The sequence below is a fragment of the Podarcis filfolensis genome (assembly GCF_964270895.1).
Source record: "Podarcis filfolensis genome assembly, chromosome: 2".
Lineage (NCBI taxonomy): Eukaryota > Metazoa > Chordata > Lepidosauria > Squamata > Lacertidae > Podarcis > Podarcis filfolensis.
Genome location: NC_139605.1, coordinates 2,444,375 through 2,514,894, shown reverse-complemented (window position 1 = coordinate 2,514,894; position 70,520 = coordinate 2,444,375). Strand labels below are relative to the sequence as shown.

Below are 70,520 nucleotides of genomic sequence, written 5' to 3'. Positions count from 1 at the left end.
TGGTCAGTCCACAGCAAGTCCAAAGAAATGAGACATTTCATGCAATAAATATATCCTCCAGGCACCCTCCCCCCCCTTCCGCAGAAATCCAGCCACGTCAGCTTATACATCACAGATGTTCCTGCTCCAGTACTCTTGACCATAAAAGGGTGTTCCTATTCCTGTTCCTATTCTCTTATCTCGGAGCAAGAGGTCACCAACTCCTGGCGCCATTCCCGGACTAAGTCTGTGCGTCAGAGTGTGTCAGGACGTAAGATAAGATAGACACTGGAACGGCCAGGGCTGCCACAGACTGATAAAGGAGAGCTCTTTGAGCACTTGTTTATACAGCTGGGTTTTGGCTGAAGAGCTCAAGTTAGAGCATTTTAGAAATGCTCCCGTGGAGGAGAAAAAAATGGGGATTTTGGGTCAGTTTCAAACTGACTGCACATAAACCCATTCCTTCAATATCAATACTCATAAACTAATGCTCATAAATTCTAATTACAAAGGCAGGGTACTGGAAGGATGTAATTCTTTCTACAGGAACTTTATAATAGTAAGTTGCCTCAGTCTTTAGGGGACCTTCAGCTTTGGTTTGTAAAGTTCTAGGATCAAATCCCAAACTCTTAATGAAGCTTCACAAAAAGCATTACAGTCCCAAGAGGAAATCTGGAGAAGCCTCTCTTTGGAAAAAAAAAGCATGAAAAACGGATCCCCCCTCTTTTTCCCCCAAGTCCAGCTGGGGATGGGGCATTTTTTTAATTGCTCCAGTCTTTGCCTTGAAGCTTTTTAAAGGGCTCCTGAGGCCTTGATTAGATTTAAATCCTGCCATCCATGGGCCCCTTTCCCTTGCCAAGCAGGAGGAAAACTGACAATGTGCTTTTTCATGCTTCAGGAAATGGAAAATGTGCATCGTCCCTCCAGCTTTGGGGCACAAAAGCAGCACAGCAACCCCTCCCCAACTGCACCCCCAGCATGGAAAACCCAACAGGGCTCTTTCCTTTCTGCCAAAGCAACCTCAGCCTGCCAGACTAGTATTTCTGAAAGGGGAGCTGGGGGTCTGCCCCCTTCCTTCTCACATCAGCCTCTTTTTTACTCAGGAAGCTCCGGAGGCCGATTTCCCTTTACAGTGTCCATTTCTCACCCCCCCCCCACCCAATTCGAAATCTCACCCCTCTCTCCCAATCCAGAGGCGACTCTGTTCTCCAGCTGCTTCCCCTGCACCAAAGCAGACTCCCTCCCACCCTCCATATCTCCCCCCCGCCCCATACAGGGATGCCAACTTGAATAAAATAGTGGGGGCAGCTCTTCCAAATATCTTATGGGGAGGGGAGAAGACCCCTCGGGCCCCTATGAGTTGGCTCCTATCCTTTCATGATCCCGACTGAGGCAGGGGGCGGCAGTTCAGGGTTCTGGGGTTCATCCTGCAATGCAAACCTTGTTTCGGGGTGAGGACCCCACCCCCGCAGCCACTTGCAGAGGGAAAGGGGGAGCCCTTCCTTCTTTCACCCCCCCTTCACCCTTCCCCCCTCCCTGCTGCCCTGTTTGTAGGTTCAGGGGGAGGGAAAGCAAATTCTTCTCCCTCCCTGCACCCCAAGTCACCCCCCCCCGAAATGTTGCACCTTTTCCCTCCTCCCTTGCAGGCCTCCTCCTCTTCCGGGGATGTGCATGGAAACCCCACCCCTCCAACATTGCCTCTACCCCCCCCTGCTCCGTCACTTCCTGCCTCTCTAGGAAGCGAGTTTATTGACGGAGGGGGACGGGGGAGGGGCAGGAGATTGGCCCCCCCTCCCTGCAAGCAGAGACCTAGAAATATAGTGGGAAGGGGACCCCCCCAATGGAGCCCAGTGTCCCTCAGCCTTCTTCCGACCATGGCCCCCTCCCGACCTTATTTCCTTCCTGTGCTCCACCGCCCCCTGTCCTGCCAGTAGAAAAGTAGCAATTTAAATCTTTTGCTTGTACATAGTGCATGTTTCCTTTATAGTTTTTATTTAGAAATCCACTGCGTTACCAGAAATTGGAGAGCCCCCCCCCCCCACTATGAGGCAGAGAGTCTCTGCCGGCCGGATCAGAGAGGGAACTGCTGCTGCTGATATTAATAATTCACAGTGGCCTCCTCCCCACAGCAGAGAGCCGGAAGGGGGGTGGGAGGTAGGGGGGCCCTGGGTGCAATGATAAAGAGGGGAGGGGTGTAAAGTTGCACAATATTCAACCACCAGAAGGAAGGGGAGGAAAGGAAAGGATTTGGTTGGGAGGGGGGGATGAGATGAAGACATGAAAAGTCTCCCCTCCCCACACCTTACCTCTGGGGATCTGCAGTGTTGGGCAGGTGGATCCAAGGAATCCAACTGCAATGGGTGTGTGTGTTTCCCCCTCCTCTAAACATTTGCATTTCAAGATCCTCTTTGAAGCAAAGACATCAACCCAGCCTCACGTTGGGTGGGAGAAAGCAGGGTGAAGATATTTTGCTACAGGAGAGGGACCAGAAAAGGTCTCTTTCCTGTTAATTGTTTAATGTGCACTGAAATTGGGGGGGAGGGATGACCCTCTATAATGTGCCTGCATGTGTACAGTGAGGCATGACTGGAAATTTCCTTTGGAGCAGAAAAGAGCCTAAGTGGGGCTGTATTTTGGCTGGCTTGGTCACATGAGAAGGGATGCTATTACAGTGGTACCTCGGGTTACATACGCTTCAGGTTACAGACTCCGCTAACCCAGATATTGTACCTCAGGTTAAGAACTTTGCTTCAGGATGAGAACAGAAATCGTGCTCCGGCAGCACAACGGCAGCAGGAGGCCCCATTAGCTAAAGTGGTGCTTCAGGTTAAGAACAGTTTCAGGTTAAGAACAGACCTCCAGAACAAATTAAGTACTTAACCCGAGGTACCACTGTACAGGCTGTTGTTGCAAAAGGTTTGGGTTGGCTTTGCAGCCAAACCCCCTAGAAAGGTCTGCTATGGGTCAGCAGGAAACCAAAGTAAGGCAAGCTGGTCTTCACTGCATCAGTTGCAAGCAGAGTCTTTCTGCTCCTTGCAAGGACAGGAGCCCTTTTAAAACTTCAAACGTGGTAACTGAGAGACCACCCAAAATCATTACAAATATGGGTTGTCCCCAAAACCAGAGCATGCACAAAGTTCATGTTTGTCAGTGAGGACAAACCTGACCTCAGTGGACCAAAGATCTGACAGCACTAGAAAGCATCTTCCTGTGCACTGGGGCCGTTGTTCTGTGCCTTTTAGGAAAAGGTTGGACTTGGGAAGCCCATCAAAACGTCTTAATCACAAGTCAAGGTGCTGCAGTGGCTCCTGTGTTGCACCTGGGAGACCTGTGTTCAGATCCTGTCACTGGAGACCTTGGGCCAGTCCCTGCATCTCAGCCCAGCCCACCTCACAGGATGGTTGTTGAGAGGAAGAAAAAGGAGGTGGAGAACCATACAGAACGCCTCACACGCCATCTGTGTCTAAACAAAGACATCTCCAAAAAATATACTTTTGGAACAATCTGGTCTCCCTTGAATGAAGAAGGGCAGGATACTTTAATGCCACCACCATCATCTTCAGTATCAGCATCACAGAGGTATTTGTGAAGGGTATATAATGATTGGAAATGTCTAGCCAAGCAGATGGGTAGTTGGGTTCCTATTGAGGGGATTGGGGGAGCCAACATGACCGTGATGTGGGATTGAGGACTGGAGTGATCATCCTGTAATATTATGGCAAATACTGTATTTGAAAAAATGTTATATTTTTTTAAAGGTCTTGAATTCAATGCTTTGCATGCAGGAGGTCCCAGGTGCAATCCTGGCAGACAAAGAGACCCTGTTGGCATCCATGTCTCAGCCAAAGAAGATTGGAAAGTCAAACTAATGGAATAGCTGAAATGGAAAAATTGACATTGAAAATAAGAAGAGATGACAATGAATTTAAGGAAGATTGGAAGGACTTCACTGCATATATGCAGAAGCAATGGACACAGGTTAATACATTAGCAGGATTCTAGAACTAGTAATGATATTATGAATGGACAATATGTAATTTCAATGGTTTTTAAAATTTACAATGGACGTGGGATGATGATAAATAATGGAACCAGGGAAGGGACATGGGGAATGTCATTTTTTCTATTTTTGTTTATGAATTTGTATGGTGATGGTTTTCACTTTCTTATTTTTGAAAAATTAATAACATGTAAAAGAGAAGCTATTGTAAAACAATGAATTTATAAAATATAAACAACGTAGAATAGTTTAAGGATTACTTTCCAGTCTTTCTGTGTTATCAGTGTCCATTTATTGCAACTATAAAAATGGAATTTATGCTCTTCTTATAACTGGGAGTTGGACTAGAAGACCTTGGACTCCCTTTCAACTCCACAGTTCTAGGATTCCAGAGCCAATCCTGCTTCCTAAACACCACAGTTGTGCTCCACTTTTCCCAACTCTGGATTCCCAATTCTCTCTGCCAAAGACCAAATATCAACGGACTCTCAGCACATGTTCACACTCAGTGAGCCCTCGAGAGTCACATTCTGCACATGTCTAACAGTACATTGCATCTTTCATATACTTACTGTTATGAGACATTACCTTCATTGCCTTAATACATATATGTACACCTTTCCATACAAACATCAGAAAATCAAAATTACTCCATGCATTTAGAATTGATTTTTCCCTATATGAGTTTGCTGATATGAGGGACAAAGTGAACTCTCTGGGAAAAACATGGCACACTCCATAAAACTAAATGGGTTCTCTCCCGTGACCGTCAGCAGATGTTATTTAAGAACTTCATTATAATTGAAATACTTTCTGCACTCCTTTCATTTAAACAGCTGCTTCTCTGTGAGATCTTTGATGTCTTCTAAGAGATCCACTCTCACTGAAACCCTTCCCACAATCCATACATTTATATGGTTTCTCACCTGTGTGAGTTCGTTGATGTCTACTAAGGTGTGAACACTGACTGAAGCTCTTTCCACACTCCATACATCTAAATGGTTTCTCCCCTGTGTGAATTCGTTGATGTATTGTAAGTTTTGTACCTTTACTGAAACCCTTCCCACAATCCTTACAATTAAATGGTTTCTCCCCGGTGTGACTTTGATGGTGCACCTTGAGTTCCCAACTACACAGGAAGCACTTTCCACACTCCATACATTTATATGGTTTTTCCCCTGTGTGAATACGTTGATGTATACTAAGGTGTGAACACTGAGTGAAGCTCTTCCCACAATCCACACATCTAAATGGTTTCTCCCCAGTGTGAATTCTTTGATGTACGGTAAGACTTCCATTTTCACTGAAGCTCTTCCCACACTCCATACATTTATATGGTTTCTCCCCTGTGTGAATACGTTGATGTATATTAAGGTGTGAACACTTTCTGAAGCTCTTCCCACACTGCATACATTTAAATGGTTTCTCCCCGGTGTGAATTCGTTGATGTACAGTAAGTCTTTCATTTAAACTGAAGCTCTTTCCGCACTCCACACATTTAAATGGTTTATCCCCTGTGTGAATTAGTTGATGTCTAGTAAAGTTTCCATTTTTACTGAAGCTCTTTCCGCACTCCATACATTTAAAAGGTTTCTCCCCTGTGTGAGTTCGTAGATGTATAGTAAGGTGTGAACATTGTCTGAAGCTCTTTCCACACTGCATACATCTAAATGGTTTGTTCCCTGTGTGAATTTGTTTATGTACAGTAAGGTTTCCATTTTTACTGAAGCTCTTTCCGCACTCCATGCATCTAAAGGGTTTCTCTCCTGTGTTAGTTTGTAGATGGGTGCTAAGGTGTTCACTCACACTTAAGTACTTTGCAGATGGCCATTCAATATTCTGATTGCCTCCTCCATCACCTGGTTTAAAGTGGGAGATAAGAAAATATTGTTGGGTATTTAAGGAAGAGAACAAGAGAACTTAACACACAGCAAGACCAATCAGCACATTCTCTTATTTTAACACTTCTAGCATACCTCCCTCTCCTATGTACTAAAGTTTCAGGAAAGGAAAGGAAATCTGAAAATAGCCTGAAGAACCCTTAGTATCCAGTTCTACCTTCAACTCCCATGTAGCACTGAACACCAAGAAAACCCTTCTATATACAGATGAGGCATCTATGGCCCATTCTTCATCTCCCCCCCTCCCCAAGTGAAAATGCTTTGCGTCTGTATTGGGCTTTCTCCTTCCTCCCTAATCTGTAATATCTCACTGATACATTCCAACCCACTGTACACATCACCAAAACCTGCACCAGGATGCTGGAGAAGATGGGCCCTTGTTCTGATCCAAAAGGGATCTTTTTATATCCGTACACACTGAAAGGAGACATACAAAGGTACAGCCTCACAGCGAAGTGGAAGTATGTACCTCTCAATTGGTCCAGGACAACATCCCTGTATTTTTCTGTTCCAAGCGAGGAGGTGAGCTCAGATCTGAATATCAGAGTCTCTGCTATGTGGAATAAGTAAAGCAGAAGCGTTGTTTATGTCATATGTGACTGTAAAAGTATCCAAAATAACAATATTTTGTTACAGCAAAGTATCTGGTGGCCCATTAAAAGCTAATAATGACGTCCACCAGAAAACCTCTTTGTAGATTTTACAGAGGTTTTTGTGGGGAATTCATACCACAATATCAGCTTATGAAGAGTTTCCTACAGACAAAAGTACAGTGCTGTCAGGATTTACCATGCTCCTCTCATACCAAGAAGCGGCAAGCTAGCAGGTTTATTACTCTTAGATTTATTGAGTATTTACACAGTAGCTTCAGTCCGAGCCCTCGCAGCTCAGTCCTCTCCCAATGAGACAGTTGGACCCACTGGATGACACTGTTGACGCCAGCAGGATATCCTCCACCGGTTGACCCACCTCCTGTTGGGCTGGCGTTGCGCCTCTACTCTACTCTTCTGCCTACTCTGAGGAGACTCGGGGACAGCTGGCCTTCCTCCTCCTCTTGAGCCGGATCTAACAGCGGCAGTTGCTCTGAAGCAGGCTCTGTCTGCCCTGTGCTGTCTTGGGAATTTATAGCCTGCATTCCAGGATGGGACAGACTTCCATCACTCTCAGTGTGAGCAGGATTCAAGCCTCTACCCTCCTTAGCCTGCCCAGCCTTTTCCCCTGGAGTCTACGCAGTCTCACTCTGGGAAGGGACATCCCTGAGAAGTATTGCTATACACTACAATCTTCAACATCAACTTCATTGGACTGGTCATGTTGTTCAGATGCCTGATTATTGCCTTCAAAACAACTATTCTATTGCCAACTTAAGAATGGAACTTAAGAATGGACAACAAAAGAGGTTTCAAGATGGTCTCAAGGCAAATCTAAAAAAAAAAAGCAGTATAAGAACAGAAAATTGGGAAACACTGGCCAGCGAGTGCTCCGATTGGAAAATAACCTTTACCAAAGGCATCATGGACTTTGAAGAACCACAAACTCAGGCCAAAAGGGAGAAACAAGCTAAGAGGAAAGCATGTTTGGCAAACCCTCACCGTGATCAACTCCCACCTGGAAACCTATGTCCCCACTGCCAAAGGATGTGTGGATCCAGAATTGGACTCCACAGTCCCTTACGGACACACCGTTAAGATCATGTTCATGGAAGACAATCTTACTTGGCTACAAGGGGTCACCAAAGAGGAAGACACGGCATGAATAAATGGTTCAAACAGCAGATTCCCAACGTCTAACAGCCAAGAGGGGAAAAAATGTGCCCTTACCTAAAGAGGCCACCATCTCATAATTCTCCTCCATGACTTCCTTGTGCAGAGCTTGTTGGCCTGGATCCAGCAGAGCCCACTCCTCCTCCGTGAAAAACACAGCCACCTCCTCAAAGGTCAAGAGGGCCTGGAAGAAGTAGAAGAAGAAAACAGAGCTTCTCTTAGATGCCCATCATCCCCACTCAACACAGAGGGAGGCTGGGTGGTCCCATCTGTGCCTCTTCCCTCCTCCCTGCTCCCTTGCTCTTTCCCTACCTGAGGAAGCTGTCTGGCTCCTCTTTTCACTCCACCTCTGAGAAGAGGCCGTTCAGAGGGGGTCTTGCAGGCCATTGTGTTGCCAGTGGAAATGACGGAGGAGGAGGCGTAAACTGGGCCACTTCTGGGACTCTCTCAGCTGTTGCCACAATGCCCTTCAATTCAGGGAACAGCTCTGAAAAATGCAGAAATTATTATTATTATTGACTGAATTTATGTACCGCCCTAGACTACGAGGTCTGAGAGTGGTTCATAGAAAGGCAGATTTAATTAGGATGCGAGACATTTACACAGATAGCATACCTTTTACAAATTACAAATACCAATTCTAAAAAATTAATACTCATAAATTCTAATTACAAATGCAAAATAGAAACACATATTATGAAAAATATATGAAATAGTTAGTGAAAGAAATCCCACCAAATTTGGGATTGTTAACAATTTTCATTGATTAAAATGCTGATTGGGGATATCAGGAACTCATCCTCTATGTTTTAATAGCTGTTCAGAAACTCATTGCTCAAAACTGGAAAGCTCTGGAACACTTGAGATTTTCACACCAGAAATAGAAAGTATTGAATCTTGGAGCAAGAACTGGAAAAACGTACTCCTTTCTACAGGAACTTTATAATACTATAAGCTGCCTCAGTTTTAGGGGACATTCAGCTTCGGTTTGGAAAGTTCTAGGATCAAATCCAAAACTCTTAATGAAGCTTCACAGAAAGCATTACGGTCAGTAGCAGAGGTCGCTTTTCCTTTCCTCCGAACAGCCATCCAGGAAACCAGTTTCTGACCTTTTGATACATTTAGAATAAAGAAAGTAAGGGAAACTCCTAAATTATGGACAGAATTTGCAGTCAGAGGAAAATCAACACCTGGAGGGCACCAGGATGCAGAAGCTCCATCCAAGGGGAGAGGAAATATTTAGAGCACTCTATGCGCTAACATGCAGTGTAGTGTAGGGGACAGAAATAGGAAGTTCAGTGGCTTATGGCCCCCTAGTCCTTCCTCTTAGGAACCTGTGTGTGTGTGTGTGTGTGTGTGTGTGTGTGTGTGTGTGTGTGTATCCCCTTTTATCTTCCCTACACTGGGAGGAAGGACAGGAGGAGAAATAATCAGGGGGTCCAAACTGGGCACAGGGCATCTGTCCTGAGCATGTGGATGGGAGACTGGGTCTCCCTGGTGGAAGCCCAGCACCCAAACTGCAGGGTGGGGAACCTCAGACCCAGGGGCTGAATTGGCCCTCAAATCCTTTCTGTCTCTCTCTCTGGCCCTCAGGAATTTCCCCAGCACCACACCCTCTTTCCAACACTTCCCAGCTGCCTCCTGAGGTTTTTATGTGGGGCTGGAAAAAATCCCTGGAAGGCAGGCAGCTCCTGGACAAAGCTCAGAGTCAGCCCCATAGCCCCACCAACTCTGTCCTCTGGCCTGCCCATCAATCTGGCTGTCATCCTGGCCCACCTTGCAGGGTTCTGGTGTGAGCATCGCCCAGGTGATGGGCTTTAGATCACCTACAGACCCTCCTGGTAACCTGGATGGGGATGAGACCAGGCAGGAGTGAGGCTGGCAGCACTGGCAGAGAAAATCCCTAAGCACCTCTGCGCTGGGCGAATCCTGCAAGACAGGCCAAATCTCCCACCCCTGGGGGCTTTGATTCTCCTTCCCGACAAAGTCCCAAGAGGATATCTGGAGAAGCCTCTTTTTGGAAAGAAAGAGCATCAAAAACTCATCCCTCCTCCTCTATCCCCCAAGTCCAGCTGGAGAGGGGACATTTATTTAATTCCTCCAGTCTCTGCCATAAACATATTTAAAGGGCTCATGAGACCTCGATCAGTTTCAAATCCTGTCATCTATGGGCCCATTTCCCTTGCCAAGCAGGAGGGAAACTGACAATGTGCTTTTTCATGCTTCAGGAAATGGAAAATGTGCATCGTCCCTCCAGCTTTGGGGCACAAAAGCAGCACAGCAACCCCTCCCCAACTGCACCCCCCAACATGGAAAACCCAACAGGGCTCTTTCCTTTGTGCCAAAGCAACCTCAGCCGGCCAGACTAGTATTTCTGAAAGGAGAGCTGGGGGTCTGCCCCCTTCCTTCTCACATCAGCCTCTTTCTTACTCAGGAAGCTTCGGAGGCCGATTTCCCTTGACACCGTCCATTTCTCACCCCCCACCCAATTCGAAATCTCCCCCCTATCTCCCAATCCAGAGGTGACTCTGTTCTCTGTTCTCCAGCTGCTTCCCCTGCACCAAAGCAGACTCCCTCCCACCCTCCATATCTCCCCCCCCCCGCCCCATACAGGGATGCCAACTTGAATAAAATAGTGGGGGCAGCCCTCTCAAATATCTTATGGGGGAGGAAGAAGACCCCTCGGGCCCCTATGAGTTGGCTCCTATCCTTTCATGATCCCGACTGAGGCAGGGGGCGGCAGATTAGGATTCTGGGGTTCATCCTGCAATGCAAACCTTGTTTCGGGGTGAGGACCCCACCCCCGCAGCCACTTGCAGAGGGAAAGGGGGAGCCCTTCCTTCTTTCACCCCCCCTTCACCCTTCCCCCCTCCCTGCTGCCCTGTTTGTAGGTTCAGGGGGAGGAAAAGCAAATTCTTCTCCCTCCCTGCACCCCAAGTCACCCCCCTCCCGAAATGTTGCACCTTTTCCCTCCTCCCTTGCAGGCCTCCTCCTCTTCCGGGGATGAGCATGGAAACCCCACCCCTCCAACATTGCCTCTACCCCCCCCCTCCTCCGTCACTTCCTGCCTCTCTAGGAAGCGAGTTCATTGACGGAGGGGGACGGGGGAGGGGCAGGAGATTGGCCCCCCCTCCCTGCAAGCAGAGACCTAGAAATATAGTGGGAAGGGGACCCCCCCAATGGAGCCCAGTGTCCCTCAGCCTTCTTCCGACCATGGCCCCCTCCCGACCTTATTTCCTTCCTGTGCTCCACCGCCCCCTGTCCTGCCAGTAGAAAGGTCTGCTATGGGTCAGCAGGAAACCAAAGTAAGGCAGGCTGGTCTTCACTGCATCAGTTGCAAGCAGAGTCTTTCTGCTCCTTGCAAGGACAGGAGCCCTTTTAAAACTTCAAACGTGGTAACTGAGAGACCACCCAAAATCATTACAAATATGGGTTGTCCCCAAAACCAGAGCATGCACAAAGTTCATGTTTGTCAGTGAGGACAAACCTGACCTCAGTGGACCAAAGATCTGACAGCACTAGAAAGCGTCTTCCTGTGCACTGGGGCCGTTGTTCTGTGCCTTTTAGGAAAAGGTTGGACTTGGGAAGCCCATCAAAACGTCTTAATCACAAGTCAAGGTGCTGCAGTGGCTCCTGTGTTGCACCTGGGAGACCTGTGTTCAGATCCTGTCACTGGAGACCTTGGGCCAGTCCCTGCATCTCAGCCCAGCCCACCTCACAGGATGGTTGTTGAGAGGATGAAAAAGGAGGTGGAGAACCATACAGAACGCCTCACACTCCATCTGTGTCTAAACAAAGACATCTCCAAAAAATATACTTTTGGAACAATCTGGTCTCCCTTGAATGAAGAAGGGCAGGATACTTTAATGCCACCACCATCATCTTCAGTATCAGCATCACAGAGGTATTTGTGGAGATTATAATGATTGGAAATGTCTAGCCAAGCAGATGGGTAGTTGGGTTCCTATTGAGGGGATTGGGGGAGCCAACATGACCGTGATGTGGGATTGAGGACTGGAGTGATCATCCTGTAATATTATGGCAAATACTGTATTTGAAAAAATGTTATATTTTTTTAAAGGTCTTGAATTCAATGCTTTGCATGCAGGAGGTCCCAGGTGCAATCCTGGCAGACAAAGAGACCCTGTTGGCATCCATGTCTCAGCCAAAGAAGATTGGAAAGTCAAACTAATGGAATAGCTGAAATGGAAAAATTGACATTGAAAATAAGAAGAGATGACAATGAATTTAAGGAAGATTGGAAGGACTTCACTGCATATATGCAGAAGCAATGGACACAGGTTAATACATTAGCAGGATTCTAGAACTAGTAATGATATTATGAATGGACAATATGTAATTTCAATGGTTTTTAAAATTTACAATGGACGTGGGATGATGATAAATAATGGAACCAGGGAAGGGACATGGGGAATGTCATTTTTTCTATTTTTGTTTATGAATTTGTATGGTGATGGTTTTCACTTTCTTATTTTTGAAAAATTAATAACATGTAAAAGAGAAGCTATTGTAAAACAATGAATTTATAAAATATAAACAACGTAGAATAGTTTAAGGATTACTTTCCAGTCTTTCTGTGTTATCAGTGTCCATTTATTGCAACTATAAAAATGGAATTTATGCTCTTCTTATAACTGGGAGTTGGACTAGAAGACCTTGGACTCCCTTTCAACTCCACAGTTCTAGGATTCCAGAGCCAATCCTGCTTCCTAAACACCACAGTTGTGCTCCACTTTTCCCAACTCTGGATTCCCAATTCTCTCTGCCAAAGACCAAATATCAACGGACTCTCAGCACATGTTCACACTCAGTGAGCCCTCGAGAGTCACATTCTGCACATGTCTAACAGTACATTGCATCTTTCATATACTTACTGTTATGAGACATTACCTTCATTGCCTTAATACATATATGTACACCTTTCCATACAAACATCAGAAAATCAAAATTACTCCATGCATTTAGAATTGATTTTTCCCTATATGAGTTTGCTGATATGAGGGACAAAGTGAACTCTCTGGGAAAAACATGGCACACTCCATAAAACTAAATGGGTTCTCTCCCGTGACCGTCAGCAGATGTTATTTAAGAACTTCATTATAATTGAAATACTTTCTGCACTCCTTTCATTTAAACAGCTGCTTCTCTGTGAGATCTTTGATGTCTTCTAAGAGATCCACTCTCACTGAAACCCTTCCCACAATCCATACATTTATATGGTTTCTCACCTGTGTGAGTTCGTTGATGTCTACTAAGGTGTGAACACTGACTGAAGCTCTTTCCACACTCCATACATCTAAATGGTTTCTCCCCTGTGTGAATTCGTTGATGTATTGTAAGTTTTGTACCTTTACTGAAACCCTTCCCACAATCCTTACAATTAAATGGTTTCTCCCCGGTGTGACTTTGATGGTGCACATTGAGTTCCCAACTACACAGGAAGCACTTTCCACACTCCATACATTTATATGGTTTTTCCCCTGTGTGAATACGTTGATGTATATTAAGGTGTGAACACTTTCTGAAGCTCTTCCCACACTGCATACATTTAAATGGTTTCTCCCCGGTGTGAATTCGTTGATGTACAGTAAGTCTTTCATTTAAACTGAAGCTCTTTCCGCACTCCAAACATTTAAATGGTTTATCCCCTGTGTGAATTAGTTGATGTCTAGTAAAGTTTCCATTTTTACTGAAGCTCTTTCCGCACTCCATGCATTTAAAAGGTTTCTCCCCTGTGTGAGTTCGTAGATGTATAGTAAGGTGTGAACATTGTCTGAAGCTCTTTCCACACTGCATACATCTAAATGGTTTGTTCCCTGTGTGAATTTGTTTATGTACAGTAAGGTTTCCATTTTTACTGAAGCTCTTTCCGCACTCCATGCATCTAAAGGGTTTCTCTCCTGTGTTAGTTTGTAGATGGGTGCTAAGGTGTTCACTCACACTTAAGTACTTTGCAGATGGCCATTCAATATTCTGATTGCCTCCTCCATCACCTGGCTTAAAGTGGGAGATAAGAAAATATTGTTGGGTATTTAAGGAAGAGAACAAGAGAACTTAACACACAGCAAGACCAATCAGCACATTCTCTTATTTTAACACTTCTAGCATACCTCCCTCTCCTATGTACTAAAGTTTCCGGAAAGGAAAGGAAATCTAAAAATAGCCTGAAGAACCCTTAGTATCCAGTTCTACCTTCAACTCCCATGTAACACTGAGCACCAAGAGAAATCTTCTGTGCTGAGGTTAGGTATCTATGGCCCTCAAGATGTGGTTGGACTCTAAGTATCCTCAAGACAAGATGGCCAAGTATCCTCAAGTTCGGATGCCTGATTATCGTCTTTGAAAGCAACTACTCTATTCCCAACTTAAGAATGGAAAGAGAAATACCGGAGGACAAAAATGAGGTTTCAGAATGCTCTCAAGGCAAATCTAAAAAAATGCAGTATAAGCATAGAAAATTGGGAAACACTGGCCAGCGAGCACTCCAATTGGAGAATAACCTTTACCAAAGGCATCATGGACTTTGAAGAAGCACAAACTCGGGCCAAAAGGGAGAAACAAGCTAAGAGGAAAACACGTTTGGCAAACCCTCGTTGTGATTAACATCTCCTCGGAAACCTATGTCCCCACTGTGGAAGGATGTGTGGATACAGAACTGAACTCCACAGTCCCTTACAGACACACTGGTAAGATCATGTTCATGGAAGACAATCTTACTCGGCTACGAGGAATCGTCAAAGAAGAAGACATGAATAAATGGCTCAAACAGCAGATTCACACCTCGAACATCGAACAGCCAGGAGGAATAAAAATCTGCCCTTACCCAGAGAGGCCACCATCTCATAATTCTCCTCCATGACTTCCTTGTGCAGAGCTCTTTGGCCTGGATCCAGCAGAGCCCACTCCTCCTCCGTGAAAAACACAGCCACCTCCTCAAAGGTCAAGAGGGCCTGGAAGAAGTAGAAGAAGAAAACAGAGCTTCTCTTTGGTCCCCATCATCCCCACTCAACACAGAGGGAGGCTGGGTGGTCCCATCTGTGCCTCTTCCCTCCTCCCTCCTCCCGTTGCTCTTTCCCTACCTGAGGAAGCTGCCTGGCTCCTCTTTCCACTCCACCTGTAAGAAGAGGCCGTTCAGAGGGGGGCTCGGAGGCCATTGCATTGGCAGTGGAAAGGACAGAGGAGGAGGAGGCGTAAACTGGGCCACTTCTGGGACTCTCTCAGCTGTTGCCACGATGCCCTTCAATTCAGGGAACAGCTCTGAAAAACACAGAGGGAGGCTGGGTGGTCCCATCTATGCCTCTTTCCTCCTCCCTGCTCCCGTTGCTCTTTCCCTACCTGAAGAAGCTGCCTGGCTCCTCTTTCCTCGCCACCTCTGAGAAGAGACAGTGCAAACGATGGTGCCCCTGAGGCCATTGCGCTGCCACTTCTGCGACCCTCTCAGCTGTTGCCACGATGCACTTCAATGGAGGGAGCAACTCTTTTAGGAGAACAATGAAGAAATAATAATAGTAATAATAATAAATTGAATTTATATACTGCCCTATACATCTCAGACAGATGGATTTAATTAGGGTGGGACACATTTACACAGATAGCATACCTGTTACAAACTGCAAATATTAATACTAATAAATTAATACAGTACTCATAAATTCTAATTACAAAGGCAGAAACTGACAGGAACTTTATAATACTGTAAGCTGCCTCAGTCTTTGGTTTGTAAAGTTATAGGATCAAATCCCAAACTCTTAATGAAGCTTTGCAGAAAGCATTACAGTCCCAAGAGGAAATCAGGAGAAGCCTCTCTTTGGAAAGAAAAAGCATGAAAAACTGTTCTCCCTTCTCCTTTATTGAGAGAGTCAGAACTTACAGGGTTAAGAAGTTCTGAGTGACGCCTCACATTCTTGGAGGCGTGTTTAGAACACTGGGAGTGGTCAGTATCTCTGAGAGAGAGAGAGAGACACACGCAGTGTGAGTCTAGCCAGATCCGGGAGAGGATCAAGATGAGTGCGCTGTCACCGGGAAAGTAACGATCTGTTGTTTTTGTACGAGATTAAAGCTACTTGTAAGATAAGGAAGACACCGAGCGTCTGCCTGATTTATTGAGCACACAAGGCTTACTTCCGTCGCTGTGCTAAGCTCTGCTAACTGCAGCTGGGGGCCCGGAGGGAGCAGAGACGCAGGGAAGCGTGTGGACTCCGTGGGCAAGCGAAGCTGCCAATAAAGTTCTCCAAAGGTTATGGGGTCAGCTGACGCTGTGAAGCAAGCCAAGTCCGTGCCGGTGTGTGCTGTGTGATCTCCTGCCAAGGAAGAGGGCAGTGGAGAAAAGCTGAAAGCCGAGACGCTGAAGCCAGCTGGAGCCAGCTGGGGAGCTGTGCCTTTGATCGTGAGGCAAGGAGCTCGCTGGAGGAGCTGTGCTGTACCGGGTGCCTGGAGAAGCTACTTCTGTTCGTAAGTAAGCTGGGCCCCGGGGGAGAAGATGGCAGACAGCCATGAACCGTGTGCAGTCCCTTTTGAAGAGGTGGACGGGAAGGAGCCCTGGGTCGCGTGGCAGGCACTGAAGGTTGCAGTGGGAGCCACACCAGAGGGGGCCAGATGCTGCACAGAAGCTGGGGAACGCCCAGAGAGTCCAGCAGGGGCTGGGGAGCGCCCAAAGAGCCCAAGGGGGGCTGAAGCCGTGTCTGGAAGCTGCTGTGATGCTTTGACACGCCAACGTGATGGGCAGCCGTGTGCTGGAAAGCAGCTGGGAGCTGGGAAGAGGAAAGCAGTGGCTAGCTGTTCCTCTGGAAGCTGTGCACCCAGGAATGGGGGTGCAGGCCAGAAAGGCCAGTCCAAGGGTCTTGAGTGCCAGGCTGTTTGGCAGGAGCTGGAGAAGGTTTGCAGAGAAACCACAGAGCTGGAAGCCAAAGGCCACGTCCCCAAGCCTCAATGCAAAGCCTCAAGGAGTGCTGCTGGCAAGAGTGGGGGGGCACAGAAGTCCAAAGGCCACTTTGTAAAGTTTTCCACTCGTCGCTGTTTTGTTTGCGGTTCCCCTGAACACCTGCGCAGATGCTGTCCAGAGAAAGGGCAGGAAAGTCCCAAGGACATTTCCCATGGGAACCAGCCCGGGAGAAGAGGCCAGCGTGGGAAGGCACAGGGACGGCCGGAAGGGGAAGGAGGTGCTTATCAGCTGTTTGCGTCAATGGCTGTTTTGAAAGACACCTGTAAAGGCTCCAAGGAGGGGGGCAGAAGGAACTCTGTTGCTAAGGCAACGAAGGACAGTGTGCAACGTTGGGTCATTGACTCTGCTGCAAATAGACATCTCGTGCCTGAGTCACCTGGTGTCCAGATAAAGAACTGCAGAGCTGTTTCAGCTGGGAAAACAGTGTGTTTTGCTGATGGGTCACAAAGGCTTGTAAAAAAGTCTGGGAATGTTTATCTTTCTTTCCTGCAGGCGCAGCTGGAAGTCTACGTGGCGCCGGGACTGAAATGTTGTCTTTTGTCTGTACCGTGTCTTTTACAGGAGGGGTACATGGTTTGTTTTGAGAACAATGTCTGTACAATTTCCAGAGGGGGGAAGCAACTGGTACGTGTTGAGAAAAATCAGAACAATCTCTTTGTTCTGGAAACAACACCTCTGGAGGGAGTGGGGAATGCTGGGAAAGAAAACATTCACACTCATGTTTCATGTGCATGCGTGTGGCACAAGAGGATTGCACATGGGTCTTGTGATGACTTGCAGATGTTATCAGAATGCACCAAAGGGTGCAAGGTAAGAGAATGTGGTGAAACCCTAAATTGCAGGGCTTGTAGGAAAGCCAAGAACAAGGGATACAGCTATCCCAGGGTGGAGAGGGTAACCACAAAGCCTTTTGAGCTTGTGCACGCAGACCTGTTTGGGCCTATGCCTCAGCCAAGTCTAGGCAAAGCCAGGTTCCTGCTGATTTTGCTCGATGATTTTACGCAGAACTCCTGGGCTTTTTCGCTGAGAACGCAGGAGGAAGCAACGCAACTGATCAAAGATTGGGTTGCTGTGGTGGAACAGAGGTTCTCCACCAAGGTGCTGGGATTCCAGTGTGACCGTGGTTCAGAGGTCACTGGGTCTGCTCTAAAGAGTTTCTTTCGCCAGAGGGGGATACGTCACAAGGTGACTTCGCCTCAGGAGAGTGGCGTGGCAGAGCTGAGGAGTAAGGCTCTGGTCCAAGCGACAGAGGTCCTATTGGGTGACTCTGGGTTGCCTCACAGTTTCTGGGGGGAGGCAGTAAAAACGGCCAATTTCACGATGAACAGGTGCTACAATGCAGTGGTAGGTGACACCCCATATTTCTTGCTCAACGGACAGAAGCCGCAGGTGCATTTCTTCCGTTCGTTTGGTTGCAGGGCCATGGTGCCTGTACCAAAGTGTCTGCAGCAAGAGGGTGGTCCAAGGTACCAGGAAATGATCTTCTGTGGGTATGAACCCGCGACCAAGGGGTGGAGATTTGCATACCCAGAAGGTGATCAGACCAAGCTTCTGGTCAGTAAGCATGCTGAGTTCAAAGAGCAGCAGGAAAGTAGGTCAAGGCGCAAAGTCAGCCATGACATTGTCTCAGATTGTCTGTCCATATCTGAGGAGGAGGGAGAGCCAGGTAATGGTGATCTGGTCGATGATCAGGATCAGCACCAGGGGGAGGCGGCTCCACAGGTTGTGAAAGGAGTGTCCAAGAGTGAGCCCTCATCTCCTGTTAGAGTGATGGAGAAAGCTCACAGACGGGTCAAGTCAGAGGGGGAGTCTGATGAAGAAGACGCACTGGCTGGCCCCAGTGGGTCAGAAGAAGAACCCCAGTTTGTGCCCAGGCGGTCTTCACGGGCCACAAAGGGAATTCCACCTGAGAGGTTTCGAGTCACAAATGCGTGGGTCGGTCTCGCACAGTGCGAACCAGAGATTTGTGAGGAGACTCAACAGGCAGGTGGGAAGGTGTGGGACACACAGAGGTCTGTAAAGGTGTGCTCACAAGTCCTCTCAGAATGTGATGCGAGAGGGGGTATTGAGAGAGTCAGAACTTACAGGGTTAAGAAGTTCTGAGTGACGCCTCACATTCTTGGAGGCGTGTTTAGAACACTGGGAGTGGTCAGTATCTCTGAGAGAGAGAGAGACACACACACGCAGTGTGAGTCTAGCCAGATCCCGGAGAGGCTCAAGATGAGTGCGCTGTCACCGGGAAAGTAACGATCTGTTGTTTTTGTACGAGATTAAAGCTACTTGTAAGATAAGGAAGACACCGAGCGTCTGCCTGATTTATTGAGCACACAAGGCTTACTTCCGTCGCTGTGCTAAGCTCTGCTAACTGCAGCTGGGGGCCCGGAGGCAGCAGAGACGCAGGGAAGCGTGTGGACTCCGTGGGCAAGCGAAGCTGCCAATAAAGTTCTCCAAATCCTTTCCCCAAGTCCAGCTGGGGAGGGGGCATTTCTTTAATTCCTCCAGTCTTTGCCTTGAACATATTTAAAGGGCTTCTCAGACCTTGATCAGTTTCAAATCCTGCCAACCATGGGCCCATTTCCCTTGCCAAGCAGGAGGAAAACTGACAGGTGCTTTTTCATGCTTCAGGAAATGAAAAATGTGCCTCTTCCCTCCAGTTTTGGGACACAAAAGCAGCACAGCAAACCCTCCCCAACTGCACCCCCAACATGGGAAACCCAACAAGGCTCTTTCCTTTGTGCCAAATCAACCTCAGCCTGTCAAACTAGGATTTCTGAAAGGGGAGCTGGGGGGGGGGGCAGACCGGCTCCCTGACGCAGGAGGCTAAGGGAGGGGGTGTTCCAGGCTGAATGTGAAGAAATACGTAAAAATGTGTTAGGAGGCTGGGTCTAAGGGGGGGGGAGGAATGTCACCTGGTGACTTTCAGTGCATAGGTGCCAGCTCCCTGGGTCCCTGAGCACCCACCCATTTCCCCATGAAGAGGCACCCACAAATTTCGGTGCCAGGGCCATGCATACGGAATGGCACCCACAGCCCCGGGGACCCACGGTCGTGGGGTGAAATTGGCACAACTGGTTCGGTGTCCCAGTCAGGTTGCATGGGGGGTGGGGGGGAGAGCCCTTCTCTAGTTCGTCTCGGGAAGCAAAATGTCTTTTCCCCCTCCCCACTAGGAGGCTGGTTTATCTCTGCGCTTCCAAGAGGATCCTGCAATGCAAACCTTGTTTGGGGGAAGAGGACGCCCCTCCCTTCTGCAACCGATGGCACACTGCCTCTCCTGGTTCCCAGAGGGAAAGGCAAGCAGAGACCTAGGAATGTAGTGGGAAGGGACTCCCCACCCCCACCCCCATGCTTTGGATGCAGGAGGTCTCAGGTGCAATCCTGGCAGGCAAAGAGACCCTGTTGGCATCCGTCTGTCTCGGGAGGCGATGGAGGAGGGGGCCTTTGGGGGTGAAGTCCAACTCTGGGCATCTTGCAGCACCTGCTGTGGCTGCTTCATGTCATGGGCAAATGCTCAATGCCAGCAGAGAGAGGAGCAGATGAACTCTGCTTTCAGCCTCCTATACTGCCTGCTCTTTCTATGGATTTCTGAAAGATGGGCCAATTACTTGGGCACAGAGAATCTTCTCTCCGCAGGGAGATGACTCTCCTGAAACCACTGGCAATGCCCACGTTTCCCTGTGCCACCTTCCCTCCCCATATTGGTTGTCCCCCTCAGCACCTTCTTTATTCCGGCTGCCACCTGGGATTTTATCCCCTTTGAAGTTAATGTACCCATGAATGAGAAGAGAAGGTAAAACAATGAATTTATAAAATATAAACAACGTAGGATTTATAAAATATAAACAACATAGGATATTTTAAGGATTACTTTCCAGTCTTTCTGTGTTTTCGTTGTTCCTTTATTGGAACTATAAAAATGTGATTTATGCTGCTGTTCTAATAATAATAATAATAATAATAATAATAATAATAATAATAATAATATATTTATTTATTTATACCCCGCCCATCTGGCTGGGTTCCCCCAGCCACTCTGGGCGGCTTCCAACAAAACACTAAAATAACCTATTAAACATTAAAAGCTTCCCTAAACAGGGCTGCCTCTAGATGTCTTCTAAAAGTTTGGTATTTTTCTCTTTGACATCTGGTGGGAGGGCGTTCCACAGGGCAGGCGCCACTACCGAGAAGGCCCTCTGCCTGGTTCCCTGTAACTTGGCTTCTCACAGCAAGGGAACCGCCAAAAGGCTCTCGGCGCTGGACCTCAGTGTCTGGGCATAAACTGGGAGTTTGACTAGAAGACCCTGGACTCCCTTTAAACTCCACAGTTCTAGGATTCCAGAGCCAACCCTGCTTCCTAAACACCACTGTTGTGCTCTACTTTCCCCAACTCTGGATTCACAATTCTCTCTGCCAAAGACCAAATATCAGTGGATTCTCAGCCCATGTTCACACTCAATGAGCCCTTGAGAGTCACATTCTGCACATCCCTAACAGTACATTGCATCTTTCATATACAGTGGTACCTCAGGCTAAGTACTTAATTCGTTCCGGAGGCCCGTTCTTAACCTGAAACTGTTCTTAACCTGAAGCACCACTTTAGCTAATGGGGCCTCCTGCTGCCACCACGCCGCCAGAGCACGATTTCTGTTCTCATCCTGAAGCAAGGTTCTTAACCTGAGGTACTATTTCTGGGTTAGCGGAGTTTGTAACCTGAAGCGTATGTAACCAGAGGCACCACTGTATGAGACATTACCTTCATTGCCTTAATACATGTATGTACAACTTTCCACACAAACATCAGAAAATCAAAATTACTCCATGCATTTACAATTGATTTTTCCTTATACGAGTTTGCTGATATGAGGGACAAAGTGAACTCTGTGGGGAAAACATAACATACTCCATAAAACTAAATGGGTTCTCCCCCGTAACACTATGTAAGTGCTTATTAAGAACTTCATTATAACTGAAATACTTTCCACACTCCTTCCATTTAAACAGTTGCTTCTCTGTGAGATCTTTGATGTCTTCTAAGAGTTCCATTTCCATTGAAGCCCTTTCCACACTCTATACATTTAAATGGTTTCTCCCCTGTATTAGTTCGTTGATGTCTTTTAAGAGCTCCATTCTGATTAAAGCACTTCCCACAATTCATACATTTAAATGGTTTTTTCCCTTTGTGAGTTCGTTGATGTGTAGTAAGGCTTGCACTCTGACTTAAGCTCTTTCCACATACCATACATCTAAATCAGGCATGTCCAAAGTCGGTTTATTCCGGCTCCTGTGGCAGTTTATTTCCTGGGGTAAAATCCTTAAAAAACCCTCAAAAACCTTGGGGGGAAATCCCGCCAAAAGCTCAACAACTTCAATCCTAAAAAAACAACTTTGGTCAGCCCCTACGCATATTCACTTCATCAAATCTGGCCCTCTTTGAAAAAAGTTTGGACACCCCTGATCTAAATGGTTTTCCCTTTGTGAATTCGTTGATATTAGATAAGTCTTCCATTTTTACTGAAGCTCTTTCAGCACTACATACATTTAAAGCGCTTCTCCACTGTGTGAGATCGCTGGTGTCTTCTAAGAGTTCTACTATCACTGAAACCCTTCCCACAATCCATACATTTAAATGGTTTCTCTCCTGTATGAGTTCGTTGATGTGTTGCAAGAGCTCCACTCTGACTGAAACCCTTCCCACAAATACATTTAAATGGTTTACTCCCGGTGTGACTTTGTTGGTGCACAGTGAGTCTTCCACTACAAATGAAGCTCTTTCCACACTCCAAACATTTATATGGTTTCTCCCCTGTATGAGTTCGTTGATGTAGAGTAAGGCTTCCACTGGCACTGAAGCACTTTCCACAAACAGTACATTTGTATGGTTTCTCACCTGTGTGAGTTCGTTGATGTCTAGTAAGTGTTCCATTGTGACTGAAACTCTGTCCACACTCTAAACATTTAAAGGGTTTCTCCCCTGTGTGAGTTCGTAGATGTATGGTCAGTTTTGAAGCTTCACTGAAGTTCTTTCCACACTCCATACATTTAAATGGTTTCTCCCCTGTATGAGTTCGTTGATGTGTTGCAAGAGCTCCACTATGACTGAAAGCCTTCCCACAAATACATTTAAATGGTTTCTCCCCGGTGTGACTTTGTTGGTGTAGAGTGAGTTTCCCACTACGAATGAAGCTCTTTCCACACTCCAAACATTTATATGGTTTCTCCCCTGTGTGAGTTCGTTGATGATTTCTAAGCCCTCCACTCTCAGTGAAACTCTTTCCACAATCCATACATTTAAAGGGCTTCTCCCCTGTGTGAATTCGTTGATGTATAATAAGTTTTCCACTCTCACTGAAGCTCTTTCCGCACTCCATACATTTAAAAGGTTTCTCCCCTGTGTGAGTTCGTAGATGTATAGTAAGGTGTGAACATTGTCTGAAGCTCTTTCCACACTGCATACATCTAAATGGTTTGTTCCCTGTGTGAATTTGTTTATGTACAGTAAGGTTTCCATTTTTACTGAAGCTCTTTCCGCACTCCATGCATTTAAAAGGTTTCTCTCCTGTATTAGTTTGTAGATGTGTGCTAAGGTGTTCACTCACACTTAAGTACTTTGCAGATGGCCATTCAATATTCTGATTGCCTCCTCCATCACCTGGTTTAAAGTGGGAGATAAGAAAATATTGTTGGGTATTTAAGGAAGAGAACAAGAGAACTTAACACACAGCAAGACCAATCAGCACATTCTCTTATTTTAACACTTCTAGCATACCTCCCTCTCCTATGTACTAAAGTTTCAGGAAAGGAAAGGAAATCTGAAAATAGCCTGAAGAACCCTTAGTATCCAGTTCTACCTTCAACTCCCATGTAGCACTGAACACCAAGAAAACCCTTCTATATACAGATGAGGCATCTATGGCCCATTCTTCATCTCCCCCCCTCCCCAAGTGAAAATGCTTTGCGTCTGTATTGGGCTTTCTCCTTCCTCCCTAATCTGTAATATCTCACTGATACATTCCAACCCACTGTACACATCACCAAAACCTGCACCAGGATGCTGGAGAAGATGGGCCCTTGTTCTGATCCAAAAGGGATCTTTTTATATCCGTACACACTGAAAGGAGACATACAAAGGTACAGCCTCATAGCAAAGTGGAAGTATGTACCTCTCAATTGGTCCAGGACAACATCCCTGTATTTTTCTGTTCCAAGCGAGGAGGTGAGCTCAGATCTGAATATCAGAGTCTCTGCTATGTGGAATAAGAAAATCAGAAGAGCTGTTTATGTCATATGTGACTGTAAAAGTATCCAAAATAACAATATTTTGTTACAGCAAAGTATCTGGTGGCCCATTAAAAGCTAATAATGACGTCCACCAGAAAACCTCTTTGTAGATTTTACAGAGGTTTTTGTGGGGAATTCATACCACAATATCAGCTTATGAAGAGTTTCCTACAGACAAAAGTACAGTGCTGTCAGGATTTACCATGCTCCTCTCATACCAAGAAGCGGCAAGCTGGCAGGTTTATTACTCTTAGATTTATTGAGTATTTACACAGTAGCTTCAGTCCGAGCCCTCGGAGCTCAGTCCTCTCCCAATGAGACAGTTGGACCCACTGGATGACACTGTTGACGCCAGCAGGATATCCTCCACCGGTTGACCCACCTCCTGTTGGGCTGGCGTTGCGCCTCTACTCTACTCTTCTGCCTACTCTGAGGAGACTCGGGGACAGCTGGCCTTCCTCCTCCTCTTGAGCCGGATCCAACAGCGGCAGTTGCTCTGAAGCGGGCTCTGTCTGCCCTGTGCTGTCTTGGGAATTTATAGCCTGCATTCCAGGATGGGACAGACTTACATCACTCCCAGTGTGAGCAGGATTCAAGCCTCTACCCTCCTTAGCCTGCCCAGCCTTCTTCCCTGGAGTCTACGCAGTCTCACTCTGGGAAGGGACGTCCCTGAGAATTATTGCTATACACTACAATCTTCAACATCAACTTCATTGGACTGGTCATGTTGTTCAGATGCCTGATTATTGTCTTCAAAGCAACTATTCTATTGCCAACTTAAGAATGGACAACAAAAGAGGTTTCAAGATGGTCTCAAGGCAAATCTAAAAAAAAATGCAGTATAAGAGCAGAAAATTGGGAAACACTGGCCAGCGAGTGCTCCGATTGGAAAATAACCTTTACCAAAGGCATCATGGACTTTGAAGAACCACAAACTCAGGCCAAAAGGGAGAAACAAGCTAAGAGGAAAGCATGTTTGGCAAACCCTCACCGTGATCAACTCCCACCTGGAAACCTATGTCCCCACTGCCAAAGGATGTGTGGATCCAGAATTGGACTCCACAGTCCCTTATGGACACACCGTTAAGATCATGTTCATGGAAGACAATCTTACTCGCCTACAAGGGGTCACCAAAGAGGAAGACACGGCATGAATAAATGGTTCAAACAGCAGATTCCCAACTTCAACGTCTAACAGCCAAGACGGGAAAAAATGTGCCCTTACCTAAAGAGGCCACCATCTCATAATTCTCCTCCATGACTTCCTTGTGCAGAGCTCTTTGGCCTGGATCCAGCAGAGCCCACTCCTCCTCCGTGAAAAACACAGCCACCTCCTCAAAGGTCAAGAGGGCCTGGAAGAAGTAGAAGAAGAAAACAGAGCTTCTCTTAGATGCCCATCATCCCCACTCAACACAGAGGGAGGCTGGGTGGTCCCATCTATGCCTCTTCCCTCTTCCCTCCTCCCGTTGCTCTTTCCCTACCTGAGGAAGCTGCCTGGCTCCTCTTTCCACTCCACCTCTGAGAAGAGACCGTTCAGAGGGGGGCTCGGAGGCCATTGCGTTGGCAGTGGAAAGGACGGAGGAGGAGGAGGCGTAAACTGGGCCACTTCTGGGACTCTCTCAGCTGTTGCCACGATGCCCTTCAATTCAGGGAACAGCTCTGAAAAATGCAGAAATTATTATTATTATTGACTGAATTTATGTACTGCCCTAGACTACAAGGTCTGAGAGTGGTTCATAGAAAGGCAGATTTAATTAGGATGGGAGACATTTACACAGATAGCATACCTTTTACAAATTACAAACACCAATTCTAAAAAATTAATACTCATAAATTCTAATTACAAATGCAAAATAGAAACACATATTATGAAAAATATATGAAATATTGAAAGAAATGCAACATGTACCCCAAATTTGGGATTGTTAACAATTTTCATTGATTAAAATGCTGATTGGAGATATCAGGAACTTATCCTCTATGTTTTAATAGCTGTTCAGAAACTCATTGCTCAAAACTGGAAAGCTCTGGAACACTTGAGATTTTCACACCAGAAATAGAAAGTATTGAATCTTGGAGTAAGAACTGGAAAAACGTACTCCTTTCTACAGGAGCTTTATAATACTATAAGCTGCCTCAGTCTTTAGGGACATTCAGCTTCGGTTTGGAAAGTTCTAGGATCAAATCCAAAACTCTTAATGAAGCTTCGCAGAAAGCATTACGGTCAGTAGCAGAGGTCGCTTTTCCTTTCCTCCGAACAGCCATCCGGGAAACCAGTTTCTGACCTTTTGATACATTTAGAATAAAGAAAGTAAGGGAAACTCCTAAATTATGGGCAGAATTTGCAGTCAGAGGAAAATCAACACCTGGAGGGCACCAGGATGCAGAAGTTCCATCCAAGGGGAGAGGAAATATTTAGAGCACTCTATGCGCTAACATGGAGTGTAGTTTAGGGGACAGAAATAGGAAGTTCAGTGGCTTATGGCCCCCTAGTCCTTCCTCTTAGGAACCTGTGTGTGTGTGTGTGTGTGTCCCCTTTAATCTTCCCTACACTGGGAGGAAGGACAGGAGGAGAAATAATCAGGGGGTCCAAACTGGGCACAGGGCATCCCTCCTGAGCAGGGGGATGGGAGACTGGGTCTCCCTGGTGGAAGCCCAGCACCCAAACTGCAGGGTGGGGAACCTCAGACCCAGGGGCTGAATTGGCCCTCAAATCCTTTCTGTCTCTCTCTCTGGCCCTCAGGAATTTCCCCAGCACCACACCCTCTTTCCAATACTTCCCAGCTGCCTCCTGAGGTTTTTTTGTGGGGCTGGGAAAAATCCCTGGCAGGCAGGCAGCTCCTGGACAAAGCTCAGAGTCAGCCCCATAGCCCCACCCACTTTGTCCTCTGTCCTGCCCATCAATGGAAAGTGGCCCCTGAAAGGCTGCTCTGGAGCGAATATGGCCCCCAGGCTGGAGAACGGTCTCCACCCCTGTCACAAACACGGAACAGGCTGTCATCCTGGCCCACCTTGCAGGGTTCTTGTGTGAGCATCACCCAGGTGGTGGGCTTTAGAAGACCTATAGTGTTAAAAGGCCCTCCCGGCAACATGGAAGGGGACGAGGCCAGGCAGGAGTTAGGCTGGCAGCACCGGCAGAGAAAGTCCCTCAGCACCTCTGAGTTTGGCCAATCCTGCAAGACAGGCCAGATCTCCCCCCCCCCCCCCGGGGGCTTTGATTCTCCTTCCCGACAAAGTGGATATCTGGAGAAGCCTCTTTTTGGAAAGAAGGAGCATCAAAAACTCATCCCTCCCCTTCTCTTTCCCCCAAGTCCAGCTGGGGAGGGGGCATTTCTTTAATTCCTCCAATCTTTCCATTGGAGCTTTTTTAAAGGGCTCCTGAGACCTTGATCACTTTCAAATCCTGCCATCCATGGGCCCATTTCCCTTGCCAAGCAGGAGGGAAACTGACAAGGTGCTTTTTCATGCTTCAGGAAATGGAAAATGCACCTCTTCCCTCCAGTTTTGGGGCACAAAAGCAGCACAGCAACCCCTCCCCAACTGCACCCCCCAACATGGGAAACCCAACAGGGCTCTTTCTTTTCTGCCAAAGCAACCTCAGCCGGCCAGACTAGGATTTCTGAAAGGGGAGCTGGGGGTCTGCCCCCTTCCTTCTCCCATCAGCCTCTTTTTTACTCAGGAAGCTCCGGAGGCCGATTTCCCTTGACACTGTCCATTTCTCACCCCCCACCCAATTCGAAATCTCCCCCCCTCTCCCAATCCAGAGGCGACTCTGTTCTCTGTTCTCCAGCTGCTTCCCCTGCACCAAGTTAGACTCCCTCCCACCCTCCATATCTCCCCCCCGCCCCATACAGGGATGCCAACTTGAATAAAATATTGGGGGCAGCTCTTCCAAATATCTTATGGGGAGGGGAGAAGACCCCTCGGGCCCCTATGAGTTGGCTCCTATCCTTTCATGATCCCGACTGAGGCAGGGGGCGTCGGTTCAGGGTTCTGGGGTTCATCCTGCAATGCAAACCTTGTTTGGGGGAGAGGCGCCCCACCGCAGCCGCTTGCAGAGGGAAAGGGGGAGCCCTTCCTTCTTTCACCCCCCCCCGCGCCCTGTTTGTAGGTTCATAAGGAGGGAAAGCAAATTCTTCTCCCTCCCTGCACCCCAAATCTCCCCCCCCCGAAATGTTGCACCTTTTCCCTCCTCCCTTGCAGGCCTCCTCCTCTTCCGGGGATGTGCATGGAAACCCCACCCCTCCAACATTGCCTCTACCCCCCCCTGCTCCGTCACTTCCTGCCTCTCTAGGAAGAGAGTTCATTGACGGAGGGGGACGGGGGAGGGGCAGGAGATTGCCCCCCCCTCCCTGCAAGCAGAGACCTAGAAATGTAATGGGAAGGGACCCCCCCCCCAATGGAGCCCAATGTCCCTCAGCCTTTTTCTGACCATGGCCCCCCCCCGCTGGTAGAAAGGTAGCTGTTTAAATATTTTGCTTGTAAATAGAGCATGTTTTTTATTTATAAATCTACTGTGTTACTGGAAATTGGAGAGGGGGTTGAGAGACCTTGCCCCCCCCCCCCAATGAGGCAAAGAGTCTCCGCTGCACATTCCCAAATGTAACAGTTCATTGATAAATGTGTCTATGTACTGGCTCCATGGGAAAACCTTTAGAAATTCATATAAAATCACTGCAGTGATGCATTTACACTATTCCAACATTGTTCCAATCAGAAGGGAAAAGCCTACGAGAGGAGAAGTTTGGGATATAGCTAGAGGCAGCCCTATCCCTTGTTGCAGGAACCGCCCCCCCCCCAATCATTCAGTTTGTACAAATTCGACATGCACACACGACATACGCAACACTTCTGTTATAAATTAATAGAAAATCAACTATACATCGGATTTATTTTTATTTTTATTTTGCTCCATGAAGAAAGGACTATCAAAGGGGATAGGTTTGATACAGGACAGCCATAATCGCTTGAGCGTACCAGCACATCCACTGGAGCCCTGCCCAGTTGCTATGCCAACCCTGATGTTCCTAGACAGAAGACCATCAAGGTCACAAAGAACTTGCATATGGGAGTGGATTCAGCACGGACTGGAACAAAGGACAACGATCAGCTCTTCCCTCTGGGGGCAGGAAACTGCAAACTCCCCTTTGTCACCTGGAAAGTACTCATGGGGAGGGGGAAACAGCCAGGTGACAGGACACTCAGGTTACCACCACAACTCCTCCCTCAACCCCTCCTTTTTGTGATGTATCGATGTAGTTGTGATGTAGTTTTAGGGGTGTAGTTTGGGGGATTAGTAACTAATAAAAGTTGGGGTCTTCCTGTTCAGGGCTTCCATCTTGTTCCACCTTGTGGCAGGTGGGAGTCCTGTCCTGACAGTCTTCAATAAAGACCAAGCCTACTGGCTGCTGTTTTGCTCTGGTCTTCCTGGCTGCTGTCCTTGTTTTTTGTCCAGAGGAGCCCTCAGATTTCTCCGTTAACACCCTGAATCCTGAGACCATGTCTGCCTGTGTGAACATCGCTGGCATCCTGGCACCTGAGTGCCAGACAGTTGGTCACCCCAGAACAATCCTAAACCCAACCTCAGTGGGAAAACAGGAAAATGTAAATACTTACCTTGGTTTCACCTAAAGGGTGGGAGGTGGAGGTCAGGTGAGGGAGGGGGCCAAGCCTGGTGCTCAGGTTTCTGCCAGAAGACCCTTTCCCAATTTATAACTGTTACGGAAATTACGGGGGGTTGGGCACATCTTTAAAGTTGTTAAATGTTACAAATATTATGCATAAATGTATCCTTTCGACTTGACAACTCAGGGAAGTTACCTAGCTTTACCCATCATATAAAATCAACTCCTTTGCCAGTTTCCTCCATTTCAACACTATTTTGCCCTTGGAAAAAATGACTCTTTTCTCTGCCACCTCCACAAACGTGAGGACATGTATACACACCTCCTACCCCAGGAAGTGATTGTTGGCCAAGAAAAGCCTAATCCCATCACAAGACTTGCCAAGTGGTCCAGACACGCAAAGGAAGTTCTATTGTACTTTGGGTGGTGGGACTTCAGAGGTGTTTGCCTATGCTAATCTTACCTGGGTCTTGCCCTGCCATGTCTGCTTATTGCTAATCTTGTACCAAGGACTTGTCTGGACATGTTTGCCAAGGTTGAACTAGTGTAACCCCTGCCTAAAAGGTAAAGGTACCCCCTGACCATTAGATCCAGTCGTAGACAACTCTGGGGTTGCGCTCTCATCTCACTCTATAGGCCGAGGGAGCTGGCATTTGTCCGCAGACAGCTTCCGGGTCATGTGGCCAGCATGACTAAGCCGCTTCTGGCGAACCAGAGCAGTGCACGGAAACACCATTTACCTTCCTGCTGGAGCAGTACCTATTTATCTACTTGCACTTTGATGTGCTTTCAAACTGCTAGGTTGGCAGGAGCTGGGACCGAGCAATGGGAGCTCACCCCATCATGGGGATTTGAACCGCCAACCTTCTGATCGGCAAGCTCTAGGCTCAGCGGTTTAGACCAAAGCGCCACCCGTGTCCCTTTAACCCCTGTCTACCCCTCCCCTTTTGTGACATGTGATGTAGCAATGATGTAGCAATGATGCTGTATGAATTGTATTCTGGGATATGGTGGGAAACGTTTAAAAGTCCTTGTCACCCCATCCTCGGGGTTCAAAATTTCTCTTTGAACCTGTTGCACAATAAACTTTGATCTTCAGCTACTTGCTCCGGTTGGTGGCTGGACTCCTTCCTTTATTCCGCAGGGACCCGCAGGCTCTGCTCAACGAGCTGGGTGACTGAGCAGCCTCACACCTAGATTTTTCCGTAACACTTACCTTGGTTTCACCTAAAGGGTGGGAGGTGGAGGTCAGGTGAGGGAAGGGGACAAGCCTGGTGCTCAGGTTTCTACCAGAAGACCCTTTCCCAATTTATGGCACAGTTATGACAAATGTAAGGGTGTAATGGGAATTTGGGAAGTTTGGGGCTTCTCTCTGTTTCTTCCCTTTGGTAGTTTATTGTTGCAACAATAAAGGTCAGGCCTACTGGTCGCTGTTTTCTTTCAATCTCTTGGCTGGAGTCTTTTCAATCTTAACCTTCATAGTAAAAGTTGAGTATTTCTAAGAGTATCAGCAGAGAGGGTCAAATTCTGTTTCCAGGAGACATGCCTCAGCTCATCATCACGCACCAGCACAACTCCAGATCTATGTCACCCCATATATACAACATCTTTATGATCCCCACCTACGCAGAACTCTTTCCCTTGCAAGATTTAATGTTTTGCTGTCTGCAGTGTTGCAAGGCAGATTTTCGAAATTTCCCATATTCTGAAAGGTGCCACAAAACAGGTAAAATCCATCACACAGGGTTTATTTTGCTGCCCATTTTATGCAAAAATATATTGTGGCCCCCTCTATTGGAGGAAGGAATCTATCGCACAGACTCTACCTGGGTGTCCTTTCTGTTGAATAAGTGCAGGAGTGACGTTCTAGAGAATGTGGCAAGATTTCTGAATGATGCCATGAAACTATGCCACTATAGGTCCTAAGAGCCACCTGGGTATCTCACAATGCCAGGACAGTTTTATCCAACAGTATCTCATTTTTTAAATTTATTTATTTTTAAAAATACTTTTCAGATATATACATTTCACTGATTCTACAATCATTTTGACATTTTAAAACTTGACTTCCTTCCCCCTCTTTCTGTGGTTCCTTATATTTATTTTTAATATCTTCTGCATATCCAAATTCATTTAACTTACTCCTTTATTTATTTTCTTTAAATATATACTCTTATGTAACTGCAGGTTATTACAATAATCCTGCCAGTGTGTTTATCTGTTTACAATTTATCTGTAAATATTCAACAAACCATTTCCATTTCTTGATTTCTTATTCTTCCAGTAAGTTTCGCCATTTCTGCATAATCCATAATTTGTTTTATCCATTCTGCCTTTGCTGGGACTTCCTTCTTCTTTCGATTTTTGGGCAAGTAACATTCTTGCCACTGTAGTCGCATACATGAATACGTTTCTATACAATTTAGATAATTCTGTCCCTATAATTCCCAAGAGAAAGGCTGGTTGTTGTTGTTTTTACAATCATTATTTTGAACACCTTTTTCATTTCATTGTATATCATTTCCCAGTAATCCTTTTTAGAATAATATTTTTATTAATTTTTACAACAACAAAACATTGCATATAAAAGAAAAATCACACATCAAAACTTTAAAACAACTATATACATAATCCATTTTAAATTCAAAATATGGGATTATTAAAATCCCCTGACTTCCCTCCACCCTCCACCCTGGTTCCTTTGTTCTATGCTGTTCATGCACGTCCATAAATTCTTTACCTCATTTCACTCATTTTACTATAATTGGTTTATATATGTTGATGGCTATCTTTTTTGTGTGTGTTGCTTCAATATCTCTGGGGTCTCTGAGGCTGTTAAAGATGCTGGTCCATTGATGGTGGTTAAAGGTAAAGGGACCCCTTACCATTAGGTCCACTCATAGCCGACTCTGGGGTTGCGGCGCTCATCTCGCTTTACTGGCCGAGGGAGCCGGTACCTATTTATCTACTTGCACTTTGATGTGCTTTCGAACTGCTAGGTTGGCAGGAGCTGGGACCGAACAATGGGTGGTCACCCCATCGCGGGGATTCGAACTGCCGACCTTCTGATTGGCAAGACCTAGGCTCTGTGGTTTAACCCACAGCACCACCCACGTCCCCTAGATGGTGGTTAGCAAGTGTTTTATCTGGAGATAGTGTCATTGGGCATTTGTAGGTAATCTGTATTTGTCTCTTAAGATGGAATATGTACAAAATTCATCCTCTTCATTTATCCACTGGTCTAACGTTAATATACCCAAATTCATCACCTCTTCCATACGACCATTTATTTCCCAATTTTTTAAGATGGGTTTCCCCACAAAGTCATTTTGTCGTGGGAGAAAAGGTCAAATTTGTATTTTTTGGACATGTGGTGCCATATCGTTCAAACTGATGTTACTGTTTCAATAGCATCTTGAGAATTAATGTATTTAGACGCAAGTGCTGCCCATCTTTGTAAAGGTGCTGCATAGGAATATTCCAGCATAGCCCAATTTGGACAGTTGATTTCAGTTGTGGATCTCCAGAATTGTGTACCTGGCAGTAAATATGCCTGGTGATACAATTCTGAGTCTGGGATCCCAAATCCTCTTTATTTTATCGGGATTTGCATGCTTTGCATAGATATTCTTGGAACCAAAGAGCCCCAAAGGTATTTTCTCAACAAAGATTCAATTTTGAGAAAGTATTGCTCGGTATGTGAATTGGAATTCCTCTTAAGATCTAAACTAGTCTAGGTATTATGTTCATTTTAAGAGCATTGACTATTTCCCAAAGGGTCAGGTTCAATGACTCCCACCTGTCGATGTCTATTGATACCTCATGATATATTTTGTTGATGTTTAATGACACAAGTCTCATGGTATTAATATATATAAGTATTTAATGTTGTCTTTGCAAATTTGAAATTTGTATTGTTTAAACTGTTGAACCAAAAAGTTATTTCCTATTAACATCAACTCCAATTTGGACTTGTTTATAGTGTATCCAGATATATTACCCAAAAATCTATATTTTGCATTAATTTTGGAACAGTACTAAATAAACAGAAGAATATCACCTGCAAACATTACATATTTGTTTTCAAGTGAGTTATTAATTACACCAAAGATTTCCTTATGCTGTCTAATAGTACATGCCAGGGGCTCCAAACAGTTATTAAAAAGCAAAGGCGAAAGTGGGCAGCATTGCCTAGTACCTCTGGATAATGTGAAAGGTGCAGACATTATGCTGTTTGTCTTAACACTAGATGTAGGGGAGCAATATAATATTTTTATCCATTTTATAAAGTCTAATGGTGTTTTGTACTGTGTTGAATAGGATCCAAATTGCAGCAGTCGGATTGCTCCTAGAACAATAGGATTCAGAATGCAGCAGTCGGATTGGTCCTAGAACAATAGGATTCAGAATGCAGCAGTCTGGTTGGTCCTAGAACAATAGGATTCAGAATGCAGCAGTCTGGTTGGTCCTAGAACAATAGGATTCAGAATGCAGCAGTCGGACTGGTCCTAGAACAATAGGATTCAGAATGCAGCAGTCTGATTGGTCCTAGAACAATAGGATCCAGAATGCAGCAGTCTGATTGGTCCGCAGGAGCCACCCAGTCCAACTCCAGGTGGAAGTGAATCCGCAATCTGATTGGCCTACAGTAGAATCCCAGAATTAGCCAATCACGTGGGGCCCATTGTATAAATAATGTATATAAAGCAGACATTTCAGGGGAACTTCCATTCCCCACTACTATGAGCTGAATAAAGAGCATGAAATCCACACTCGACTCTGAGTTTATTTCAAATGGGAAATCAAATTTTTGTAGTACTTTTTCTATATATAGTTTGTGAACCTTATCAAAAGCTTTTTCCGCATCTAGAGATATTATAGCTAAAGCTTCACTGTTCCTGTTTAAATATATCAAACCACTACCAGCCTGATGTTATCTGCAGCTTGCCTCGTCTTTATAAAGTTTCTTTGTTAATCCTAATGAAATTTCAGATGGCCCCCCCTGTTGGGGCCATTGGACATTTTATTTTCAGAAAACTGTCTTTGTAAGTTTCTGCATGTAAGATGAAACTCTGGCTGTGAAGCTGGATTGTTTGCACAGGTACAAAGATAAGACACTGATGCTGGTCCAACCACACTTGCTGCCAATTAGCTTCCAGACCCAATTCAAAGTCCTGGCTTTGACCTATAAAGCCTTAAACGGCTGAGGCCCACAATACCTCAAGACCACCTTTCAGTTTGATCCAACCTCAGGGCTCTTCTGATGTCAATCATGTTTTGCCAAACTCACCTTTACCCCTGATGATCCGTGGCAGCCTATTGAGTAAACATGTTTTCTCCTGCTCTGCACCTGCTCCTATCAAGTTTCAGGGGAGATCTTTCTTCCCTTTACAATCATCAGAATCACAGTGATCTATTTTTATTCTTTCCTGAGTCCACGTAGCCCCCACCCCACCTGTTGAATATTGCCTTTGCAAGCAATAAGGTAAATATCGCAATTAAGAGCAGCAGGAAGTTTTTTATTCCACTGTGCCTGAAAGGTTGGGTGTATAAAATATATATTGTGCCACAAAATCCTGGGGGCCAAGACATAGAGCAGGTGAAGTGAGAAGGTACATCTGTGTGATGCTGCCTTCTAGATCAGTATTTTAGACCGACTGGCTTTCCTGGAAGGGAACATCCTCAGCTTTGCCTGGAACAGGGAGCAGAGATGACAAACTCACACCTTCTTGGTGCAGAATAGATGCTCCACTTCTGAACCATCACCCTTCAGCTCTGAGACCAGAGCTGGACACCTCCCTGTATTTGTCAATTCACTGCAATCCCTGATTTGCAAGAATTTGGGGCATATTATGAGCAGCTAGTATTGGGTGGAATAGCTACAAGGAAAGGGTAGCAGGTAGACCCAGAATGATAACACTGCTTGTGTTGCTGCCTCTTGCAACCGATGGGATGCAGCTGAGGGAAAAATGCCCACTGAATCCAATCAAGGAACAAGTTTTGGCTGCAAATTTTTACCGCCTAGCAGACTACCTCATTAGTGGAGTCATATATCCAATATTCTTTCATGAACAATCTCCTTTCACCTTTTCCAGCACCCCTGTCAGCAGACTTGAGACGTAAGTAATGATGCATTGATGTACCGTATTTTTTGCTCTATAAGACTCACTTTTTCCCTCCTAAAAAGTAAGGGGAAATGTGTGTGCATCTTATGGAGCGAATGCAGGCTGCGCAGCTATCACAGAAGCCAGAGCAGCAAGAGGGATTGCTGCTTTCACTGCGCAGCGATCCCTCTTGCTGTTCTGGCTTCTGAGATTCAGAATATTTTTTTTCTTGTTTTCCTCCTCCAAAAACTAGGTGCGTCTTGTGGCCTGGTGCGTCTTATAGAGAGAAAAATACGGTAGTTCTTCTTCCTATCAACTCTCCATTTCCCGTAATACACTTGTTTTCTGATAAACTTGAAAATGTTATTTACATTACATTTCATTAATTCTTTGTGTTTGTTCAATTAGTGAAAAACCATGTTTCAAAGTGTTTTATAATGAATTTTAAATAACTAGTAGTAGTTTTGACATGTACTGCTCTCCAAAGCATGACTTGTTTTCTAGAAGGTAAGAAGTGTTGTGGGATGTGTTTGAGTTGCAAGTTTTCTGTAATAAATAAAATGTGAACACAATTCTTTTCCCCATGCACAACATATTCTATGCAACTTCAAATTGTAAATGTCGACTTTGCTTCCCTTCACCCTCCTCCCTTGCAAAAATACTGCAGACACAGGTACAGGTAGACCTCTGTCTCACTTTGTTCTACCTCCTGGCCCTCAAGGGAGTTTTGGTAGGTCACCAGAAATGTGACTGATTTGTGTTATGATTTTCCCTCCCTTGCAAAGATACTACAGGTACAGGTGGATCTCTGTCTCCATTTGCTTTACTTCCTTGCCTCTTTTCCTACTTGCTTTGATTAATACAAAAAAGAATGTGACTTTCATTTTCACTGAATTGAGGATGACTGTGTGACACACTTTTTTTTGCAGCTGGGTGGATAAGAAAAACTCACACATTATTTCCTTCTCCCTTGCTGTTCGGGATATTAATCATAACCCCAGCCTCTTGCCCAACATCACCCTGGGCTACAGCATCTATGATACCTATTCTGAGGGAAGACTGACATCTGACTCCATGACAGACCTGCTTGCTGGTGGGAAAATCAACATTCCAAATTACCACTGTGGGAAACAGAAAAGGCTGCTAGCTGTTCTTGAAAAGAGTGAATTTGACATCTCCACACACATTGCAAGCATATTGGGCATCTACAAGATCCCACAGGTAACCTATTGGTCCTGGCAATATTAGCCACCTAGTTGTTGTTGTTGCTGCTGTTGGCATCTGTCTGTCTTGAAAGACAATGGAGTGAGCCTCTGGGATGAAGTCAAACCACTGTGTTGACAGTATCAAAGTGACCTCCACAGTACACAAGCCTGGGCAGTGAGTACGGAGGTCCAGGGCTGCCAAGACGACAAGACCTCCCTCTCAGCCTCACTGCTGTGCTCCAAAGGAAAGCAGAGCAATACATTTGGCACAAGCTTGGCTGCTGGAGTTGCTGGAAGGAGGCCAACAAAGCACCACTCAGCTGACTTAGGATTTGTGCAGGGTTTACTCCTTAGCCTTTTCTTCTCCCAGATGTTGGAGGGTATCCAGGGTTATGGAACTCCCTTGCAGTTGAGGACAGACAGGCCCCTTTCCTACTGTCTTTCTAGGGCTTACTCAAAACTTTTATTTTATTGCAGCAGGCATTTTTATTTAAGTTTGGTTATAGTGTTTTACCTTTTTGATTGCTTTTTGAAGAATCTTTTTTAACTGGCTAGAGAATTTTGCCATTAATTGGTATAAGGATTGCTTGATTTTTAAAAAAATAGTTTTATTTCCAAAAAAACGGTGAGGTTTGCACTAAATCTGTCAGCATCCTTCACATAGACGTATCGCGTTTTAATGCTGAAATACAAGCCATCAATCTCTTTCCCTTTCCTCACCAGCTCAGTTATGGCTTTGCTCTTATTGATAAATTCCAGTCCCCTTTTGTCTACCGGATGGTCCCAAACCAAGAAATGCAGTACCAAGGGATGGTCCAACTCCTCCTGCATTTCAGGTGGACGTGGATCGGCCTCTTTGCTCCAGACAATGACAATGGGGAAAGGTTCTTGAGTACCTTGACACCTCTAATGAACAAAAAGGAAATTTGTGTTGCCTTCACACAAAGAGTACTACGAGAAACATGGCTATGGATACCCCATGAAGCACCTGCCCTGTGGAGACAAGTCAATGTATTTGTTTACTTTGCAGACTCTCAAAGTGGACTTTACATAATCATAGAGGTACAGTCCTTACTTGAAAGGATACAGAATGAGGGGAAAGTCTGGATAACCACACTTCTTCAGAACAAAATGTTGTTATGTGATATTGATTGCTTCCAGTATGCTCATGGCTCTTTGTCCTTTGTAGTGAAGACCAAAAAAAGGATGAGAAAGGACTATTATGGGCCAATGTCCTTGGCTAGTCAATGGTATTCAGAAGATGCATTTGATTGTTCATATTCCAAGCATGCCTTGTCTGTGAGGGGTATGACCAAATGCAGAGAGAAGGATAATGTGAAGATGCTGCCCCAGGAAGAGATTGAAAGAATCCTGTCCCAAGACAGCTATGTGAATTACCTGAGTATCCAAACTGTGGCTCAGGCCTTCAATGCTGCATATTCATCCAGGTCAAAGAGGATGTCGATTGTGGGTGGAGGCAGCTTGGATCTTCAAAAGCTACAGCCATGGCAGGTAAGTCCTTTTCCTCTTGCAAACTGGAATTTGTTGTGCCTTCTCTGGAATCACCATGATAACATCATCAGAATCGGTCTTGAATTGAGTCAGAACGTTGGTTGGTATTGTCTACATTGACTGATTGGCCGTTGGCATTGTTTTCACCTGCTTACAGAAATCCATCAGAATTTCTACTACCCAGGTTCCCAGGGGAAGGGAATTCTACACGAGTTACAGGTGGAGCACAACAGAAATGGCCCATCAGTGTATGGGAAGTCAAGATCACAGATTCAGTGCAATGTTCCTGCAGACAGAATTATTTGCAGGCAGCAACTCATAGAGATGGAAGTGGAGCTTGTTGGACCAATGCTCTGATTCAGCAGTTATCTACTTCTTAGCAGCCTCCTACACTGCATAGTTTGGGAATCCACAAAAGGTCTAAACATGTAGAATCTAGATCTAATATGAATATTAGCAATTACTTTTTACAAAATGTAACTAAAACACTAGGATTAGACACTACCATATTACACTGTCATTAGACAGCAATCTCTTGAATGCTTTTGTCTTCCAATTATAACCACACTTCTGCGTTATACGTAGGGCTGCCTCTGAAGACTGTTCAGAAACTTCAGAACATGCAGACTTCAACCATCATGTTGTTCACTGGGACAACACTGTCTGAGCATATTACACCAATCCTCGTCCAACCACACTGGCTGCCAATAAGTTTCCAGACTCAATTAAAAGTTCAACGTTGACACTATAAAGCCTTAAATGACTGAGGACCAAAATACCTTAAGGACCATCTCTCAGACCTTGATTTTATAATCTGAGACCCTGCTGCAGTGGCTCCCATTTTATCCCTCCAAATCAACCTTTCCTAATATATGTAATAATGTTGATTTTCATCACCCCCAAAATTTTTGAAGTTGATTGGGGGTGTCTAATAATCTAGAACAGTCACATGGTTCCAAATGAGAGATACAGTGGTTCTTATTCAGAGAAGATCAGGATGCAGGGAGAACATGAAACCATGTCACATAATTCAGCCCTGCTAACTCATTGCTGGATTTTCCTCTGTCATTTTAGCTTCATCGTTTCTTGAAAGAAGTCCAGTTCTACTCTAATACTTCAGCTGATGGGCAGTACTTGGATGAGAATGGGGCACTGGCCATTGACTTCGATATAGTGAATTGGGTGCTGTTTCCTAATAACTCTCATGATAGAGTGACAATTGGGAGAATAGAGAGACAAAAGTCCTCAAATCTGAAGTTCACCATTAACCCAGAAGCAATTGTATGGCCCAAGCTATTTAAGAAGGTAGGGGGAAATGGATCTGTCATTTTATTAACTATGACATCTGCTATGCTCTAATAACATTTTGAATAGTACATATGAGGCTTCGTCTGCAATCTTGTGAGAGCTTTCATAGAGCTATGTCCCACTGAGTTTAATGGAACCTGCTCTTGAGTAAACATGTATAAAATGTCAAAGTAAGTAGGAGACTTCCAAAACAGAGCAGAACACATTTCCCCAACTTGGTGCCCTCCAAATATTGTGGACTACATCTCCCATGCACCCCAGCCAGCATTGTGCAAAGATATATAAGGGGCACCAGGTTGGGTAAGGCTGGAGTATAGTAAGGTATTCCACTTCTGTTTGGGCATAGAGACATGGCAAACAAGCAAACTGGGCACCAAAGTCTACACTAGGGCAGACTTTGGAAGCAACACCAATGTTTCTGTTGGCAGATGTGACGGCAACAGATAGAAGACTTGTTTTATTGCTGATGTTCATATGATGGTTTATGCCATGCTCCTGTTTGTTGTTAACTATGAGATATCAATGTCAAGGTGGTGGGGGTGGGGAAGTAGAAGCACCAAAAAGGTGTCTCTGCCATGCAGCTCTGCAAAAAACAAAGAAAAATGTAACTGCCCCAAAATAGGGACTGGGGTCGCTTGAGGTTATCAGAAGCAAATGTCTCTTCTCTGGGATCCTTCCAAAATTCTATTATCTGTGTCCAAAGGCATAAATACACCAATCACTTTCTCCTTAGTGCTCAATTTTCGCTTCATGCCTAGATCGTACCTCAATCAAGATGCACAGAAAGCTGTCTCCCTGGATATTCCAGAAAAGTTCAGGAAGGGAAGCCGCCCTGCTGCTATGATTGTTCTCCCTGCTCTGAAGGGACCATCTCCACTCAGGAAGGTAGGAGAGGAACTTGGAGAAAATGGCCTTTGATGGGAAGATGGGGCAAATATTTGAGCCACTGTAAACATGATGTTAGTAATGGCTAGTTCCGTCATCTGTCAGGTGGGCACCATTGGCATTCCAAGAGAACAATGGAGGCATTGATGGTGGGTTCTGGCACCTCTTTTTATAGAAAATAGCACAGGTAATGTTACCCCATGAATAAAATGTGCTCTTCAGGGAGGGTTCACCTATTGCCAGAAACCTCAAGAATATAATAAAAGCAATGGAAAAGTGGGCAAGAGGACCAAGGTGTATTGGGTTCACCAAAGCTGTGGCCTCAGGAGGGTTGTTGTCTTGTCATGGAGTCAGTCAGCACTAGGGCCAGAGAGACCACCTGACGATTTCTGAGAGGTCCCAGCAGTTCAGGAATGGAGGCAGTGCCACACAATAATACTCCTCCGAGTTCCTTGGAGGAATTTTAATGCAATACGTGATTTTACAAATTATAATTCTAGCGTCAATATATTATAAAATAAGTTTAGGCTTAACACCTCTGCTTCTCAATATTCGAACATGACAAGCTGCCTTTATCAGTCAACCTATTGATCCATTTAACCCACGGTTGTCTAATCCCGGGTCCAGAATTTTTTCTGGCCGTTGCACTAGATCTTAATTTTCTATGTGAAAAATAGCAGTTGGGTGCTGCTGCCAACCTGTCAATCACCTGATGCAATAGTGATGCCAGCTGATTTCATGCTTTAAAGCCCTGATTGCCAGCACTTCAAAGAACAGTGTGGACCTTTTTGAAAATCCTGTAAGAGCAGCTTGACAGCATTCAGACCATTGTAGGTTTATGACTGATATTAGTATACTGAAGTGTGTTTTTTTCTCTGCAGATGCTGATAAATGCACCATATGTCCAGAAGATCAACATCCAAATGAGGATAGACATCAATGTGTCCCCAAAATATCTACCTTCCTGTCTTATGAGGAAAGTTTGGGGAGCCTCCTGGCTTCCCTTGCTCTCTTCTTATCCTTAACCACAGGATTTGTGTTAGGAATCTTCCTTAAATACAAAGAAACTCCAATAGTCAAAGCCAACAACAGGGACCTCTCCTACATCCTCCTCATCTCTCTACTGCTCTCCTTTTTGTCCTCCTTACTCTTCATTGGAAAGCCAAGGAACGTGACCTGCCTTCTCCGTCAAACAGCCTTCTGCATCATCTTCTCAGTTGCTGTCTCTTCTGTCTTGGCCAAAACCATCACTGTGGTTCTGGCCTTCCTGGCCACTAAGCCAGGGAACAGGGTGAGGAGATGGCTGGGGAAGAGTTTGGCCCACTCCATTGTCTTTTCCTGCTCCATTGTGCAAGTTCTCATATGCAGCACCTGGCTGGGGATCTCTCCTCCGTTCCCAGACTTTGACCTCAGCTCCCAACTTGGAGAGATCATTGTCCAATGCAACGAAGGCTCTGTTGCCATGTTTTACAGTTCCCTTGGCTACATGGGCTTCCTGGCTGCCATCTGCTTCACAGTGGCTTTCCTAGCAAGGAATCTGCCTGGGGCCTTCAACGAAGCCAAGCTGATCACTTTCAGCATGCTGGTCTTCTGCAGTGTTTGGGTGTCCTTTGTGCCCACCTACCAGAGCACAAAGGGAAAATTCATGGTAGCCGTGCAGGTCTTTTCCATCTTGGCCTCCAGTGCTGGGCTTTTGGGCTGCATCTTCATGCCCAAGTGCTACATTATTTTACTGAGGCCTGATCTGAACGTGAGGGACCACCTGACAACAAAAAACTAAACATGACATTTGATCCTTAGCTCTAGTTATATCATAAAATTATACAGTTGGAAGTCCCAGTCAGAATCTCAACTGGAGTTAAACTGTTTATGACCCATAGCAGGATTTCATAAACTGCTTAAGAAGTTGCAAACTGAATTACTAAAGTACAAAAAGAACTTAGCTAAATTAGGAAGAAAGTGACTATGTAAGGGATATAGGTAAAAGGTCTTATGGGGGGGAAGAAGAAGAAGAAGAAGAAGAAGAAGAAGAAGAAGAAGAAGAAGAAGAAGGAGAACAAGAACAAGAACAACAACAACAACAACAACAACAACAACAACAACAACAACAACAACAACAAAAAACTGGGCACCCATAATGTTGGGTGGAACTCGGCGCACCTGATTTTGAACTCCCTTTTGGATTTTTATGTTGTGAACTGCCCTGGGATCTTTGGCTGAAAGACGGTATACCAATGTAATAAATAACAACAATGACAACTTGGATGTTAAGCTGCATGGGCCTCATCGAACGCATCTCAATACTGGATATAAGGTTGACTGGGGGTTCAAAGGGCTGAATGTTGGTTGTTTATAATAGTTTTAGAAGTACTGGTGCAAAGAATAAGATGTAATCAAGATATTAAAGGCATAAGGGTGGGACAGAGACAATATAAATTGGAAAAAGTAAGAGAGTAAAAAAATATATAATACAAGATGTATCTGGATTAAAGAAATAAAGATTAAGCATTTGGGTGTTTGGGTAACAGCAAACATTTGTAAAAAAACAACAACCCAGAAGCTTTCATTCTGGGAATTATAGGGACAGAAGTATCCAAACTGTACAGAAATTTATTCATGTATGTGACTACAGCAGCAAGAATGTTACTTGACCAAAAATGGAAAGAAGAAGTCCCAGCAAAAGAAGAATGAATACAAAAAGTTATGGAGTATGCAGAAATGGCAAACTTACCAGAAAAATAAGAAACCAAGTTAACAACTTTTTATAAAGGAATGGGAAATGTTTTATTGAATATTTACAAACAAATTATAAACAGATAAGAACATTGGCAGGGTAGTTATAATAACCAGCAGTTTCATAAGAGTGTATATTTAAAGTAGATGAATAAATGAACAAATGAAGTTAATCTGGATAGGCAGAAAAAAATTGAAAATAAATATAAGGAAGCACAGAAAGAGGGGAAAGGATGTAAAGTTTTGAAATGTTAAAATGACCGTAAAATTAATGAAATGAATAAACCTGAATATCATAAATAAAATATATAAAAAAGAAAGTTTTTCCGTATGCTAGTCGGAATCTCCATTCCTGCAACTTGAAGTCACTGGGTTGAGTCCTACTTTCCAGGAGAAAACAAGCTTGCTCAAAATTAACGAATTGTATAAATATGAAAAGCATAAATATTTTTTAAAAAAGAAAGAAAGAAAAAGAAAACAAGCTGGCTTCATCCTCCATGTGACAGCCCTTCAGATATTTGAAGATGGCTATCCTATCTCCTCCCAGTCTCCTCTCTCCCAGGCTAGACATATGGAGCTCCTTCAACCCTTCCTCATAAGGCTTGGTTTCTAGACCATTGATAGTTGACCTCTTCTTGCAATTGAGTCAATTGATATGCTATCGCTCCTCTGTTGGAAGTAGGAAAATGGCATGTAGGGAAAGTTCTGCTCTCATCTCCAGCTTGTGGGCTCCCCTTTGTGTCACCTGGTTGGCCATTGTGAGAACAGGATGCTGGACTTTGTGGGCCTTTGGCCTGATCCAACATCAAGGCTCTTCTGATGTCAATCAGGTTCTGCCAACGTGACCTTTACCCTTGATGATCCATGGCACCCCATTGAGTAAACATGTTTTCTCCTGCTCTGCACCTGCTCCTATCAAGTGTCAGGGGAGATCTTTCTTCCCTTTACAATCATCAGAATCACAGTAATCTATTTTTATCCTTTCCTGAGTCCAAGTAGCCCCTACCCCACCGCTTGAATATTGCCTTTGGGACGAATAAGGTAAATATCACAATTAAGGACAGTAAGAAGTTTTTTATTCCACTCTGCCCGGAAGGTTGGATGTATAAAATATGTATTGTGCACAAAATCCTGGGGGCCAAGACACAGAGCAGGTGAAGTGAGAAGGTACATTTGTGTGATGCTGCCTTTTAGATCAGTAATTTTGACTGACTGGCTTTCCAGGAAGGGTACATCCTCACGCTTGCCTGGACCAGGGAGCAGAGATTGCACCCTCTCACTACCTTGGTGCAAAATAAATGCCCCACCACTGAACCATCATGTTTCAGCTCTAAGACCAGAGCTGGACACCTGCCTGTATTTGTAGATTCACTGCAATCTCTGATTTGCAAGAATTTGGAGATTATTATGAACAGCAGCTAGTGCTGGGTGGAACAGCTACAGTCATACCTCAGGTTGAGTGTTTTCAAGTTGCGTCCCGCGGTGACCCAGAAATACCAGAAAAAGTTACTTCTGGGTTTTGCTGCTCGTGCATATGCAGGCGCTCAAAATTATGTCATGCGTATGCGCAGAAGTGGCAAATCGCAACCCTCGCAGCACAGACGCACAGATGCGGGTTGCATTCTGCTCATGTTGCAAATGGGGCTCTGGAAAGGATCCCGTTCACAACCAGAGGTACCACTGTACAAGGAAATTGTAGCAGGTAGACCCAGAATGATAACACTGCTTCTGCTGCTGCCTCTTGCTACCAATGGGATGCAGCTGAGGGAAAAATGCCCACTGAAGCAGATCAAGGAGCAAATATTGCCTGCAAATTTTTACTGGCTAGCAGACCACCTCATTGGTGGTGTCACATCTCCAAGGCTCTTTACTGATCAACCTCCTTTCACCTTTTCCAGCATCCCCATCAGCAGATTACAGATGTAAGTAATGAAGCATTGATGTATTTCTGCTTCCTATCTACTCTCCATTTCCTGTGATAAACTTGTTTCCCGATATACTTGAAAATGTTCATTTCATTTCATTCATTCTTTTAAAGAGTTCTTTGTGTCTGTTCGTTTAGTAAAAAGCCATGTTTCAAACTTTTTATAATGAATTTTAAGTAATTAGTAGTAGTTTTGACATGTGTTGTTGTTTTGTCGTGTCCGACTCTTCGTGTCCCCCTGGACAAGCACGCCAGGCACTCCTGCTACCACTTGTTGGTTTGCAAGCCCCCTCCATAGAGGCTGGCCCCTCTCACTGTCCTCGGAGCTTGCTTACCAGTAACCTCCTCTGGCTGACACCCAGACAGACCAGGGAGATTTTGATAGGCGACATTTTCCCAAGAGTGGGTAAAATGCACAACCCCCTCCTCCTGCTTCTGCAGGGGAAAGAAAATAAGTCAGAAATCTATTTACATGATGTTTATTTCTGACATTACAGCACTAGAGAAAAACACGTCCTTTCAGTTCAGTTCTTCTAGCAAGTCTGACAAACTTCCTGAGCATGCGCAAACGGAAGGTTTCAAATTACACTCTTCACAGAGACTTTTCCAGCCTGTGAACTTCCTGGGAAATTCTTCTTTCCCACAGATAGGCACATCATGTGATGTCAACAATCTAGCTGTCTGCAGCTGTGATGTTTCCATATACTGAGATCTTCCACTGCCTCCCGCAGTTTGGTCAAACTTATGCTGCTAGCTGGTAGTTTTGACATGTACTGCCCTCCAAAGCATAACTTGTTTTCTAAAGGGTAGGAAATGTTTTGGGATGTTTTTGAGTTGCAGGTTTTCTGTCATAAATAAAATGGGAACCCAATTCCCCCCCCCCATGCACAACAAAATCTATGCAACTGCAAATCATAAATGTCCACTGTGCTTAATCACTTGCAATGCAGCCTGGGGGTCAATGTGGCTCAAGGGAGTTTTGGTAGGTCACCAGAAATGAGGCTGATTTGTGTTCTGATCTTCCCTCCATGCTCCTCCCTTACAAAAATACTGTAGACACAGGCAGACCTCTGTCTCCCTTTGATTTACTTCCTTGACTCTTTTCCTAGTTGCTTTGATTAATGCAAAAAATAATGTGACTTTCATTTTCACTGAATTGAGGATGACTCTGTTACACACTTTTTTTTTTGCAGCTGGGTGGATAAGAAAAACTCACACGTTATTTCCTTCTCCCTTGCTGTTCGGGATATTAATCATAACCCCAGCACCTTGCCCAACATTACCCTCGGCTACAGCATCTATGATACCTATTCTGAGGGAAGACTGACTTCTGACTCCATAACAGACCTTCTTGCAGGTGGGAAAATCAATATTCCAAACTACAGTTGTGGGAAACAGAAAAGCCTGCTAGCTGTTCTTGAAAAGAGTGACTTTGACGTCTCCACACACATTGCAAGCATGTTGGGCATCTACAAGATCCCACAGGTAATCAATGGGTCCAAGTGAAACACATCTGGCAACATTAGCCACCTGATTGTTTTTCTTACCATCTGTCTGTCTTGAAAGACAATGGCGTGTGTCTCTGGAAGGAAGTGAAACCACTGTGTTAGCAGTATCTAAGTGACCTCCACAGTGCCAAGCCTGGACAGTGGGTACGGAGGTCCTGGGCTGCCCAGACGACAAGACCTCCCTCTCAGCCTCACTGCTGTGGTCCAAAGGAAAGCAGAGCAATACATTTGGCACAAGCTTGGCTGCAGGAGTTGCTGGAAGGAGGCAAACAAAGCACCACTCAGCTGGTGCAGGATTTGTGCAGGGTTTACTCCTTAGCCTTTTCTTCTCCCAGATGTTGGAGGGTATGAAGGGTTATGGAACTCCCTTGCAGTTGAGGACAGACAGGCCCTTTTCCTACTGTCTTTCTAGGGCCTACTCAAAACTTTTCTTTTTCTTTTCTTTCTTTTTCTTTTCTTGCCGTAGTTTGATTATAGAGTTTTCCCATCTTGATTGGTTTTTAATGAATCTTTATTAACTGCATGGAGAATTTTGACATTAATCAGTATAATAATTGTTTAATTTTTGTAAAAAAAATTATTTTACTTCCAAATAATTGTGAGGTTTGCACTAAATCTATCATCATATTTCACATAGAAGTATCCAGTCTTAATCCTGAAACACAAGCCATCAATCTCTTTTCCTTTCATCAATAGCTCAGTTATGGCTTTCTTCCTACTGATAAATTCCAGTCCCCTTTTGTCTACCAAATGGTCCCAAACCAAGAAACGCAGTACCAAGGCATGGTCCAACTCCTCCTGCATTTCAGGTGGACGTGGGTCGGCCTCTTTGCTCCAGGCAATGACAATGGGGAAAGCTTCCTGAGTACCTTGACACCTCTAATGAACAAAAGGGAAATTTGTGTTGCCTTCACACAAAGAGTACTACAAAAAACTTGGCTATGGATACCCCATGAACCACCTGCCCTGTGGAGACAAGTCAATGTATTTGTTTACTTTGCAGACTCTCAAAGTGGTCTTTACACAATCATAGAGGTTCAGACCTTACTTGAAAGGATACAAAGTGGGGGAAAAGTCTGGATAACCACACTTCTTCAGAACAAAATGTTGTTATGTGATATTGACTGCTTCCGGTATACCCATGGCTCTTTGTCCTTTGTAATGAAGACCAAAAAAAGGATGAGAAAGGGCTACTATAGGTCAATGGCCTTGGCTAGTCAACGCTATTCAGAAGAAGCATTTGATTGTTCTTATTCCAAGCATGCCTTCTCTGTGAGGGGTATGACCAAATGCAGAGAGAAGGATAACGTGAAGATGCTGCCCCAGGAAGAGATTGATAGAATCCTGTCCCAAGACAGCTATGTGAATTACTTGAATATCCAAACTGTGGCTCAAGCTTTAAATGCTGCATATTCATCCAGGTCAAGGAGGATGTCAATTGTAGGTGGAGGCAGTTTGGTACTTCAAAAGCTACAGCCATGGCAGGTATGTCCTTTACCTTTTGCAAACTGGAATTCATTGTCCCTGCTCTGGAATCACCATGATAGGATCATCAGAATCTGTCTTTAACTGTGTCAGAACACTGGTTAGTATTGTCTACATTGACTGACTGGCCGTTGACATTGTTTTCACCTGCTGGCAGAAATCCACCAGAGTTTCTCCCATCCAGGTTCCCAGGAAAGGAATTCTACACGAATTACAGACGGAGCACAACAGAATTGGCCCATCACTGTATGGCAGGTCAAGATTCAGTGCTATATTCCTGAAGACAGAAGTATCATCCAATAATTTGCAGACAACAACTTATAGACTGACTTCAAAGGCCCTACCACATAGAGATAGAAGTGGAGCTCGTTGGACAATTCAACAATTATCTACTTCTTAGCACCCTCCTACACTGCATAGTTTGGTAATCCACAAAAGGTCTAAACATGTAGAATCTAGATCTAATATGAATATTGAGGATGACTTTTTACAAAATGTAATAGAGATACTAGGACTAGACCCTGCCATATTAGACTATCATTAGACAGCAATACGCTTGCAAGCTTTTGTCTTCCAATTAAAGCCACACATCTGCATTATACATAGGGTTGCCTCTGAAAACAGTTCAGAAGCATCAGAAGATTCAAAATTCAGTAGTCATGTTGCGCCCTGGGACAACACTTTGAGCATATTACACCGATTCTAATCCAACCACATTTGCTGCCAGTTAGTTTCCAGACCCAATTCAAAGTTCTGGCTTTGACCTATAAAGCCTTAAATGGTTGAGTACCACAATACCTCAAGGACCACCTCTCTCCATATAAACCTACTCTGATCCTGAGGTCATCATCTGAGAGCCTTCTTTGTGTGCCTCCTGCTCAAGAGCTCCAGAGGGTGGCAACACAAGATCGGGCCTTCTCTGCAGTGACTCCCCATTCGTGGGATGTTCTCCTCAGGGAAGTTTGGCTGGCACCTTCACTATACAGCTTTTGGTGCCAGGCAAAACTGTTCCTCTTCAACCTGGCCCTTGTCTACCACTTTTTAATGTGTTTGTGTGAGGGGATGGGGAAGGATAGTTATTGGTTGCTGGGGTGTGTGCGCGTGTTTTATCATGTATTTGTGATATTATATTCTCATTTTCCTTACATATCCATACATTATTTGATTCCCAGTCTACCACTCAATAGCCTTCTTTACAGTTTCATCGTGCTGCAGAAAGATGACTTCATCCTTCATAGAACTTACTGTTTTTCCTTCAATAAAGCCAAGTTCATCATGTTTTACATATTTCCCCAAACATCTTAGAATCATAGAATTGTAGAGTTGGGAGGTATCATGAGGGTTATCTAGTCCAACCCTCTGCAATGCAGGAATATTTTGCCCAACACAGGGCTCAAACTCATGACCCTCAGAGTAAAAGCCTTATGGTCTAGCAACTGATCTGTCCCTCCAACCTTTCCCTATATATAATAATGCTGGTTCTTATTCAAAGAAGATTAGGATGTAGAGAGAACATGAAACCATGTTGCATAATTCAGCCCTGCTTACTCATTGCTGGATTTTCCTCTGTCATTCTAGCTTCATAGTTTCTTGAAAGAAGTCCAGTTCTACTCTAATACTTCAGCTGATGGGCAGTACTTGGATGCGAATGGGGCACTGGCCATTGACTTCGATATTGAGAATTGGGTGCTGTTTCCTAATAAGTCTCATGATAGAGTGAAAATTGGGAGAATAGAGAGACAAAAGTCCTCAAATCTGAAGTTCACCATTAACCCAGAAGCAATTGTGTGGCCCAAGCTATTTAAGAAGGTAGGAAAAATTGGATCTGTCATTTTATTAACAATGACATCTGCTATGCTCTAATAACATTTTGAATAGTGCATATGAGGCTTCGTCTGCAATCTTGTGGGAGCTTTCCTAGAGCTAAGTTCCACTGAGTTTAATGGACCCTGCTCTTGAGTAAACATGTATAAAATGTCAAAGTAAATAGGAGACTTTCCAAAGCAGAGCAGAACACATTTCCCCAACTTGGTGCCCTCCAAATATTGTGGACTACAACTCCCATGCACCCCAGCCAGCATTGTGCAACAATAGCTGAGGGGCACCAGGTTGGGTAAGGCTGGAGTATAGTTAGGCATTCCACATTTGTTTGGGCATAGAGACATGCCACACAAGCAAACTGGGCACCAAATTCTACACTAGGTGCAGTCTTTAGAAGCAACATCAAGGACTCTATTTAGTTTTTGGAGCAAAACATCAGCCAATCCGTTCTTATCTTAGAAGTGGTCAACCCGGTAGAAGATGTGATGGTAACAAATGGAGGACTTGTTTTATTGCTGATGTTCATATGATGGTTTATGCCATGCTCCTGTTTGTTGCTAACTATGAGATATCAATGTCAAGGTGGTGGGGGTGGGGAAGTAGAAGCACCAAAAAGGTGTCTCTGCCATGCAGCTCTGCAAAAAACAAAGAAAAATGTAGCTCCCCGAAAATAGGGACTGGGGTCACTTGAGGTTATCTGAAGCAAATATGTCTTCTCCGGGATCCTTCCAAAATTCTGTTATCTGTGTCCCAAGGCATAAATACACCTATCACTTTCTCCTTAGTGCTCAGTTTTCTCTTCATGCCTAGACCGTGCCTTGTTCAAGATGCACAGAAAGCTGTCTCCCTGGATATTCCAGAAAAGTTCAGGAAGGGAAGCCGCCCTGCTGCTATGATTGTTCTCCCTGCTCTGAAGGGACCATCTCCACTCAGGAAGGTAGGAGAGGAACTCAGAGAAAATGGCCTTTGATGGGAGGATGGGGCAAATATTTGAGCCACTGCAAACATGATGTTAGTAATGGCTAGTTCTGTCATCTGTCAGGTGGGGACCATTGGCATTCCAAGAGAACAATGGAGGCATTGATGGTGGGTTCTGGCACCTCTTTTTATAGAAAATAGCACAGGAAATGTTACCCCATGAATAAAATGTCCTCTTCAGGGAGGGTTCACCTATTGCCAGAAACCTCAAGAATATAATAAAAGCAATGGAAAAGTGGGCAAGAGGACCAAGGTGTATTGGGTTCACCAAAGCTGTGGCCTCAGGAGGGTTGTTGTCTTGTCATGGAGTCAGGAAGCACTAGGGCCAGAGAGACCACCTGACGATTTCTGAGAGGTCCCAGCAGTTCAGGAATGGAGGCAGTGCTACACAATAATACTCCTCCGAGTTCCTTGGAGGAATCATAGAATTCTAATGCAATATGTGATTTTAGAAATTATAATTCTAGCGTCAATATATTATAAAATAAGTTTAGGCTTAACACCTCTGCTTCTCAATATTCGAACATGACAAGCTGCCTTTATCAGTCAACCTATTTATCCATTTAACCCACGGTTGTCTAATCCCGGGTCCAGAATTTTTTCTGGCCTTTGCACTAGATCTAAATTTTCTAGGTGAAAAATAGCAGTTGGGTGCTGCTGCCAAGCTGTCAATCACCAGATGCAATAGTGATGCCAGCTGATTTCATGCTTTAAAGCCTTGATTGCCAGCACTTCAAAGAACAGTGTGGACCTTTTTGAAAATCCTGTGCGAGCAGCTTGACAGCATTCAGACCATTGTAGGTTTGTGACTGATGTTAGTATACTGAAGTGTGTTTTTCTCTATGCAGATGCTGATGAATGCACCAAATGTCCAGAAGATCAGCATCCAAATGACGACCGAGATCAATGTGTCCCCAAAGTAATAACCTTCCTGTCCTATGAAGAAAGTCTGGGGAGCCTCCTGGCTTCCCTTGCTCTCTCCTTATCCTTAACCACAGGTTTTGTGTTAGGAATCTTCACTAAATACAAAGAAACTCCAATAGTCAAAGCCAACAACTGGGACCTCTCCTACATCCTCCTCATCTCTCTATTGCTCTCCTTTTTGTCCTCCTTACTCTTCATTGGAAAGCCAAGGAACGTGACCTGCCTTCTCCGACAAACAGCCTTCTGCATCATCTTCTCAGTTGCTGTCTCTTCTGTCTTGGCCAAAACCATCACTGTGGTTCTGGCTTTCCTGGCCACTAAGCCAGGGAACAGGGTGAGGAGATGGCTGGGGAAGAGTTTTGCCCACTCCATTGTCATTTCCTGCTCCAGTGTGCAAGTTCTCATATGCAGCATCTGGCTGGGGATCTCTCCTCCGTTCCCAGACTTTGACCTCAGCTCCCAACTTGGAGAGATCATTGTCCAATGCAACGAAGGCTCTGTTGCCATGTTTTACAGTGCCCTCGGCTACATGGGCTTCCTGGCTGCCATCTGCTTCACAGTGGCTTTCCTAGCAAGGAATCTGCCTGGGGCCTTCAATGAAGCCAAGCTGATCACCTTCAGCATGCTGGTCTTCTGCAGTGTTTGGGTGTCCTTTGTGCCCACCTACCTGAGCACCAAGGGAAAATTCATGGTAGCCGTTCAGATCTTCTCTATCTTGGCCTCCAGTGCTGGGCTCCTGGGCTGCATCTTCATTCCCAAATGCTACATTATTATATTGAGGCCTGATCTGAACATGAGGGAGCACCTGACAAGAAAAAACTAAACATGACGTTTGACCCTTAGCTGTGTTGGAATATGAGTACTACGCAGCTGCAATCAAGCAGCTCGATGTTTACATCACATGATGTGGCTAGTCCTGGGAAAGGATGTACCAGGCAGTTCATAGGGCGGTTCACAGGGATTTGTTCTGTGTGTAATATGAGACCTTCCTGTTGCGTGTGTGAAGGAAGTCTCTCACTGTTGCTCGGAGGAGAATGAACTGATCGGACACGTTTTTGTACAGCTGTAAAGTCAGAAATAAACTGTAGAAATGTAATAGACTTTCTGGCTATCTTCTTTCTCCTGCTGGTACGCAAGGGAAAAGGGGGTGTGCATCTTCCACGCTGGGAGATGTCGCCTATCAATACCTTCCTGGACTGCCGTGATGCCAGCTAGGGTAGGTCACTGGAGACAAGCCCCGGGAGCCTGGGAGAGGGGCCAGCCTCTCCCGAGGGGGCAAGTTTTCCAACAAGTTCTAGGGGTATTATAAAATTGTACAGCTGAAAGTCCCAGTCAGAATCTCAACTGGAGTTAAACTGCTCATGACCCATAGCAGGATTTCAGAAGTTGCTTAAGAAGTTGCAAACTGAATTGCTAAAGTACAAAAAAAATCTTAGCTGAATTAGGAAGAAAGTGACTATGTAAGGGATATAGGTAAAAGGTCTTATGGGAATAACAACAACAACAACAACAGCAAAACAACAACAATAATAATTTATTTCTCTACCCATTCTGGGTGGCTTACAGCATATATTAAACATAATAAAAATTAAACATTAAAAACTTCCCAATACAGGGCTGCCCAATGTAGGATTGTCTTCTAAAAGTTATGTAGTAGTTCTTTATATCCTTGTCATGTGAAGGGGGGAGGTTCCACAGGGAGGGCGCCACAACTCAGAAGGCCTTCTGCCTGGTTCCCTGAGGGAGGGAACCACCGGAAGGCCCTCAGAAGGGGACCTCTGTGTTCAGGCGTTGCGATGGGTTGAGTCCTACTTTCCAGGAGAAAACAAGCTTGCTCAAAATTAATGAATTGTATAAATATGAAATGCATAAATTATTATTTTTTTAAAAAAAGGAAAGAAAAAGAAAACAAGCTATCTCCTCTCAGTCTCCTCTTTCCCAGGCTAGACATATGGAGCTCCTTCAACCATTCCTCATAAGGCTTGGTTTCTAGACCCTTGATCATCATAGTTGACCTCCTCTTGCTACCACTCCTCTGTTGGAGGTAGGAAGATAGAATGTAGGGAGAGTTCTGCTCTCATCTCCAGCTTGTGGGCTTCTCTTTGTGTCACCTGGTTGGCCATTGTGAGAACAGGATGCTGGATTTTGTGGGCCTTTGGCCTGATCCAACCTCAGGGCTCTTTTCATGTCAGTCAGGTTCTGCCAATGTCACCTTTACCCTTGATGATCCATGGCAGCCTATTGAGTAAACATGTTTTCTCCTGCTCTGCACCTGCTCCTATCAAGTGTCAGGGGAGATCTTTCTTCCCTTTACAATTGCCAGAATCACAGTAATCTATTTTTATTCTTGCCTGAGTCCAAGTAGCCCCCACCCCACCACTTGAATATTGCCTTTGGGACCAATAAGATAAATATCACAATTAAGGACAGCGGACATTTTTTATTCCACTCTGCCTGGAAGGTTGAATGTATAAAATATATATCATGCCACAAGATCCTGGGGGCCAAGACACAGAGCAGGTGAAGTGGGAAGCTACATCTGTGTGATGCTGCCTTCTAGATGTGACAATTAGGCTGACTGGCTTTCCAGGAAGGGGACATCCTCAGCCCTGCCTGGAACAGGGAGCAGAGATTCCACCCTCTCACCACCTTGGTGCAAAATAGATGCTCCACCTCTGAACCACCACCCTTCAGCTCTGAGACCAGAGCTGGACACCTCCCTGTATTTGTCAATTCACTGCAATCTCTGATTTGCAAGAACTTGGGGCTTATTAATACCAGCAGCTAGTGTTGGGTGGAACAGCTACAAGGAAAGCATAGCAGGTAAACCCAGAATGATAACACTTCTTCTGCTGCTGCCTCTTGCAACCAATGGGATGCAGCTGAGGGGAAATTGCCCACTGAAGCAGATCAAGGAGCAAATATTGCCTGCAAATTTTTACTGGCTAGCAGACCACCTCATTGGTGGTGTCACATCTCCAAGGCTCTTTAATGATCAACCTCCTTTCACCTTTTCCAGCATCCCCATCAGCAGATTACAGATGTAAGTAATGAAGCATTGATGTATTTCTGCTTCAATATCCATTTCCTTCTGGGTCTCCTGTGTGTATAGCTGTTTAAAATATTTCTGGAAGCACTTCCTAATCTCCACAGGATTCTGTATATTTTTTCCCTCCACTTCCAAATTGGTAATTGTGTTAAGTTTTTGTCTTTTTTTCATTTGCCAAGCCAACAGTTTCCCACATTTGTTAGCCGATTCAAATGTCTTTTGTCTCATCTGTTTAATCTTCCATTCTATTTCCTGATTCATCAATTTCATGTATTGTACTTGATATAACTTTATCTCTTTCAGAATCTCCTGTGATTTTGGTTTTGCTCTCAGTCTCTTTTCTCCTTCCTTTATTTTCTCCAGAATTTTATCCTTTTTTTCATTTTGAGCCCTCCTTTTAATAGCATTCTGTTGAATCAGAAACCCTCTCATTACTGCTTTACTTGCGTCCCATATTATTCTTTTTTCAACCATAGTATTCATATTTATCTCAAAATAGTCTCTCAAGGTTTTTTGGGCCTTCTTAATCACTCCTTCATTCCTAAACAAGGTGACATTCATCCTCCATCTAGAGGAACCGAGTGGTGTTAATTTCATTTCCATCTTCACCGCATTGTGATCGGAGCAAGTTTTAGGGCAAATTTCCACTTTTTTGGTCTTCAGGGCCAGCCCCCTAGTTATCCAAATTTGGTCAATTCTTGTCCATGTCATTTTGGCTTCAGAAAAGAACGTTCCTTCTCTTCCCAAGGGGTTCTTAGTTCTCCAAATATCAACAAGGTCCATATTGTCAACCATATCAAAAAACGTCTTTGGTAATCTGCCATTATTTGTGACCACCTGTCTCTGGGCCGTATCCATATTTGTAGACACCACTCCGTTCATATCTCCCATCAAGATCATATTATAGTCCAAATAATCCAGCAGGATTTCATGCAACTTCTTGAAAAATTCTGATTTCCCCTCATTTGGTGCATAAACACCTACTATCAAAAACTTCTCTCCTTGTGATTGAATTTCAATTGCAACAAATCTTCCTTGGTCATCTTTAAATAAGAATTTCGGTGACAGGCTCTCATTTGCATAAAGTACCACTCCTCTTTTCTTGACTTTATCTGATGAAACAAATTCCTGGCCTAATTTTTTATTACTCAGAATCTTCCGATGTAGCCTTGTCACATGTGTTCCTTGTAAACAAATCAAATCCAATTGCTCTTTTTTTAATAAATGAAAGACTCTCCGTCTTCTTTCCGGGGAGTTCAGTCCATTCACATTCCAGCTTAGTACTTGCAGTGTCATGATGTGATTATTCTGTTGTTCCTCCACCTGCGCCCAGTACTTTGTCTATCTCAGTCAGTGGTGCCGGTTTCCCTCTTTTTGGTGAGCTCTTGTCCAAAACTCCTGGCTCTTTTCCAAGTTCTTTCTGCAGATCTTCTCCGTGGTTTCCCAAAAACTTGTCTTTTTCCTCAACTGATCTTATTTTTATCTTTCTTCCTTTATAGCCAAAAGATAGGCCTTGGGGAAATTCCCAACTGAAGACAATTTTGTTCCTTCTCAGGAGGGCAACCAAATCTCCAAAATTGGATCTAGATCCAAAAGATGTTTCGGTATATCTTTAAAAATTTCCACTCTTGATTGCAGAATTATCAAAGGATTCTGGAAGTGTAACCCCAAAATTTTATCTCTCTCTTCTTTGGATCGGAGGGTAATCAGACAATCCCTTATTTTAATCTTCTTTCCTCCTTTTCATAGTCTGAAGGCCCTCACGATTTTAAATTCCTCTTGTTTCAAATCCGCCTTCCAGAACTCTGCAAATTCCTGTATCAAAAAGTCTATCAGGGTGCCCTCCTCCAATTCAGGTACAGCTCTAATCCTTAAATTTGTCTGTTTTTCCTTCAATTCAATCATAAGCGTCAATTTGTGGTCTTCAATTTGTTTCTGTAGGTCTGGAACCTTCTCTGTTGCCAATTGTGTTACCTTGAATTCCGCAGCAACAGCTTTCTCCTTAGCTTCATCTGCAGTCTGTCGGGTCAAAGTGGATTCCTGTAACAATTTCTGAATAGATTCTGTATTAGTATTCACTTTTTGTCCCAAACTGTTTAAAGTTTCAGTGTTTAGGTCAATTTTAGTAGTTGCAGTATCAACCTTCACTTTGGTCTCATCTACAATCGTTTTTGTCTCTTCGACCCTCTTATTTGTCTCCTCAACCCTCGTGCTGAGTTGCACCAGAGATTCATTGATCTTTGCCAATGCGTTCGCTAAAACATCTTCTGAAGACATTCCACTAGACTTCGGTTGCGTTGGTACCGTCACAGATAGGGTAGTAAGACCAGCAACTGATTGCCTTCGCTGCCCCAAGGTCTTCCCAGACCTTGTTGTTCTTTCTGAAAGTGGCGCATCTACTTTTTCTTTCCCATCTGCCATAACACTTTAACAATAGAAGAGCCAAGGTCACCCAGCTGCACTGTTTCTGTTTACCAGTGGAAAGTTCCCCTTGTAGCAATTTCTAAAGCTCCCTCTAGGTGGAAACAGTTACAACAGTCCAAGAAAGAAACAACCCTTTAAAACTCCATCCGAGAAGAATAAACAGTTCCAATTTTTGTTACTTTTTTGTTACTTTCCAATTACTTTCTCTCTTTCTTGCAAACAAAAAAAAGGTGCCTAGTCGCAATGTATCTCTCTTGCTATTTGCAAGCCTTCTGTTAGCAGTTAAAACACAGACAGTCCCTGTCAGCTGGCAGACCGTTCCCAAGTTTGAGTAGTGGATTTTAAGTTCTTTCCTTCTCTCTGCAGGTATGTACAGTCCCAAAAACGTCCCCCCTCCTTCCCTGCTTCCTAGGAAGGGGGTTCAAAACTTTATCGTGTCAGAAATCAGTCCTTTCCAGACGAAATCCCAAAAGCTTTAGCTTAAAGTCTCTTTGCTTTGATCTATTTACAAAAAGCGGAAGGCGGACTTCCTGTTTAAGCCTCCCCGCTTCGGTATCCAATTAAGCCTTTCCCCCCTCCCTTTTCAGTAAATCCAGTTTCCCCTACTCACGGGTAGTTACTTTTTGTAGCCAAATTGTCCAGGAAAAAGTCAGCGCTCTCCGGCAATGGCTGTGTGGCTTCGCTCCGTGAAAAGAGCAGTCGACTCACAGCACCACACCACTCACCCCTTTACGCTCCGGAGCCCGTAAGTGGGTTCCCTTGCAGTTTGGGGGGGCGCAAAAGGTGCCCGCCGAGTCCCACGCTCACAGGCTTCACCCGCCTGTGATTCTTGAAGGGTCCCCGCTTCGCCGTAGCGGTGCAGACCCGATTTCCACAGAGCTGGTCCCTCAGAGTCAGAGGGAATCCGTCATTTGCCGATGGTGCTAACCCGGAAGTCCAGTAGTTTTGACATGTGTTGTTGTTTTGTCGTGTCCGACTCTTCGTGTCCCCCTGGACAAGCACGCCAGGCACTCCTGCTACCACTTGTTGGTTTGCAAGCCCCCTCCACAGAGGCTGGCCTCTCTCACTGTCCTCGGAGCTTGCTTACCAGTAACCTCCTCTGGCTGACACCCAGACAGACCAGGGAGATTTTGATAGGCGACATTTCCCCAAGAGTGGGTAAAATGCACAACCCCCTCCTCCTGCTTCCGCAGGGGATAGAAAATAAGTCAGAAATCTATTTACATGATGTTTATTTCTGACATTACAGCACTCTTTAATGATCAACCTCCTTTCACCTTTTCCAACACCCCCATCAGCAGAAAAGAGATGTAAGTAATGATGCATTGATGTATTTCTGCTTCCCACCTACCTTCTAGTTACTGTGATACAGTTGTTTTCTGATATTCTTGAAAAAAATTCATTTAATTTTATTCATTCATTTATTTAAAGAGTTCTATGTGTCTGTTCAGTTGTGGGAAAGCCATGTTTCAAAGCATTTTATAATGTATTTTATGTAATTAGTAGTAGTTTTGACATGTACTGCTCTCCAAAGCATAACTTGTTTTCTAAAAGGTAGGAAGTGTTGTGGGATGTGTTTCAGTTGCAGGTTTTCTGTAGTAAATAAAATGGGAACACAATTATTTCCCCCATGCACAACAAAATCTATGCAACTGGAAATGGTAAATGTCTGCTGTGCTTAGTCACTTGCAATGCAGCCTGGGGGTCAATGTGGCTCAAGAAACTTTTGATAGGTCACCAGAAATGAGGCTGATTTGTGTTCTGATCTTCCCTCCATGCGCCTCCCTTGCAAAGATACTGCAGGCACAGGTACAGGTAGACCTCTGTCTCATTTTGCTCTACTTCCTCACCTATTTTCCTAGTTGCTTTGATTAATACAAAAAATAATGTGACGTTCATTTTCACTGAATTAAGGATGACTGTGTGACACACTTTTTTTTGCAGCTGGGTGGATAAGAAGAACCCACACGCTATTTCCTTCTCCCTTGCTGTTCGGGATATTAATCATAACCCCAGTCTCTTACCCAACATCACTCTGGGCTACAGCATCTATGACAGCTATTCTGAGGGAAGACTGACTTCTGACTCCATGACAGACCTGCTTGCTGGTGGGAAAATCAACATTCCAAACTACAGCTGTGGGAAGCAAAAAAGGCTGCTAGCTGTTCTTGAAAAAAGTGACTTTGACATCTCCACACACATTGCAAGCATGTTAGAAATCTACAAGATCCCACAGGTAATCAGTTGGCCCAAGTGAAACACACCTGGCAACATTAACCTCCTGGTTGTTGTTGGCATCTGTCTGTCTTGAAAGACAATGGAGTGTGTCTCTGGGATGAAGTCAAACCACTGTGTAAGTAGTATCAAAGTGACCTCCACAGTGCACAAGCCTAGGCAGTGGGTACGGAGGTCCAGGGCTGCCCAGACGACCTCCCTCTCAGCCTCACTGCTGTGCTCCAAAGGAAAGAAGAACAATGCATTTGGCACAAGCTTGGCTGCAGGATTTTCTGGAAGGAGGCAAACAAAGCACCACTCAGCTGACTTAGATTTGTGCAGTGTTTACTCCTTTTTTTAAAATAATTTTTTATTAACACGCCAATCACATCACATTAATTCCAAATCACATTAGTTCCAAATTACACAGCCAAATTTTTAAATTTTTGTTGGGGGTACCCATACTTCGTGCTCCGAAAGGGATCCAAACATCTCTCTTGCTGCTGCTTTAATGTACCTTCTCTTTGTTGTTTTCCTCATCTTCTTGTTGTTATCATATATTCCTTTCTTTGTGATCTCTGATAGTCTCCACAAGTGGGTTGAAAACAAACGTTGTTATATCCTGTGTGGATTTTACACTCCTCCAAGAGCCATATCATAAAAAACAAACAAAAAAAAAACCAGCCGCCATTTCCACAGCTCCGTACAAAACCTTCCCACAGTCTGTCCGTTGATTTCCACAGGCCTGCCTGTCTCTCATCAATTTTCTCAGAGGGCCCTGCCAGGTCCAACTCACATTCCGATATAGTAACAAGCCATGGTCCTCCTCCCCCTCGTCCTCCTGTAGGCAGGCCTGCCGTAATAAATCTCTTTTTGTTGCTGCGTCACACAGAACTTTCATTCCTTCCCGATCTTCCCACCAGCCATGTCTTTGATTAGCAATTTAATTCCACACATTTCTTAATCCTCCTGCTTGTGATCAGTAATTGCAACGATTCTTTTCTGGGGGGGGGGCGTTATTAGGTACTCACATAAGACAAAAAAAGAAAAGTTCCCCCCCCTCCCCTGTGCGGTGTTTACTCCTTAGCCTTTTCTTCACCGAGATGTTGGAGGGTATGAAGAATTATGGAACTCCCTTGCAGTTGAGAACAGACAGGCCCCTTTCCTACTGTCTTTCTAGGGTCTACGCAAATCCTTTCTCTTTTTCCCCTTCCCCCCTCCTTTCCTTTCCTTTCTTTACAACAGGCCTTTTAATTGATGTTTGATTATAGAGTTTTACCATCTTTATTGATTCTTTTTTAACTGCATAGAGAATTTTGCCAATAATAATAATAATAATAATAATAATAATAATAATAATAATTTATTATTTATACCCCGCCCATCTGGCTGGGTTTCCCCAGCCACTCTGGGTGGCTTCCAACAAAACACTAAAATACAATTAATCAGTATAATAATTGCTTATTTTTAAATACTAATAATAATATTGTTTTACTTCCAAAAAATGGTGAGGTTTGCACTAAATCTATCATCATATTTCACATAGAAGTATCCAGTCTTAGTCCTGAAACACAAGCCATCAATCTCTTTCCCTTTCCTCACCAGCTCAGTTATGGCTTTCTTCCTACTGATAAATTCCAGTCCCCTTTTGTCTACCAAATGGTCCCAAACCAAGAAACGCAGCACCAAGGCATGGTTCAACTCCTCCTGCATTTCAGGTGGACGTGGGTTGGCCTCTTTGCTCCAGACAATGACAGTGGAGAAAGGTTCCTGAGTACTTTTACACCTCTGATGAACAAACAGGAAATATGTGTTGCCTTCACACAAAGAATACTACAAGATACTTGGCTATGGATACCCCATGAACCACCTGCCATGTGGAGACAAGTCAATGTATTTGTTTACTTTGCAGATTCTCAAAGTGGAGTTTTTATCATCATAGAGGTACAGTCCTTACTGGAAAGGATACAAACTGTGGGGAAAGTTTGGGTAACCACAGGTCTTCAGAACAAAATTTTCCTATGTGATATTCACTGCTTCCAATATGCTCATGGCTCTTTGTCCTTTGTAATGAAGACGAAAAAAAGGATGAAGAAGGACTACTATGGGCCAATGTCCTTGGCTAGTCAACGGTATTCAGAAGAAACATTTGATTGTTCATATTCAAAGCATGCGTTGTCGGTGAGGGGTATGATCAAATGCAGAGAGAAGGATAATGGGAAGATGCTGCCCCAGGAAGAGATTGAAAGAATCCAGTCCCAAGACAGCTATGTGAACTACCTGAGTATCCAAGCTGTGGCTCAGGCCTTAAATGCTGCATATTCATCCAGGTCAAAGAGGATGTTGATTGTGGGTGGAGGCAGTTGGGAACTTCAAAAGCTACAGCCATGGCAGGTAAGTTCTTTTCCTTTTGCAAAATGCAATTCATTGTCCCTGCTGTGGAATCACCATGATAGGATCATCTGAATCTGTCTTGAACTGTGTCAGAACACTGGTTAGTATTGTCTACACTGACTGACTGGCCATTGACATTGTTTTCACCTGCTGGCAGAAGTCAATTGGAGTTTCTCCCATCCAGGTTTCCAGGGGAAAGGAATTCTACGTGAGTTACAGATGGAGCACAACAGAATTGGCCCATCACTGTACGGCAGGTCTAGCCCACAGATTCAGGCTATATTCCTGCAGACAGAAGTATCATCCAATGATTTGCAGGCAGCAACTTATAGACTGATTTCAAAGGCCCCACCACATTGATTCAGAAGTGGAGCTTGTTGGACCAATGCTCTGATTCAACAGTTGTCTACTTCTTAGCAGCCTCCTACACTGCATAGTTTGGGAATCCATGAAAGGTCTAAACATGTAGAATCTAGATCTAATATATGGTTACCAGATGTTCCCGTTTCCCCGGGACACTCCCCGGATTTACAAATCTGTCCCCGAAATGTACCCGGATTTCATTTAATGTTCCCAGATTTATATTTTAAGTGTTGTAGATTTATTAGTAGGGAATGAATGTTGCGTGATTGGTTCAGTGGCACAAGACACATTATATGGGGACTTCTGGCGAGGCAAAATGGCACCACGGCAGCCAGCAGCTCCTGAAGCCAGCCGGTGCCAACTGCGCTACCATGCTGGCTCCAGGCTGCTGCCGCTGCTGCTGCCACTGCTGAGGGGCAACAGGATGCCTGGGGTGTCAACTGGGGGAACTGCTGACCCCACCCACGACCCAAATCGAGATGGGAGCTAGAGCACCTGTCCACACGGTCAACTGCCCAGTGGTGCTCTGGGGCCAGGAAAATCCCAGAGCCGACATAGGGAGAAGGAGGAGAGGAGAAGGAGAAGGAAGAGAGAGAAAGAGGAAGGAGAAAGAAGAGGGGAGCCCCGACTTTGTTGCGGTGCTGCTGCAGCTGAGGAGAAGAGATAGGAGAGCACTGGGAGGGCAAGGACACGTGGCTGAGCCCAGGCCTGACCTGAGCCTACTCCACGGTGGCTAGTGCTCCAAGAGAGGAGGCTGGGGCACAGAGGAAGGCCGTGCAACAGAGGAGACCACAGAAGAGAGGATATTACTTCTTAATTATTATTATTATTATTATAATAACTTATTATTATTATAACTTTTAAAAGTTATTATAATAACTTTTTAAAATAACTTTTTTTCTCTTTTCCAAAAAAACTGTCCCCAGATTCTTTGAAAAAAAATCTGGTAACCTTAATCTAATATGAATATCAGGAATTACTTTTTACAAAATGTAACAAAAACACTTAGGATTAGACACTACCATATTAAACTGTCATTAGTAGTACTCTTGAAAGCTTTTGTCTTCCAGTTAAAATCACACTTCTGTGTTATACGTAGGGCTGCCTCTGAAGACAATTCAGAATCTTCAGAAGATTCAGACTTCAACCATCATGTTGTTCACTGGGACAACACTGTTTGAGTATATTACACCGATCCTGGTCCAACCACACTGGCTGCCAATAATTTTCCAGACCCAAGTCAAAGTCGAACTTTGGCAGACAGCAGTCTTAAACACTCTTCAGAAACTGGGCCTTGCCCACCAAACCCTCATAACTATGGGCCTGGGCCAAGCTAGATCCGTGGTTCGGCAAAGAATCATGGGCACAGAGAGACAACAGGACTGTACAAGGGTCCCCGATTATAAAATCATAGAAAACGGGAGATACGTAGCCGCTCCAGCAACATATCTCTATTTCCTCGCATCCAGAAATGCAAGAAGGGCTTTCACTCTTGCTAGAAGCTTGGCCTTGCCCTCACCGGTTCTGGAAGGCTCCTATAGAAGAGTCCTGTATACACAGAGACTTTGCGCCTGCCCATTAGGGGAAATAGGAAGCCCTGAACATGTATTTTTTAGATGTCCTTTTTATGCTGAGATTGACACCATTGATCCTTTGCTGAAGAGGCTCGCTGATCTTTCAGACAAGTCTAAACCTAATTTTCTCCTCTTAGGCAAAGATCATGTGACGACCTGGCTGGTAGCCAGATTCTGCGCCCAGATTTGTAGGCACAGATCATCCTCTAGAACAGCCTTTCTCAACCTGTGGGTCCCCAGATGTTGTTGAACTACAACTCCCATCACCCCTAGCTAGCAAGGCCAGAGCTCAGGGATGATGGGAGTTGTAGTCCAACAACATCTGGGGACCCACAGGTTGAGAACCGCTGCTCTAGAATAAAATAGCTTACTAGCGAAAAGCTGGAGTCGCCCTTTGGGGCTCCTCAGGGTCAATTTTTATGGTAGCCCAAATCTCAGTTGTACAGGTGTATGTATATATCTCAATTTTAACTTATGAACTATTGCTGCAATCTGCTCTAATTGTATATTTTATCTTTATGAATGCTGTTTTTATTGTGTTATGTGAGCTGGTCTTTGACCGTAATAAATTATCTATCAAAGTCCAACTTTGACCTATAAAGCCTTAAATGGCTGAGGACCAAAATACCTTAAGAACCATCTCTCAGACCCTGATTTCATAATCTGAGACCCTGCTTCAGTGGCTCCCATTTTATCCCTCCAAATCAACCTTTCCTAATATATGTAATAATGTTGATTTTCGTCACCCCCAAAATTTTTGAAGTTGATTGAGGGTGTCTAATAATGTAGAACAGTCAGATGGTTCCAAATGAGAAATACAGTGGTTCTTATTCAGAGAAGATCAGGATGCAGAGAGAACATGAAACCATGTTGCATAATTCAGCCCTGCTTACTCATTGCTGGATTTTCCTCTGTCATTCTAGCTTCATCGTTTCTTGAAAGAAGTCCAGTTCTACTCTAATACTTCAGCTGATGGACAGTACCTGGATGAGAATGGGGCACTGGCCATTGACTTCGATATTGTGAATTGGGTGCTGTTTCCTAATAACTCTCATGATAGAGTGAAAATTGGGAGAATAGAGAGACTCAAGTCCTCAAATCTGAAGTTCACCATTAACCCAGAAGCAATTGTGTGGCCCAAGCTATTTAAGAAGGTAGGAAAGATTGGATCTGTCATTTTATTAACTATGTCATCAGCTATGCTCTAATAACATTTTGAATAGTACATATGAGGCTTTGACTGCAAACTTGTGGGCACTTCTCTGGAGCTAAGTCCCACTGAGTTTAATGGAACCAGCTCTTCAGGAAACTTGTATAAAATTTCAATGTAAATAGGAGATTTTCCAAACACATTTCCCCAACTTGGTGCCCTCCAAATATTGTGGACTACAACTCACGTGCACTCCAGCCAGCATTGTGCAAAGATATCAGAAGAGCAACAGCTTGGGTAAAGCTGGAGTATAGTAAGGTATTCCACATTTGTTTGGGCATAGAGACATGGCACACAAGCAAACTGGACACCAAATTAGGTGGTCTTTGGAAGCAACACCAATGACTCCATTGGCAGATGTGATGGCAACAGATGGACGACTTGTTTTATTGCTGATCTTCATACGATGGTTTATGCCAGGCTCGAAAAAGGTGTCTCTGCCATGCAGCTCTGCAAAAAAACACGGAAAATTTAACTGTCCAAAATATGGTCTGGGGTCACCTGAGGTTATCGTAAACAAATATCTCCTCTCCGCGATCCTTCCAAAATTCTATTATCTATGTCCAAAGGTATAAATTCACCTTTCACTTTCTCCTTAATGCTCAATTTTCTCTTCATGCCTAGACCGTGCCTCAATCAAGATGCACAGAAAGCTGTCTCCCTGGATATTCCAGAAAAGTTCAGGAAGGGAAGCCGCCCTGCTGCTATGATTGTTCTCCCTGCTCTGAAGGGACCATCTCCACTCAGGAAGGTAGGAGAGGATCTCAGAGAAAATGGCCTTTGATGGGAGGATGGGGCAAATATTTGAGCCAGTCCAACCAAGACGCTAGTAATGGCCAGCTCTGTCACCTGTCAGGTGGGTACCATTGGCATTCTAAGAGAACAATGGAGGCATTGATGAGTTCTGGCACTGTCAGGCGTGGACAGTCCTCCTCTCCCCTTGGTAATTTTACAGACAAGAATTAATGAGCAGTTTATAATTTATACTCTTTTTATTCAGTCATCTGGTTGCAAGCAAAGATCCGCATAAGGAGAGGAGTTGGCTACTCTAAATCCTTCCCCTTCTAAACCCCCCCACGACATCCTGGCACCAACGGGAAGTTCCTCCTGCTCTCTGCATCCTTTGTTCTCTAATACATCTGGACTTCCTAGTTTGTGGGGAGGGAGGGTCCCCCACACTCTCCTATGACTTCCTTGCTCGCTGTTCCCTCCCTTCTGTTCTCTTTCCATTATCTTGTAGCTAGGTAACTCTGGTCTAATCTGCCCAGTGTCTGTGTCTCTCCCTCTTCAGAGAGGAGCTGACCTGCCTGAGAATGCATTCCCCAATCCTCTGATTCAGACCATTCCCTGACAGGCACCTCTTTTTCTAGAAAATAGCACTGAAAATGTCACCCCATGAATGAAATGCCCTCTTCAAGGAGGGTCCACCTATTGCCAGCCTGTAAAGGTCAGGGGTCCCTTTACCTTTTTAATGTCCCCACAGCACCAGGAAACTTAATTTGCCCATCTGTTGAGACTTGTAGAATTTTTCAGGATTTAATTATGTTAGCTCCTCTACAGAATTTTGTCTTATGGTTTCGACTTCTACTACATCACCTGTACAGTTTTATTGATGGATAGGTGGAACTTTCTTCCAAATCTATCCATTAATAAAAAGCAACTCGTAAGAAAAATTGAAGATATAAGAAAGGCCTTGTTGCATAGAAAGAACAGCCCTCCAACCCCCATGTGATCTCCAGCAACTAGTATTCAAAGGAATTCAAAGATCACTTCCAATATTGCAGGGAGTACATGTCAGGTAATCTTCTCCTGGGGAAAATCTTGATGAGTGAGAGAAAAGTGGGCAAGAGAGCCAAGGTGTATTGGGTTCACCAAACCTGTCACCTTTAGAGGGTTGTTGTTCCGCCATGGAGTCAGTCAGCACTAGGGCCAGAGAGACCACCTGACTATTTCTGAGAGATCTCCAGTAGTTCAGGAATGGAGGCAGTGCCACACAATAATACTCCTCTGAGTTCCTTGGAAGAATCATAGAATTCTAATGCAATACATGATTTTATAAATTATTATTCTAGCTTCAATATATTATAAATAAAGTTGGGGCTTAACACATCTGCTTCTCAATATTCAAACATGACAGGAAGCTGCCTTGATACTGAGTCAGCCTATTGCTCCATTTAACCCACAGTTGTCTAATCGAGGGGTCTATAATTATTTCTGGCCTTGGCACTAGATATTAATTTTTCGAGGGGAATAATAGCAAAATGGGTGCTGCTGCCAAAATGTCTATCACCAAATGCAATAGTGATGTCAGCAAATTTCAGGTGTGTAACTGAAGTTAGGGTACTGAAGTGTGTTTTCCTCTATGCAGATACTGATGAATGCAACAAATGTCCAGAAGATCAGCATCCAAATGAGGATAGACAACAATGTGTCCCCAAATCATTGACCTTCCTGTCCTATGAAGAATGTTTGGGGAGCCTCCTGGTTTCACTTGCTCTCTCCTTATCCTTAACCACAGGCTTTGTCTTAGGAATCTTCCTTAAATACAAAGAAACCCCAATAATCAAAGCCAACAACCGGGACCTCTCCTACATCCTCCTCATCTCTCTACTGCTCTCCTTTTTGTCCTCCTCCCTCTTCATTGGGAGGCCAAGGAAAGTGACCTGCCTTCTCCGACAAACAGCCTTCAGCCTCATCTTTTCAGTTGCTGTCTCTTCTGTCTTGGCAAAAACCATCACTGTGGTCCTGGCCTTCCTAGCCACTAAGCCAGGGAACAAGGTGAGGAGATGGCTGGGGAAGAGTTTGGCCCACTCCATTGTCATTTCCTGCTCCAGTGTGCAAGTTCTCATCTGCACCATCTGGCTGGGGATCTCTCCTCCATTCCCAGACTTTGACCTCAGCTCCCAGCTTGGAGAGATCATTGTCCAATGCAACGAAGGCTCTGTTGCCATGTTTTACAGTTCTCTTGGCTACATGGGCTTCCTGGCTGCCATCTGCTTCACAATGGCTTTCTTAGCAAGGAATCTACCTGGGGCCTTCAATGAAGCCAAGCTGATCACCTTCAGCATGCTGGTCTTCTGCAGTGTTTGGGTGTCCTTTGTGCCCACCTACCTGAGCACTAAGGGGAAATTCATGGTAGCCGTGCAGATCTTCTCTATCTTGGCCTCCAGTGCTGGGCTCCTGGGCTGCATCTTCATTCCCAAATGCTACATTATTATATTGAGGCCTGATCTGAACATGAGGGAGCACCTGACAAGAAAAAACTAAACATGGCATTTCATCCTTAGCTCCACGGATATCATAAAATTGTACAGTTGGAAGTCCCAGTCAGAATCTCAACTGGAGTAAAACTGCTCATTACCCATAGCAGGATTTCATAAGCTGCTTAAGAAGTTGCAAACTGAGTTGTTAAAGTACACAATGAAATTAGCTAAATTAGTTGTAATTTTTGAGTCAACTTCAAGGGTTTCCCACATGAGTCACATTGTAGTAGTCCAAGCAGGAGATAACCAGGGTATCCATAGCAGGATTTCATAAGCTGCTTAAGACGTTGCAAACTGAATTGTTAAAATACAAAATGAAATTAGCTAAATTAGGGGGGAAATGATATTAAACTAGCTACATAAGAGATATTGGTAAAAGATCCTATGGGAATCTAATAATAAGAATAAGAATAAGAATAATTTATTATTTATTTCTCCAGCCACTCTGGGTGGATTACAGCACATATCAAAACATAATCAAACACCAAACATTAAAAACTTCCCAATACAGGGTTGCCTTCAGATGTCTTCTAAAAGTTATGTTGTTCTTTATCTTCTTGACATCTTGGGGGGGGGGGTGCCACTACTGAGAAGGCTCTCTCAGTAGATTCATAATCTGGGGAACCGGGTTCGCGTCTCCGCTCCTCCACATGCAGCTGCTGGGTGACCTTGGGTTAGTCACACTTCTCTGAAGTCTCTCAGCCCCACTCACCTCACAGTGTTTGTTGTGGGGGAGGAAGGGAAAGGAGAATGTTAGCCGCTTTGAGACTCCTTAGGGTAGTGATAAAACGGGGTATCAAATCCAAACTCTTCTCTTCTTCTCTGCCTTGGTTCCCTGTAACTTCACTTGTTGCAGTGAGGGAACCAGCAAAAGGCCCTCAAAGGGGGACCTCAGTGTCCAGGCAGAATGATTGGGTGTAGACGTTCCTTCAGGTATACATGGCAGAGGCCAGTTAGGGCTTTAAAGGTCAGCACCAACACTTTGAATTGTGCTCAGAAATGTACTGAGAGCCTCTGAAGATCCTTTAGGATCAATGCTATATGGTCTCGGCGGCCACTCCCAGTCAACTAGTCTAGCTGCCGCATTGTGGATTAGTTGTAGTTTCCGAGTCACCTTCAAGGGTAGCCCCATGTGTATATATATATATATATATATATATATATATATATATGATGTTTATTCAAGTTTTAAAGGTTACAAAGAGAGACAAAAAATAAAACACAATCAGTACATAAAAACAAGTCACATCAAAAAATAATTAAAAAATAAAAAATAAAAATAAATTAAAGAGAAAAAGAAAAAGAAAAAGAAAAACAGATACAATCGGGAAAAAAGAACAAATCAAACCTTTACCTAACTTTCTTTCTTTAGCTTATTTCCTTGACCTCCTCACACACACCCTCTATGTATTCCAGTTCAATTAAATATTTCAGCAAATCCTTCATCTTTGTTTCTATCCTAATAATCCATCCTAATATACTGCAATTTTACATTCTCTTCTTTCACCAATTAACCATCCATTTTTACTTTATTTAATCTTATTTCTCATTAAAACTAATATATTTGAACTTGATCTCTTAAGACATTTCCCCTAGGGTCATAAAATTTTCATTCCACGATTTTTCCATCTCTCATTAAAAATTTTTTTTTTAAAAAAAAAAAGAAAAGAAAAAAAATCTCCACATATACACTTTAAATTCCCAATCTTTTTCCCGCCGTCTCCCTTCCCTGGTCTCGGCCCCTGCCGTCAGTTCCATCAACCTCCAACAGTCCATCAACCTGCAGATCTTATATCCGAGGCTCTTAACCCTTCTTGACGTCCCTTCTGCCGATCTTCTTGATAATCTTTGATACTAAAAAACAGATCTCGGGGGAGCTCCAACCCAACGATGCTTAGATTCCTTCTTAACCAGTCCGCCAGATTTCCATAGTTGAAGCTAGGGCCCACAAAGTATTCCAAATCTTGTTTCACAAATCCTCCAAGTCCAAAAGCCCCAAAGGCTCCAAGCTCCTCCTGGCCCACACCCACGCCCCAAAAGCTGGTTGATCCCTGCATAAGGGGGTCTCTCCCACTTTCCTTTTCCAAACCAGGCCAGGCTCCCATCTTTACAATCTGGCTTTTCCTAGTTACAGTCAT

At 44.4% G+C, this 70,520-nt stretch overlaps 5 protein-coding genes across 11 annotated transcripts in view; 3 read left to right on the top strand and 2 right to left on the bottom strand.

The window, feature by feature from the left end:
- LOC310756752 (uncharacterized protein) overlaps positions 1-15,092 on the bottom strand; it is a 23,201-nt gene extending 8,109 nt beyond the window's left edge. For 2 of the 5 annotated variants that reach the window (XM_083601417.1, XM_083601419.1), the window contains exons 1-3: positions 15,035-15,092; positions 14,744-14,778; positions 14,488-14,614 (exon numbers count right to left, since the gene is read on the bottom strand). In XM_083601417.1, the coding sequence (XP_083457543.1) occupies positions 14,488-14,614; positions 14,744-14,778; positions 15,035-15,077 (205 nt within the window). In that variant the 5' untranslated portion in view covers positions 15,078-15,092. Of the gene's footprint in view, positions 654-7,700; positions 7,828-7,955; positions 8,127-14,487; positions 14,615-14,743; positions 14,779-15,034 lie in introns of those variants that run through there. The other 3 variants (XM_083601421.1, XM_083601420.1, XM_083601418.1) reach the window with 3 other exon arrangements.
- Positions 15,093-21,340: 6,248 nt separating this feature from the next.
- On the bottom strand, positions 21,341-28,140 carry LOC310756935 (uncharacterized protein). Of its 3 annotated transcripts, none has more exons than XM_083601896.1 (5): positions 28,063-28,140; positions 25,362-25,539; positions 25,106-25,232; positions 23,763-23,843; positions 21,341-23,251 (listed from the first exon to the last, which is right to left on the bottom strand). In XM_083601896.1, exons 2-5 carry the CDS (start codon positions 25,434-25,436, stop codon positions 22,131-22,133), a joined length of 1,404 nt encoding a protein of 467 aa, XP_083458022.1. In that variant the 5' UTR covers positions 25,437-25,539; positions 28,063-28,140; the 3' UTR covers positions 21,341-22,130. The 3 variants fall into 3 exon arrangements, with proteins under 3 accessions (XP_083458022.1, XP_083458021.1, XP_083458023.1); XM_083601895.1 differs by having other exon boundaries at positions 23,763-23,846; positions 28,063-28,139; XM_083601897.1 differs by lacking the exon at positions 23,763-23,843 and having other exon boundaries at positions 28,063-28,138.
- Positions 28,141-35,456: 7,316 nt separating this feature from the next.
- Positions 35,457-42,298, top strand: LOC310758159 (vomeronasal type-2 receptor 26-like; the record flags this gene model as incomplete). Its single annotated transcript, XM_083604089.1, has 6 exons — positions 35,457-35,623; positions 36,538-36,829; positions 37,537-38,325; positions 39,400-39,630; positions 40,392-40,518; positions 41,400-42,298. 6 exons carry the CDS (start codon positions 35,457-35,459, stop codon positions 42,296-42,298), a joined length of 2,505 nt encoding a protein of 834 aa, XP_083460215.1.
- A 2,666-nt stretch (positions 42,299-44,964) lies between these two features.
- Positions 44,965-52,730, top strand: LOC310758158 (vomeronasal type-2 receptor 26-like; the record flags this gene model as incomplete). The annotated part of the gene is made up of 6 exons (XM_083604088.1): positions 44,965-45,173; positions 46,369-46,660; positions 47,380-48,168; positions 49,747-49,977; positions 50,800-50,926; positions 51,816-52,730. 6 exons carry the CDS (start codon positions 44,965-44,967, stop codon positions 52,712-52,714), a joined length of 2,547 nt encoding a protein of 848 aa, XP_083460214.1. The 3' UTR covers positions 52,715-52,730.
- Positions 52,731-58,029: 5,299 nt separating this feature from the next.
- Positions 58,030-68,401, top strand: LOC310758157 (vomeronasal type-2 receptor 26-like; the record flags this gene model as incomplete). Its single annotated transcript, XM_083604087.1, has 6 exons — positions 58,030-58,109; positions 59,309-59,600; positions 61,184-61,972; positions 64,833-65,063; positions 65,744-65,870; positions 67,488-68,401. The coding sequence occupies 6 exons, from the start codon at positions 58,030-58,032 to the stop codon at positions 68,384-68,386; spliced, it is 2,418 nt and encodes an 805-aa protein (XP_083460213.1). The 3' UTR covers positions 68,387-68,401.
- Between the last annotated feature and the right edge of the window lie 2,119 nt (positions 68,402-70,520).

What these genes read in the sequence shown, in the direction of transcription:
- LOC310756935 (XM_083601895.1), bottom strand. Translation starts at nt 25,436, where the DNA reads ATGGCCTCCGAGCCCCCCTCTGAACGGTCTCTTCTCAGAGGTGGAGTG. An exon ending in GAGCCAGGCAGCTTCCTCAG is followed by an intron (nt 25,233 to 25,361) that starts GTAGGGAAAGAG and finishes TACTTCTTCCAG; the next exon opens with GCCCTCTTGACCTTTGAGGA. An exon ending in TGTCCTGGACCAATTGAGAG is followed by an intron (nt 23,252 to 23,762) that starts GTACATACTTCC and finishes ACTTTAAACCAG; the next exon opens with GTGATGGAGGAGGCAATCAG.